The 72,089-nt window shown below is 39.2% G+C and overlaps 3 protein-coding genes across 4 annotated transcripts; all 3 read left to right on the forward strand.

Annotated features, from left to right (window-relative positions):
- Nucleotides 1-7,650: 7,650 nt before the first annotated feature.
- Nucleotides 7,651-12,953, forward strand: znf770 (zinc finger protein 770). Its single transcript, XM_077219581.1, has 2 exons — nucleotides 7,651-7,740; nucleotides 8,890-12,953. The coding sequence occupies exon 2, from the start codon at nucleotides 9,739-9,741 to the stop codon at nucleotides 11,452-11,454; it is 1,716 nt and encodes a 571-aa protein (XP_077075696.1). The 5' UTR covers nucleotides 7,651-7,740; nucleotides 8,890-9,738; the 3' UTR covers nucleotides 11,455-12,953.
- Nucleotides 12,954-27,237: 14,284 nt separating this feature from the next.
- Nucleotides 27,238-30,597, forward strand: actc2 (actin, alpha, cardiac muscle 2). Its single transcript, XM_077220681.1, has 8 exons — nucleotides 27,238-27,277; nucleotides 27,867-28,011; nucleotides 28,200-28,439; nucleotides 28,594-28,678; nucleotides 28,765-28,926; nucleotides 29,211-29,402; nucleotides 29,963-30,144; nucleotides 30,225-30,597. Exons 2-8 carry the CDS (start codon nucleotides 27,883-27,885, stop codon nucleotides 30,366-30,368), a joined length of 1,134 nt encoding a protein of 377 aa, XP_077076796.1. The 5' UTR covers nucleotides 27,238-27,277; nucleotides 27,867-27,882; the 3' UTR covers nucleotides 30,369-30,597.
- Nucleotides 30,598-31,526: 929 nt separating this feature from the next.
- gjd2b (gap junction protein delta 2b) lies at nucleotides 31,527-36,058 on the forward strand. 2 transcript variants are annotated; one of them, XM_077219702.1, is made up of 2 exons: nucleotides 31,527-32,053; nucleotides 33,067-36,058. In XM_077219702.1, exons 1-2 carry the CDS (start codon nucleotides 31,983-31,985, stop codon nucleotides 33,905-33,907), a joined length of 912 nt encoding a protein of 303 aa, XP_077075817.1. In that variant the 5' UTR covers nucleotides 31,527-31,982; the 3' UTR covers nucleotides 33,908-36,058. The 2 variants fall into 2 exon arrangements, with proteins under 2 accessions (XP_077075817.1, XP_077075818.1); XM_077219703.1 differs by lacking the exon at nucleotides 31,527-32,053 and adding an exon at nucleotides 32,263-32,478.
- Nucleotides 36,059-72,089: the final 36,031 nt, after the last annotated feature.

A 72,089-nucleotide genomic window follows, 5' to 3' on the forward strand; every position in this document is an offset into this window, starting at 1 on the left:
TTCATCTGCATCCCCCCTCTCTCTCTCTCTCTCTCTCTCTTAACATCCTGCTCTCAACAAAAGAGTTCAAACTGTTTTTATCAGGGGAGATATTTTGAGGGTACTCCACGTAGGTCGAACGATCATTTTTTGTCCTGAGACTTCAACAGAAGATATATGTACAGTGCCTAGCATAAGTGAACACACACATGCTATGCCAATCTCTAGGTATAGTGAAAGGTATGTGATGATGTGGGGCTATTTTAATTCCAAAGGCCATGGTAACTTTATCAGGATGCATAGTATCCTGGATCCATGAAATAACTGGCCTTTAAAAATAAAAATATGCCTGCCTCTTTGGAAATTTAACATAGGGGTGTCCTGAGAAAATTTATTTATTTACGATACATTATTCATTCACAAACAAAATTGGTGTCCTTAAAGGTTGGATTTTTCCTCATTTTTCTAATTAAGATGATTTTTTATTCCTATATATATATATATATATATATATATATATATATATATATATATATATATATATATATATATATGTGTGTGTGTGTATATGTATATGTATATGTATATGTATGTTTTAATATTTACACTACTTTTATTATTGATTGCTATCAGGTTGTGAAGAGAGTTTGAACCAGTATAACAAAAAGTGCTGCCTACCCAACCTTTAATTGTAATATTTATAGCATAAAGTCAAAAATAGTGAAACAAATAAGAGTGTGAAAGTAGTTTGTCATGATCTTTTTTATCATTGTTATTATTATTATTATTATTATTATTATTATATTTTAGAAAAAAAAACAGTGAAGCAGTTTTGTTAAAAATATTATTATTTGAAAAAAAGATTCTTCACCATGTGTTGCGACCAACAATGCCTGATAACTACAAATACATGCAAAAACACAATTATTTCATGATGAAAATGTATTTAATTTGGTCTTTGGTTATAATGATATTATAATGAAGAAACTAGACTCATTAAAATAATGACATTCTTTAAGTGAAACCATATGAAGCAGTTTGGCAAAATCTTGTATCATTATTTATTATTAAAATAAACTCTTTAAAAAAATATTATTAATATTTGAAAAAAAATTGTCTGCCAAATCACTGTCATGTACATTTATGCAAAAATAAGTCAATACGTCTAAAATATAAACATGTTAAATAATTAAACCTTTTAATAATAGGGCAAGGTTAGTTCAGGTTGTAACACTTAAAGATATTTATGAATTAATAATTCATGATATTTGTGTATAAAACTTGAAAATATATAGCCTATTTGAAAACTTTATTTAAATAATGCTCAACATGTGTACATTCACAGTATATAAAGGTGTAAAGAAAATATGTTTTTACTTTCTACTTGATTGTTACCCACATTACATGTTTAGAGTCATTACATTTAAACTTTTATTAAAATTGGTAATGAAAAAAATGGGGAAAAGTTACCATATAAAACCAAGAATACTAAAAGTACATAGGATTCTATAAGAATCTATTAAAGTGATATATAAGAACTTCCCCTTCTCTTTATCTCCTATTTCTCCTTTTCTGGAGAATAGCAGTAGTTTGTTTAATTTATTATGTATGGACAGCTCATAAGTATTACTCTGCAATTTGGGTGAATGTATCTACCACCAACTACTACAACGAAACACTTACCACTCGCTGCACATGCGTACACGCCGACAAGAAACATTGTTCTTTCCTCAAAATTGATTCTAGAAGATTGATCTTGTCTAGCTGGCCAATCGGTTTCTCATTGGGGTCATGCCTCATTGGTGTGGGTTCCACCCCCTCCACTGATAAGTCCTCCGCAGCAGAGAAATTAACAAACGTTTGACATTTGTTCCACGTCCCATTGCTCAATAGCCAAGGCTGAGCACATGTTTAATCAACATTCATGTCCCCCAGGGAGCTCTGAGCTGCTTGCATCATCACCCTCTGCCACATTACCAGCCTGTTCCCGGTGCACCCTGGGATTCCGGGGCAGACAGTTGGCACACACGAACCGGCCGAGGGTGAATCCACATGGGATTTCCGTGTGGGGGTAAATATTGTCTTTTCACTCCATACTGTATTGAAGAACAAACTACACCCAGGACCCATGTGGTTTGATTGAAACTCCAATACTCTGCTGGAGCAAAATGTCACTCACGCATGAGCGCCTTGGTCGGAGCCCATGCTGAGAACGAGCTAGCATCAGGAGGATGATGGGATATGGTGTCCGGGGCAGTGATGTTCGGCATTGCGAGAGGTGCATAAGCAAACAGGGAAGGGGGTTAGAGCTGTTGTCCCTCGATACAGACAGACGTGGGCAGGTCGATCCCCGACATTTGGGCGATGCGAGCTTCTGTCATTTCAGAAAAGCTCGGAGGATTGGATGACAATGCTAGTTCATAGATGACAGGAGACCAGGCTCAAAGCTGTTCAAATTTAAATAAGTAGGCTACCGAGGGATGTGCTCATTAAACTCTTAGGGCCCTATATCATAGGGCGCGACGCAAGTGTTTTTTGCTAGTTTCAGCCTGACGCAGTTCTCATTTTCCTGCGCAATGTTGTTTAAATAGCAAATGCATTTGCGCCGGTTTGTGCGCCCATGGGCAGCTGGTCTGAAAGTCAAGTCAAGTCATCCTCATTTATATAGCGCTTTTAACAATGTAGATTGTTTCAAAGCAGCTTTACAGAGATAAACATATAATTTAAGGTAACAGACATTGGTTTGGTTTTATAGTGGCTCTTGAAAAAAGTTTTTTCCAGCTAAAGTTAGTTTTGATTGATTCACTTCCGTCTAAATGATCATTTGTTATTAAATTAGGGGCCGCTAAGACGACACCGTTCTCTCTAAACAGACTTTAAACGCGAACCTGTGATAGACGCTGATGGCGTTCACATGCGCATTAAGAATTGATTCTATAGTTATGTGCGTTTGAATATATGTGCGCAGGTTTGTAATTCCTTACAAACCATGCCTAAACAAACTACTTGTCTATAAATTTTGATGCAGAATTTTTATTTTATCTTATCACTTTGGGTAGGTACGCGAACCGAAAAATTCCACAACGCTTTATCTGTAGAGTGGTATAGGGATCCTCCATAGGGAGAGGCTAGTTGGCACTTCACCACTGCATTGTCATCGGGTCCAGGCGAAAGTCCTTCGTCAGATCTGGAAACGGCCTGGATCCAGCAGGCTGCGGGAAAACCTCGGGATAAACAAAGACACTAAAATTAGCGTAGATGCCATTCTTCTTATGATGTAACGAGTACATCAGGATATGAGGGAAGCGAGGTGTGTTCAGGTGCATTGTTGGCGCGTTGCTATTTTGAGGCAACTGAAATAGACTGCGCTGTTGACCAACTGAAACCTGGTCTAAAGTCAATGGTGAAGTATATATTTTTTGTTGTTTAAAGGGCGCCTATAGGTGGATATACTGTACACTCTGCTTATTACACACACAGGGACACACAGCAGCACTCACACTAGCCAAATATTAAAAATAAAAGGATTTAGTATTAAAGTTTAATATTTTGAATTCAAAGATATGGTGGAATCCGGCTTGTTCTGTAGATGATCTGCACGCATGAGCAGATCCGTTTGCTCTCTGGAGAAGCGTTCAGTTTTTCTGCTTGCATATTCCGCCATGTAAATAGCAATCCGCCATGCAGCGAGCGCAACTGGCTTTTAAAGGGAATGGGAGATGAGACTCGTTTACTGCACGTTACGCCAAAATCACACCCAATACTCATTAAGAGAATAAGGGCAACCCTTTTAGACCATATGCCGGGAACGTCGACCATTTTCCCCGTCGTTAAACTAGCAAAAGTGGATTCGGACACGCCCTCATTGCACATGCGCCGTGTGCTTTTAGACCATGCACTAAGATCGTTAAAATAGGGCCCTTAGAGTTTTCGGTGGTTGCCTATACACAAAAATAAAATCATGGCCATTGAATCAATTTACACCACTTGACACACATGGAACAACCTGATCTCATGAAGAACCTTATTTCAAATAGCTAACAAATTTATGCTCTAAAAATGGCGTGGGAACTGGGATTTGCAGTTTCTAAAACACTGAAATGTCCAGTTTTCTTGTCGTGATTAGAACGTTATTTTAATCATGTTAGTACAACATCCTTATTTTTACTACCAATATAACATTCTTTGAATGTTTACATAATATCCCAAAGACTAACATTAACATTCATCAATTACAAATAACATGATGTTTGTTCCAAAAATGTTGTAAAAACAACATCATAAAGACCAAGAACTTATCTGTCAACATTAAATCGAATTTTAATAATGTTACAAGTATGTTCTATTAATGTTATTTAATGAACGTTTTATCTTAACCTTTACAAAACATTAGTGAAAGTTGTGGGAACTTTTCATTAGCTGGGTTTATGAGGTGGCGATTGTTTGTTTGTGGATTTGTACGGAACAGTACGGTTATTCAAAAAAAAGTAAGCATGAAGCTCCACCCATAAACCTAAACATCAGTTGATTGTAAGCAGATCATACAAAAACGTATGAACGAGATTAGGGATGCATATATGTTCATTTTTAATGTTATCGTTTTCGGCTCAATAAAAAAAAATTGTTAGATATATTAAAGCCGATAAATAATGGATTATTTCCTTCTGCTGAGACAATTCAGATATCCACCATTTGCCATGATGCTTTTGGATTGCTTGAAGTATGATTGGAATCACTTCAAAAAGGGAAAATAAAACATGTGAAGCGCAAGTCAGTCATATAGGCTACATAAAATTATGAGAACATCATTATAATTGTGTGCTTGGGACATGTATTTTAATGGTAAAACTTTAGTTTTTGTAATCAGGCTCTCCAACCTTATATAAAACTTCGATTTAGATTTTTCGGGCAATATATCGGTTATCGGCTTACAAATATAAATAATTATCAGTTTTCGTTGTCGGCCATATCAGTGCATCTCTAAATGAGATCGAATGAATTCATACAAATTACCCCCCTTTTTACCAAAACATTAAATAATTGCCATTAGAGAGTGGGTTGCTACCGTCTGATGTTCACAGATACATAAAAGCGCAAAAGCGCACATCCAGAAAATTGTTCCACGGCACGCTTCACAATAACACATCCTTACACACACATACTGAGGACAGGCTATGGTAATTCAGCTCTCCATGTGGAGAATTACATCAGTATGGGTGTGCGGTGCAGATCCTGTATAAGTGGATGTGCCAGAGGATGATGAATGACTGAGTAAATACCCAGCATCCCAAGAGCCCTGATACAACCAGCCCAAACCCCCATCCATCTGAGCCTGGTCCGCATCACCTCATTTGTCAAGGAAAACCATTTTCTGTGCAGCCGAGCAGCCAGTTTGGGGTTACCGCTCTCTCCCTTATTACAACCGAGGGGATACGTGGAGGTCTCGTACACTTCTTAGGAATTCCTTTCATGATTCGACGCAGTGTTTTTGTAAGAGATTCCAAGAATTGCATTTTTGTTTAATCGGTAGACATCCCTCGGTCCCTATTTATCAGTTTGCTTTTGCCACTTCGAAAATGATATAGGTCTGCAGGTGCTACTATACTCTGAGTGTATGTGTGTTCAGGTTAGAGAAAAAACAATGTGGAAAAGCTATGCAAATTAATAATAATGATACCTATGTGAAAACTATTTTTTGAAGTAAATCTGCAGAACTCACCACCACAATGTTGTGGTGCTTGGAATGGCTGTCAGTATGTTCCTGTGTGGTTAAGGGTGTTCTTGGTGGTTTCTAGTTTGGTTACTGACCCTTCTCAAAGTTTCTATGATATTCAGGTCCTTATCTTGGATCCCTTGGATTATTTTACTCATTTTATTATGGACCATTTTCACATTTTGTTTTGGAACACTAAAAATGTATTTTCATGATTTGTTATCAAAACTTTTTATCTTTAGTCAAATCAACTTAGATAATTAATGTGGTTCACATAACACAATATTTTGAGTTTAGTTTCCATTAAATCTCCTTTGTTGTATTAACTAAAAATTTGTATTTCAATTAACTAAAAATTGTAAAGCAACAAGGTAACCTAACTTACTTTTTTAAGTGAAGCCAGTTTTACAGTGCAGATTTCTATAGAGGTACATGGCAAAAATATGGTAATCAATCCGACAATAAACATGGTTATTACACTTTTACTAAAATAAAAAGCATGGTTAATTTCCGTGCGTTTTTAACAATTTCCAAAAGAGGAAAAAATAGAGAGAGACACACAATTGACAGTCACTCTAAGCTGCAGTAGAATTGCAGCAGTGTTGACTAGTTTTCTGTAATACAATGGCAGAATGATGTAACACAAAAATGGTTTTATAAATGTACATTCAATTAAAAATAGAAAGAAATCACGATAGGCCTATAGCCTACATTTTTGCGGAAATGCGTCTTCGCTCTGCCTGAGAATATAGGCCGATCTTATAAAGTAGCACACATTTTGAAAAAATCCCCAAACGTAGGCTTAAATGGTGTCGGTTCTTTAGCGAGCACCACTGACATGGCTGGAATTTGCATTAATACATGAAAAAGGCCTACACTATATTTTAGTGTAATTACCTGGAGATAGGCCTAATTGACGCAAGTTCCAATGGTTCGCGTCTACAGTCTGTCTGTATGTATAAGGTCTTCTCATGAAGTCCGGGTTTGTTTGAATGGTATTTAGGCTCGAGCTCGACACAAGCGCAGAGAGAAACAAAGACTGAGAGCCGTCGTCATTAATCTTAGTCAGTGGCCGGTGCTGGCGCAATCTGCATGACCGGGGCAGTGACAAATGCCACTATGTGACTGCAGCGTCCAATCTCCCCAGCTTCATCTCCCGTTAATGTCACATCCATCAGGCCCGAGCCGCTCGCGCCATGTCGCAGAAAATTAAACTGCTTACAGATAAGGGCTAATTGCATGGACAAGCGCGCGGTGATGGTTGCACAAACGCTCCTCTTGCGCGTGACTTCTTTGAAATATGTAGGCTACTCCCTGTTATTTTGGTGGTGGTTTAAAAAAATATACATATTTTTAAAGCAATATTTCTTTATAAGATTATGAGGGTTTTTAAAAAATGCATGCCTTTAAAATTAAGTATTTACATAGGGAAAACCACAGAAATTAAACAATGAATTGTTGTCCCCGCAAATAATTATTTTTATTTAAAAAAAAGCTTCAAATTGTATTCCGTTTACAACTGTATTTATTTAACTAATCCCACTTTGGGTTACACCAGCTGAACTGACCGCATGCTTTCATGTCTTGCGCCTTGCAATACAGTTTAACACTGCCATCTAGTGCTGAAGCTCTGTTTGTACGAATCAGTTGTCTATAAAATTAAGGTTGTTAACACATTTTATTTAAAATGAAATAGGTCTAAACTCACATTTGAGAGCAGTGATGGAAAACACTACTTTAAATGGCAACCTTCTCGAGCAAAGTGTGGTGTAAAACTGCAAATGTGAAAGTTTATGATTAAGATTATGATATGGGATACAATAGTGAATCTGATTTTCAGATGTAGTTATTAATGTATATATGTATTTATATTAATAAAAGAGCCGATAGGAACAATTAAGTGCGAGGACGGAACCATTGCAAATTGTTTCCTGACGTCTGTATTTATATAGCGGAAGGAAGCTTGTTGTGATTTCGAACAGAAACGTGAGTGACATATGGCAAGATGAGCGGTTTTCTCTCGTTTTAACAGCAAGAAACCCTTGCAGGTACGGTGACATTTTTGCTAATTGTTGCTTAACGTTAATTCATAATTCAGTTTTCACCCGTTTCCACTTTCCCGCTTCCACATGATTTTATAGAGAGTGCACTCACAGAATTAATTTCTGAGGCAACCTTGAAAAAAATGCAAACCATTGTCACTAATCGAGAAAAACACAACCTACGTTACATGTGATGCAAAGGTTTTCCTTGAGAACTAGATGTCCCCGCCCTGGACATCCACATTGATAAATACAAGACTGACAAAAGCATACAAATGGCTATGTGCCTTTGAAAACAAATTTATTTGAAGAATTACAGTGCTTAGCATAAGTGAAAACACCCATGCTAAAGTTGAAGAAAAAAAAATCCTCTTTTAGAAATTGATCTTAATGCCTTAATTTTAAAAATGAGGAAAAATCCAACCATTAAGGACACCATTTTTCTTTGTGAATGAATAATGTATCGTACATAAATGAATGTTCTTCCTTAAAATACAGGGTGCATAAGTCAGGACATCCCTATGTTAAATTCCCAAAAAGGCAGGCAGATTTATATTTTGAAAGGCCAGTTATTTCATGGATCCAGTATACTATGCATCCTGATAAAGTTACCTTGGCCTTTGGAATTAAAATAGCCCCACATCATCACATTCCTTTCACCATACCTAGAGATTGGCAAGGTTATATTTCAGTTAGGCTAATAGCTGGTTTGATTTGCATTGAGAGATGATCTTATGGAAAGTTCCGCATGTCAATCTCTAGGTCTGGTGAAAGGAATGTGATGATGTGGGGATATTTTAATTCCAAAGGCCAAGGGAACTTTATCAGGATGCATAGTATCCTGGATCCATGAAATAACTGGCCTTTAAAAATAAAAATATGCCTGCCTCTATGGGAATTTAAAATAGGGGTGTCCTGACTTGTGCAACCTGTATTTTAAGGAAGAACATTTATTTATTTACGATACATTATTTATTCACAAAGAAAATTGGTGTGCTTAAAGTTTGGATTTTTTTTTAAATTAAGGCATCAAGATCAATTTCCAAAAGATGATTTTGTTATTCCTCTTTTTAGTCAACTTAAGCATGGGTGTGTTATGCGAAGCACTGTATATGTTCTTAAGAAACAGTGCATAATGTTGATCTGCCTTTGCAGTGTGTGAAGGGAATGCCTAACTTTCCAAGCCAGATGCCAACTCCGATATGCAAGCTTCCCTTCTAAATTGGTGAGGAATGGATCTTCACACTGCAACGAGTTTTGCATATTCTTCCAAAACTTCCGAGGGTCAATGGATGATGGAAAACCAAGAATATGAGGAGAAACAAGAACCCAGTGTCACAAAACAAAGTGAGGACAGGGATATAAATGCGAATGTGTTGCGAAGTGTCACTGAGAATTGCAATGGAAAGAAAAGAGTTTGCCCCGTGTGTCATAAACGATTTGGTGCTCCATCCAAACTAAAAAGGCATTGCCTTATACACACGGATCAGAGGCCTTTTCAGTGCTCCATATGCTGCCGTGCCTTCAGGGATCTCTCTCATCTCAAAGCACACATCAGAACTCACTCTAAGCGGAGGACACCATCACCCCAGAGACAGAGAAACAATGGTGTGTCCTGGAATCAAGCATCTAATTCAAGGTTAAAACACTCAGTGTGTAATGGCCTTGAAGAAACAGTTAGATCTTACTCTCCAAAACATCTAACTACCCAATGGAATATCAGTTCAACAGAGAAACAAAAGTCAGCCACAGTAGACTTAATCAACTCAAATCCAGGTTCTGATTCACAAAAAGGTTTCCGAAAGTAGAAAGGGACATTGGTGCCCTGTATGTTTAAAATGCTTTAAAGCCCCATCAAAGCTCAGGCGTCACATTCTTATTCATACAAAGCAAAGGCCTTTTAAATGCTCAGTGTGCTTTAAAGATTTCCAACAAAGATACCACTTGAAAGGTCACAAGTGTAGTGAAGAATTTAGACTGGAAAGCAACTCTGTTTTGAGTGATATGCTGGTAAGAAAGAAAACAGTCCAGCAGAATGCTGAGGGGGGTGTCGTGACTACCAGAGTTGATGCCGTGAAAGATATTCAAAGTGGATATTTTGAACCACGGTTGAGATCTTCATCACCGGATGAAGTCACACCAGCCGAAAATAGGAGCCCTCCAATATCCACGTATTCTGATCCCATGTCTCCAATTCCACTCAAAAAGAGAAGTGGATGTCAGTGTAAAGTATGCTTGAAAATATTCAGTTTCCCCTCTAAACTAACTCGACATCTGTTTGTTCATTTGGATGTCAAGCCTTACACTTGCACGATCTGCAGAAAGTCATTCAAGCAGGCCTGTGATCTCAATAAACACCTCAAGATACATGCGGAAAAAAGGAACGACCCTCTTAGGTTGCATAAAGTCCTGCAGAAGCACAGGACCAAATCTTCAACACCTGGAGCTTCAACACCAGATGGCGGTAATGTGTCTTTACCTCAGATATTAGAATCTGTGGACACCAAAAAGAAAGCAATGCTTGAATGCAAAAGTAAGTTTAACCTAAACGCCCCCTTGACAGAGTCAAAGTCAAGTACTGTAGAGATTGAGAGCTCTGACACGTTGATAAATGCTGAGGCGCAGACCGCATCCTCCAGCCCAACGTACCTTAAGCGACAACATAAAGATGTGCATCAGTGCTGCATCTGTCAGAAGGACTTTCCGTATCCTTCTAAGCTCTCCAGACATATGTTGAGCCACACAGATTTCAGACCGTTTAAGTGCCACGTGTGCTCGAAATCATTTAGAGAGCTGTCTTATTTGGAGTGCCACCAGAGGATCCACAAAAAAAAGGGTCTGGGCAAAATTACTGGTCATTTGGAACAAGAACATATGCTTTCTTTTGGTAATACTACAATATCTAAAGCTCAAGATCTGCAAATCTCCTCACAAGTCGGAGCTGAAGACTTTGCTCCAGTACACAAAGATCAAAATATGGTCGCAGAAAATATGCCATCTCAAACAATGAATGGTGACTGTAGGGATTCAGGTGTGTTTTTCTCAAACGGTACTAGTCTTCTAGAGGATGTTCAGATTAAGTCTGAGGTTGTTTTCCAGTGCAACAACAAATCTGTTTGGGATCTGATGCATGAAACGGACATCTCAGTGCTTGTTGAGAAAAAGGCATCTGACATTGTGCCTTTCGGCAGGGTGAGTGACTGTCCACCCAAAACTGACTCATATCTCTGTCATTATGCTACTGAATCAAGAACTGAGGAAAAATGGACACGTCACTTGGATGATTTTGAAGATTGTGCCTTTGTGGACTTGGACGATGTTAAATATGTCCCTGATTCGTACGTGCTCCATTCCCATGAGTATCGACAGAAAGCAGATGTTCCCAGACTGATAGAAGTTGTTGTGGGGCATTTGGACTTTCAGGATCCAGGCAAACGCTTTACCAACCCTCCATGTGACTTACCCATTTGTCCTGGCTGTAGTCAGTGTTTCTCCACGCTAACCAAATTAAATGAGCATAAATGTGCAAACAGATGCCCTGAAGAGAAAATAAAGAAATCCCAGCAGTGTGACATATGCTTCAAAGTCTTTAATGCGCCATCCAAACTGAAGAGACACAGTGTTACACACACCGTCCAGAGGCCGTTCCAGTGCACGCAGTGTCAGAAGACCTTCACGCTGCCCCATCATCTGAAAACACACATGCTGTCCCACAGGTAGAAGGGTTACCTCAAGGGTTGCCCCAAGATATGACCCAACCTATAGGGATTTCACTGTGAATCAGTTGTGTTCTGCGTAGTTTCATGCAGTACCGTTGTCTTGATTTGTCTTTACAGAGACCTAGAATTATTGTTAACAATCTTCAATGACATGATATGTTCACTGCTAAATTTTGGATTTCATTTTACTAGGGATGCTCCGAATGATCGGACGCCGATCATGATCGGCCTATATTGGCTGAAAATAGATTGATCGGCGAACCCCAAAAGCGCCGATCAAAAAGCCGATCACGTGACGTAAATTACTGTGGCGCACGGGCACACAACAGCAGAGTGGAGCTTGGCAGTGGCAACATGAGTTCCCCTTCACCGGAACTAATAGGGAGTCTCCCAACGGATTGAAGCGCGCGTCCGAGTGATGACCGTGCACCGCGCGAGCCACAACAGAACGCGGTATCTGCGCCACTGATCGCTGCGGCAACGAGCACTTTGATCACTTGATTAAAAAAATAAACATTTCAGCGCTAGATCGCCTCTTATTTAACTAATGAACAAAATGAATGCTCTGAGTTAACTGGAGATGCTTTTATTTATTTGTATTGGTACATTCGTGCCGCGAGATGTTTCAAAAGTGGTGGTGGTATTTTAATTTTTTTTGATCTGACGTAGTTGGTTCCTCAACTACATCAGATTCAGATTCAGATTATTTTATTTAATGCCATGTCAGCATTCAAATTTATTTTCATGGCAAAAATTCAATTATAAAAATACCAATATCATATAAATACAATAAAACAAAACGAAACAAGAAGTAATTTTATACAATATATATTTTTAAATGAACATATGATAAAAAATCCAAAACCTTTTCAGGCATAATCTCATTAAATATGTCCTTAATGAAGTAACTTCATAAAAGAGCATTCTGCTCAACTACATCAGACGTTCATAATAATAACAGAAAAAAACTTGCCATAGTTTTGTCCTTTTATCAGTAGCCAGTTTTGGTGTAACAAGTTGTACATTTTATTGCCAATTAGTAAATGTAGTGGGTGTATTAAGAGGCTACAATTTCCAAATATGCCTAAGTGTAACTTGATCCCCTCCCATTAGGCTGATCTGATGTGTGTTGGTCTGCCTGACCCCTCTTTGTTTGGAATAATTTAATGTTACTCTGCCTTATTTGGGAAAGCTGGCCTACAGTAGCCTTAAGACATCTCATTTTCTAAATACAATTAAATAAACACATTTCGTCAAATAGTGCAAACTCTGCTAGATTATAGATAAAAGATTCCCATTCCCCTGCCATTGTGTGATCGGCAGTGATCGGCAATCGGCAGATCATGATTTTGTTGATCGGTAATCGGTGATGGGCCCCAAAAATGCTGATCGGAGCATCTCTACATTTTACAGCTTGTCATGAAACCATATAATTTAAATAATAAGTAAACGTGTTCATATTTAATTAAGGAAGAAATTAAAATTAAACATTGAAATTTAGTTGGTTATGTGCCAACTCAGTTTGGTTATTCCACTTGCCTTTTTTAATTTAACAATAAATAGTTAATGCCATTTGCAGCACTGAAATAAAAAAAATTCAAAGATCAACACAACCCCACCAAAGCATGACATTTCACCATCTATTTTTATTCAGGAATTACAGGATGGTGATCATAGTGTGAGGTTATTTGCAGTAGTTCCATCTTTATCCACTAGATGGTGTAGTGTGCTTTCTCACTCTTAACAATTTATAAAACTAATGGCATGTATGGTGTGGCCCACAAATGCCTATAGCAGGGAAATGATAACGTACGTCCTTAATGGCTTTTTCTTCCCACAGTATGGCTGAAATGAATGTATATCCTATATAATAGCCATAGGCCTATAATCACATTTTATACATGACTTAAATGTATAACTTCTTGGTTTGTAAACTTATTTTCTTGAGTCTATAGTTTCCTTCAGTAGCCTACAGGTCATGAGTTTAGAGTTCCAAGTAGGAAACTGAATGGGAAAAAGAATCCTATGATTTATTTCATTTTCGCAATCTAACCAAATATTTCCTGGAATGAGGGATGTTAATTTATTTTTTTTACCTCCCCAACCCAAAGTCCAATCAAAAAAATAATGTCTGGTTGGTAACAGGAAATCACTCCGTGTACCGGTTGGCTTTATTCAAGTTTAATAAGTGTCTGCTCTACCTGGGAACAATTTCCCCTTACTGGACACGCTGACCTCTCTGCAATGCCACGTTTCAATGATGGGCCTATACAAATCTCTGATTGGTTTTGCTATGCTTTTTAAATAATACTATATAATTGTATTTCTATAATGGTTGAGATGAGGGTCTGAGATGAGTTTTCGCATACACTGTAGCCAGAAGTTTTTGTTGTTGTTATTTCTTTGTTTTCCTCGCTTACTCATGAGACATTGGTTTCTTCATTCAACAATCAACCAACTTAATCCTTCTTAAGATACTTTCTATATCACATGACATGTCATAAATCTGTTGTGGGCTAGTTCACACTTATCAGTATTCGAGTTACATTCTAGGTCACCCTCAGATTAAGCTTTGTTCTCATCATTTAGATTTCTCTTGAGGAGGTTAACACAAAGTCTAATCCAATAAAAAGTAATATCTGCCATGACTACACTGATAGGATCATCAAGTCAGTTAGGTAAAATACATTATTAAATGTCGACTAATTATGTTTTGTGGCGAGACAAAGGGATTTTGTTTGTATAAAATATATCTTCAAAGTCAAGCGACACAATTTCAGTTAAATTGCTTTCCTGCTCTTTAATGCGTGACCCAAACCAACGAGTGGATATTGTGTCCTTCCAAGCAGATGAACATTTAACATGCAACTCCCAACTGGCAGGTCATTAGTGCAACAAATGGCTTCACTAATACCCACTATGCTGATTCAGAATTTGGTATTTCCCATGTGTTTTTGTATTTAAACTTTTAGTTCATTCTTGTAACAATTTTCGTGTTCAACTCCACTGTAAAAAGTGATAAGTTGACTTACCTTAAAAAAGTGAGGAAACCCATAAAAGTTTTATGAAGTAAATAAACTTCATGCGTAATTGAAAATAAAAAGTTATGTGTAATTGTCAAGTTCACATAACTTAATTTTTTTTCAATTATGCATGAAGTTTATTAATAATTTTAAGGCAACAGGTTTCCTCACTTTTTTAAGTTACAGTAAGTCCACTGCTCATTTTTAATAGTGTCTGAACAGTTTTGTTCATGTCTGATATAGCCTTATGTTAAAGATAAAATCTGTAAATTAAAATATCTTCTTGTATCCCACTTGAATAGGTGAAGACAACCAAAAGTAAACCAAACCATTTGATTGTAGCAATGTCCAATTCATGAATTAATCTTTTGCTCAAAACCATTCTGGAATCAACCTGAATCCAATCAGTTCTGGTGTTATCAACTATAATTTTAATGTAAACACCTTTATTATTAATAATAAACAAAACAGAATCCCATCCAGGGACAACATGATGGCGAAAGAATCATTGAATGGATTTCTGAAACTTTTCTTTAAGTAAGAAATGAACAGTTTGAAATAACTGATTCACAGAAATTAGTCACTTTAGTTGATTCTGCCAACAGAGCAACAATAGCTTAACCAATTGTGAGAGTTTGGGGTGTGGCTATCTGTTTGTCTGACCAATGGATGAGGAGAGAGCTTAAGAAACCTGTTAGAAACAGTATGGTAGGTGTGTTCATCTTCATGCTCCACTGCACAGAGTGATGTGTGTATGACTTGAAGCAGAGCATGTTTGTTAAAAATGTTGTCTGACTTGAGACAGCGTCAACAAAGTGCCACTGTAACATATGCTATAAAAATAGTTCTGCGTATTACAGGGTACAACCTATTCAGTGAAAACTGTTACTTATTGATATACATCTAAAATTCAAACATCTGTTTATCTGACAAATATTACATCTTTACTCTTCATCTAAAGAAATCAAACACAATGGGAAGCAGAACGTGTCCCATGTGACAGCTCTGTTTCTTTTAGCTTGTCCCCAACTGCAAGAGGCAAATCCCAGTAAACAAAAAAAATATTCCAAGACCATTTTGCTAACGGTCAAATTAAGTTATGAAAACGTTATTTCTGAATGTTCCCTGAACGTTCAACACGTCCAGTTTATAAAAGCGTTTTTTCTTGGTTACACAAACAGTAAGGGAACATTCCATTTAAAAAAAAATCCATTTCATTTTTTTTTATATATAATGGGAATGTTACTTTTGAATGTTCTCTGAACGTTCTAAAACAAGTTGTAACCTTCACGACAGAACATCCAAATAAAATGTTTAAGAATGAAATGAATGTTGTCCATCATTTTGTGAAAACCTTGCCAGAATGTTCTGAGAATGCTCCCTATTAGCTGAGATCTTGCCGATTAGTAACATGAGGCACAACCGAAATAAAACGTGTGTTATTTGTAATTCACAATGACATCTATTGGGTGTCTTGTCTCATATAATAAGTTAATAAGTCATTTGTGCATCAATGAAAGGTTAGGATCCATTTAAGATGAAGCAACAAGTGATAGCCAACTGGGTCTTTTGTGCTCTTCTGTGATTGAAGTCTGCAGCTGAATATGGTGAACCTCTTGTGTTGAGAGCAGTTGGTACCCTGCTAACTTGACCAAGCACTGCCTGTAGTATGGACTAAAAAAAGATTAATCCGTCTATTGTTTAGATCTGATAATTACCATGTACATTTCTTGTCATTAGAGTTAATGTCTTCAGCAGTATCACAGCAAAACATGAGTGTCACATATCTGAGCACTGTGGACTGGCTGTTCAAAACCTTAAAAATGTGACCTTATCAGGCGGTGTCTGGAGGTATGATGCTTTGATGCAGATCCCTATGTCTGCAGTGAAAGATAAACAACCTGTACATTTTGAACCTTTTCAACAAAACTTTTTAGACACGGTTCAATGTTGATAACTTCAGAGCTTCTAAATTCAAGAGAAAAAAAAATCCCTTGCGTTAAATCTGAGTTTTGTTAAATTCTCTATTCAGCTAAAACCCCTTGAGCTCAGACGTTCTCGTTTTCCTGTAGTGTTTTGCCCATTTGTGCGTGCAAGTTCAACCGCTCTCACCATGATATGAGGATCTCCTTTCAAATCCCTCTATCCCTTTTTTCATTCCAACAATGGCAGCTCAGTGTCAATAGACTGTTCCAAAATAACCTCAGACAGTGAGGCAGAGTGCTATGTGTTTTTATTATGAGCCTGTAAAAGATGTCAGCCGAGCACACCTCTCAGCAGGGCTCTGCCACAATCGGTTTAAGAAGCAGTGACGATGTCAAACTCCCTGCAGGCGACAGGATTCCAGCGGTTTAATTTTCTTTAAGTAGGCCCAGTCATGCAAGGACAGCTCACAGATCAGAGGCCCTTCTTTGATATATATAAAAAAAATTGTCTGTAAAATGTGCTGCCACAATACTAAGATATTGTGAGTAGTTGTAATGTTTTGAGTTTTTCTTTTTTGAAAATTACTAGCATGTTCGGTGTGATTGCTATAGGGTGTTGCTATACCCTATGGATTTGCTAATGTGTTATAAATGTATTTAAAATGTGTGTTTAGAATGTAGTAAGCAACTGGGCCAAGTCAAAAAATCCAACCCGATCTCACGGCAATTCGTACAAATTTGATGAGGTGGCTAATTCTAAACCTAAAATAGGTTTAGGGGCGGGGTCAGGGGTAGGTAATTCGTACCAATTCATACGAATTGGGCAACTCGTAAAATATGTACGATTTGAGGTCGTATGGATTCGTAAGATTTTTGTTATATTTTACAAGTTGCCCAATTCGTACGAATGACCTACCCCTGACCCCGCCCTTACCTACCCATCACATGGGGTTTTGACAAATCGTACGAATTTGTATGAGTGAGGTCGTACGAATTCGTACGAATTAGCCACCTTTTACTCACTTGTACAAATTCATACTTATTGGTCCTGAGATTAGGTTTGAAAAATCCCACCCCTTATTTATGATGCTATGACCCTTACAATGGCTCAGATCTTCTATTATCTGCCATTTGAAAACCGTTAGAGAAGATGTAATAACAAACTACTCATCAGCAAACCAGGCAATTTGAGGTACCAATCATGTCCACGGCACTATTGGTTCAAATCTTTATTTGTCAATTCCTGATCCAGTTATTACGAAGCCAGTTAGAAATGAGTGACAAGCTTCCCTTTAGTCATGTTATAATACCTTCCTTGTGCTGCCAGCCAAAGAGACTTATCTCCACTCCAGATTGGCACCATATAAAGGTGTTCTTCCCATAACCCCACTCCACATCGACTGTGACTTTGTCCCTATCCTGAAGATTCCCATGTCAGCCAAGCCTGGGATGAAGTTACACTCATAGGCATTCCAGTGGTCTGAAGCCACAAGGGTCTCACTCAGCTGTAGCCCCCCAGGGTATGTCTGCTGGCACTCAGCTGTGTGTTTGTGTTTGTGGTAATAATAGAAGGTTAAGTGTGTGATGATGCGGGATCCGATCTTTGGAGTTGGGGTGAGAATGAGAGGCATCTCTAAGGGTAGGAAGCCAGGATATTTTGGACAGTCCGGGCCAGGGTCTTTCACTTCAGAAGCAGAGGTTCTGGTTTCAAGGCCGTCCCCTCCTCCTCAAAGCACAGAAACCTAACACCACAAGAATTGACTTAATGTGACTCAGCTCCTCAACTTCACGGACGACCATAGTGGGTCAGGTATTCAAGACTGGGAGGTCATTCTGTTGTTTGGATCTATGAGCGTTGTTGATAGGTTGGTTGTATTAATGGATCTCTAGTACTTGAGGCATTTGATATATGCTGCTGCTTGCTAAAGGAAGCATCACTATTACTATTGTTTATGTGGAATAAATAATTAATACACATAGCTAAAAAAATAACTATTTGGCACATGTTGACCCAAACTGTTTGTGCTATAGACATGAATAAGCCATATTTCAAATAATAGGCTTGATGAGAGGTGTGCTATTATTATTTTTTTCCGAATGACCATATTGTTGCCTATAGTGGATGAAAAAATGAGTGAAAAATGTCCATTGACTTACTTTGAAGCTATACGGACTAATGTCATAGAGATGTTGTGGTGGCTTTGTACTTTAAAAACACGTATAACAACCACACAGAATGCCCTGAAGCCACTTAGCAATGCCATAGCAACAACCCAGAACATTCTAAGGACCACAGACCAATGTACTTTCTGTACAACCACTCAGAACATGATAGAAGAGTCATTGAAACCACCCAGAACAACCTAACAATAATTCAGAATATGTTAGGTGGAGATATGTATGTCTATAGACCTTATACGCCAGAGAAAGGAGGCAGCCATCTTTAGAATTTTGTCTTTGAACATCTGTTTTTGCGTCAGCTCTGTATATTTCTACAGTATGACATCAATGTTGAAGAGTAATTAGCTGTTAGCTGTTGTAGAGTTAACGAAAGTTATTATGGCCATTGTAATGTTTAATGCGAATGTCAAAACAAATGTCATTTGACCAGGAAGATTTGAAAACGAAAGGTTCATTCATAAATCTGTAAGATCTTACCTTCATGCTGTGGAAAAACAAACCAGAAGACAGAACACAACAAGCGCAGCGCTGAAAAGGGGCGGAGCTACATAAGACCTATAGACCTTATGTAGCCCCGCCTCTTTTCAGCGCTGTGCTTGTTGTCTTTTGTCTTCTGGTTTGTATTTTCACAGCGATCGTTCATATTTATGAATGAACCGCTCGTTTTAAAATCTTGCTGTTAAGACATCTGCTTTAAACATTACAATCCTAATGCTAACTTTCGTTACCTTTACATTAAGTAAATCCACTTCAAAAGCTAGTTACTGCTGGACAGCAATGCCATTGAAATATACAGAGCGACTGCATAAACGGAAGTTCAAAAGACAATTTTCTAAAGATGGCGGCGCCCTCGCTTCTCTGGCACATAAGGTCTATAGGACAAGTTACATGCTAACAACAATTGAAAATATTTTAGTAAAACGGTTATACCCTTATGAAAAGGAATTATATTTCCCATGTATTAGTGATCAATATATTAAATGGTTTAACAGTATATTTGAAAATATAAAGAATAATATATTGTTAATATATTACAATATATTGAATAATACATAAGGAATTGCCGCTTTTCATATATTGAAAAATATGTGACAATATATTTACTAATATATCATAATGTATGTAATTTTATATTCAGTAATAAACTTTATAATATATCGATGTATATGTGATCAAATATGGTATTGCATGTGTATAAATATATTGCAGATATATTTACTCCTGCAACCTAAATACACATATATAGCGAAACATATAATGTTTTATATTTCTCATATTTTTTTATTATTATTAATGTTTCATATTTTCAAGTTATAGTTTAGAAAAAAACAAGCATACCTGCATGCACTAAAGTATTTAGCCAAGAGACTGTCTCTGTGTTGAAGAAGAAACAGCCATCACTTAGTACTTAAAACGTAGTAATTTTAGTATTGATGATGTTAGGTAAATCGTCAACCGAATCGTCAACCAAAAACTCACACATACCAGAAAACCTTTTAAATTCCAAAATAATAGAACATTAAAACACTCATACCCCCTCCCATATCAATATTGAGCAAAACACATTAAATAACACTTAATTTTAACATTTCCTGTCTTTTAACACAAGCAAAGCATGTTGGGAACTGAAAATCTGCTGTAACTCATTCCTTAAGGGTAACCAAGAACACCCTAAGAAGTGCATTGAAATCACTCAGAACATGTTAGCTAATGTTTCACAACCTCGTGCAACTTCATAGAAACATGCTAATAAGCAATGTTTGCAAACCACATGCTTAGGAATATAGGTTATTTATTAACATTGATGTTTCTTCACACTAACAACACAAAATGGTTATTTTAAGAACTGTTTATTGAAAGGTTCTTTGAAAAATCAAAAGTTGTTCTTCTATGGCATCACTGCAAATAACAACAACCTTTGAAACCTTTATTTTTAGGACCTAACCCAATAGCAAGTTACTTCCACCAGAACACCCTATAACTGCAGAGCAACCTAACAACCTAATGTGTCAGCGATCATTTTAGATTTTTAGATCATTTTAAATGTAAAAATATCGTTAAGGTTTTATTCAGTCTTATGCAAAGGTTGGCATGGTTGTGAATTAACTGCCTTTCAAGGGGGCACAACACAACCATTGTCTGTGTGGTCTAAACACTTCCTAGGGAAAATTTGTCACCATTTTGCTGACCTGTAAACAAACAGCAATCTTGGCACCTCTTAAGTCATAGGTTGTACTGTGCATGGTACTCTCTGCTCTGGACAGACAGGTGTGTGTGTGTGTGTGTGTGTGTGTGTGTGTGTGTGTGCGTGCGTGCGTGCGTGCGTGCGTGCGTGCGTGCGTGCGTGTGTTAAGGAGGGGAGTGTGAGCTGTCAAACATCCCAGCAGCTGTTCCACAATCGACCCTCCCCCTAAACACACACATACAAACCTTCTCAAACTGAAAGCAACAGGAAGCACCAGGGAGCCAATGTCTACAAAACAGTTGTTCCATCCTTTTTTTAAGTCCTTCACAAATGACAGCAGATGAATCAACATTAGAAAAAAAATAATTTTGTCACAAGGGTTTTTCAAAACAATCTCAGGACCACTGGACCACACACACAAGAAAACTGGAGTCTCCAAACAAGGACAAGCATAGTGTAGATCGTCCATGCATTGATATGTTGATTCTCATAAGTTGCGTTCACAATAGTGACATTTTGGCAAAATGTCATGGGCATAAAGGCCCACAGTTCACACAGAAGTCACTTTCAAATCAAGAAGCTGTAGCACTTTATTTTACAGTCCTGTTCCCCATGTACATACTGTGCACTTATTTTAGTAATTACAATAACTGGGTGATAACTAGGTACTAACCTTGAACCTACCCCTCAAAACCTAACCTTAACCCATGTAGTTATCTTACATTTACCCAGTGCTTTCATGTGTAAGTACACTGTAAGTACACATACTGTAAAATAAAGTGTTACCCAAGCAACTTTCTAAAGGCGAACACAGCGATTCTTCATAATCAACTTGATCCCGTTGCAAAATCTGCATGATGAATTCTTTCATTATCAAGGAACGTCACACTAAACTTTGAACACGCAAAATTTCTTTGGACATTGCAATAGTTGTGATAAGATTTAATTCTCTGGAGCATCTTTTAAATTCAACCTTTAACAATTAATAACAAATCCAAAATGTTAAAATATACAATCCGCTCTACTTTCCAACAAGTCTGCAAAAAGTTTGTGTTCTTTTTATTTGGTTAAGAGGTTGCGTATGGATTTTCTATTGATCACAAGTCCTCACATGATGAGAAATCGAATCGATAAAGTCAGTGTTTACCAAATTTGTACTTTGAAACGATTTACGCAAAATTCCTGATCGCGTGGAATCCTATTGAAATGACTATATTTAACCCCTGCAAAGATTTCCCTGAACAACAGTAAATGTGACCGCACCTTTGAGGCCCTGATAACTTCAAGTGAAATCGAAGCATGAACTGTTTGACGCCATTTCGAACAAAATCAGTCCAAAACAAAATTTGTTTGAAGTTTGACTGGTTCACTCTAAATGGTAAACACCTTCGAACTACCAGTGGTCCGTTGCGATTACGCAACTTTACGATTACGATTTACATATTCATCAGCAGTGTTGAGATAGTATTATACCGCTGCTCTGGTAACTTATTTTGACCTCTAAGTGAAGAACGAAAAATAATTTTGCTGCGAGTATATTGAGCCCTGTATTGTTCGAGGTTCTGAAGAATTCGTAAATGTCATGTTCTGTTTACCAACTGAAAAGACACATGCAGGGTGAATGTTCACATGAGGAAAACACAGTAAGTGTATCTATGCCATACAAGAGAGAAGAAGAAGAAGAGAGAGAGAGAGGGTGGTGACAGGTTATTCCTGTGAAGCTGGCATGAGTTCAGCTCTGTGCACAAAGAACGAGATCACAGAGAAGGCGTGGATTCATTCCGACTCCACTATGAAATGTCTGGCTCTCACCTAGACTTTATTCGTGATTGCGTTTGACAGAGACCGCTCAATCCCCCATCCATCAAATTACATTTATGGCCTTTATGTATTTGTCACTGGTTATTGATTGCTGATAGAACCAATACTATTCGAAGGTCTTATTTTAAGTACTATAACTGGCAACAAATGTATTTTATTTAGTTTTCCTGACTTGGGGTTGTTCCTTTGAATGTCTAACACATAAAAATACATATTACTGAGTGTCAGTTCTGTAAGTCATTCAGAGATGATGAACGATGAGAGCGGTTAGTAGAACACAACATGGCTCCCATCATAATTATGTAATTAGCTATTTATAAAATGTGAGTGACAGTGTCAAAACATTGCTTAGTATTGGATATCTGATTAAGCCTTTTCTGAAATCAGGAGTGTGCTGTGTGATGAATGCATTCAACAAATCCGAGGATGAAATGCATTGAGTTTTCAGAGGGCCACAGAAAGATCTAGCTGGCAACAAGCAACATATATCCTGTGACAGGACCAGACAGCATTACCATCCAGAGAATGTGACCCTAGAATAATAATGTTTCTCCGCTCAACGGAAACCTTGGCTCATCTGAAGACTTATGACCTTCAGCTTTCCTTTTTAAGCATCTAATAAGCACAAGAGGTCCTTAAAGGGCAAAGGAGACGCATCTACATTTCAAAAGAGATGTCACGGAAACCATTTGCATAAGATTAGCAAAGGAACATTGTGAACAAAAGATTACTGTAATTTTGGAACATTTTGGAGATGCCCTCAACGGGAATGTTAAACACACTTTTTGAAGTGCGAGTGGATTATTGGAAGGAAGAGCACCGAGAGAAACAGCAAGTAGATTAAGCACAACTGCTCGCCCCTTACAGGCTGTTTTGCTTCTAAAAGGGATTAAAGTTTACTGTAAGTTCAAAGCGAGTGTATTACAGAGGAAAGCGAGCTGTAGAGACTGAATATTCTGGTTTCACTTCACTTAGATTGCAACAAAAATATGAAGAATATTCTTGATGATTATGAACCTTTTTTGGGAGCTTGTTGCAAACATTTGCACACGTGCGGTTCGAACAAATATCAAGGTTATTTTGGTAGCAGCCAAATCACCCTTAACACAACCACGAGTTCAAATAGAGGAAACATTAAGCCCCTGCCGGCTGACAGATGCTCAGACAGAGAATGTTGGGGATTATGCAAAAAACAGCACGTTACATCACTCAGTAGTCACATGAATTTAACATTATGAGAGGGAATGTTCATTACTGATATGGACACTGTAGCGCAAACGAAAATTCAACAATGGAAATCCAGACACAGCAACATACTTTCTTTTGACCCCTATAAATCCAGAAATGGGGTGAAATGCTGATGGAGAGAGGTGGTGAACTCAAATCACTCCGCAACTCAGCAATTTTGGGTTAAACACTTTAATACGGTGAACACCGGCAATGGTCGTTGACGTGATTTCCACAATCCCTATTTTAAAATTCCCTATTCATCATTTTAGCTCTGCTAACCTAAGGGTGAGGGTCTTTAACATGGATTTTCAAAGTTGCTGATGTGATACCACAGGTTTGTAAAATGTTCTTTGAACCTCTCCTATGAAACCGGCCTATCAGAAACAGAGCAGCTCCCATATCATAAAATTTATCTTAATCATTGCCTCTAAAAGGGTGATGACTCTCAAGCCAAATAAAGTCTCATTAAGTGCCTTTGATATACAGTGCCAGTTCTATTCACATAATAAAGCAGACAGATAACCCTACATGAGTTGTGCACTCTGCCTTTTATCTTGCTAAAGCTCAAACACTTCAGCTATGATATAAATGGAGACAAATGGCAGGGACACGTCAGATGATAGGGTTGGTCTGAATGGGGGGTGGATGACAAAACAGCACAATTGCATTTTGGGCATCCTGTCTTGTCTATTGTGATTTCAGGATTTCACTCAAATTGAATTTGCACAAATGATCATTCTCCTTAATACATTTCTATTGTCAGTCCCCTTTATATGGATATACTGTTATTCTTCAAATTCCATTCAAAGAATAACAAGTGATTTAATTGTTAAAGTCAAGTCCATTCTTATGATAGATAGATAGATAGATAGATAGATAGATAGATAGATAGATAGATAGATAGATAGACAGATAGATAGATAGATAGATAGATAGATAGATAGATAGATAGATAGATAGATAGATAGATAGATAGATAGATAGATAGATAGATAGATAGATAAATAGATAGATAGATAGATAGATAGATAGATAGATAGATAGATAGATAGATAGATAGATAGATAGATAGATAGATAGATAGATAATTAGTAATCATCTTGACTATTTATTCACTTTTTTACACTCTTCTGTTATGTAATGAGAATTATACAATTCAAATAAATTATAAAAGTATACACCAAGGTTATTATAAATTTGCTTTTTAAATTAGTTTTTATTTTAATATCGTTTTCAATTTTGCTTTAAATTTTAGTTTAGTTTTAGTTAGTTTCATTAATGGTTTTGTTAGTTTTAGTTTAGTTTTTATTTTGCAAACACATTTCTATTTAGTTTTTATTTGATTTACTTTCAGTTTTAGTTTTAATAATTATAGTTTAGCAGAGCAAACAAAACACTTCCAGTGTAGACCAAAGCGAGACGATTAATGTCAGCAAAGTTGAATGTTTTCCCAGATTACAGTTAACTCTTGTGCAGACATCTTAATAGTAAAAATAAAATAATGGTTTGAGATTGAACAAAGCACCAAATAAATGGAACTTAAACGTATACAAGAAAAAAACTATGAAAAATTCAGACAAACTAATTAATATTAATAAAGATAAAATGTTGTTAAACATGCCTAGTTTACTTTTTTCAGCTGTAAATGTAGCAGAGTGGCAACTGGTACATAAAAAAAAACACAGAAAAAACAGCTCAATTCATCTGACTACAGAGACAACACAACCTGCTGTGAAGCCAGTGTGATTAAATAATGTATCTATGCAGTGTGTGAGAGTGTGTACATGTTTTTCTATCCTGGTGAGAACATAAACCTGAATGGACACTGACTCAAGGGGACTCGTGTCACTGTGAGGAACTAAATTGAGGTACACAAGCATATAAATCATACAAAATTGTTTGTTTTTTTTATGTAAAAATGCAGAAAGTTGTGTGATGGGTAGGTTTAGGTGCCAGGTTAGTGTAGCTACTGTAAGGAGAAAGAATATACAGTTTGTACAGTATAACAACCATTACGTCAATGGAGAGTCCCCACAAAGATAGTGGATCAGAGTGTGTCTGTCTGCCTGTCTGTTTTTGTATGCAGGCGCGTGTGTGTGTGTGTGTGTGTGTGTGTGTGTGTGTGTGTGTGTGTGTGTGTGTGTGTGTGTGTGTGTGTGTGTGTGTGTGTGTGTGTGTGTGTGTGTGTGTGCGTGCGTGCCTGCCGTGTCCTGGTATTCCATACATTGCGGGGAAATGTCTCCACGTGGATAATAATATTAAATGCACCTTTCACCCTGTCAACATTCATGAAAACATGACGTCTTAAACATACAGGAGTAGCCTAGAACATTAAAGGTTTTTTGTGCTTGACGAAATTGTTTTGCTGTCGAATGAAACGGCATTCTAAAAATGCTGCGCTCAAGAAGTCCAACTTGCCTCCCATTACCTTGTGTTATTTCCCATTCCACTGCAACAGATGCATCTTTTATGAACAGCCGCTTAGCACTAACATAGACAGTAAAAGCACTAGCGATATGTTCTACGTTATGGTCCTTCATTGAGCGCGTCACAGCAGGACAGCGGTTAATCGCCTCAGAAACTGCACGTGTATGAAGCGCCATATCATGCATTTCCTTAAACAGCCACAAATCAGATATTCCGCCAAAGTAAAGAGAGCTTATTAATTACGAAAACGATTATTTATTTTTGCCAATTATTATTTTATTTCAGTTAGTTTTTCAGTAACTGTTGTTAGTTTCGTTTAGTTTTAGTCTTTCATTTATTATGAATTTTTAATTTTATTTCAGTTTACTCAAATGTTTTTTGACCAATAGTTTTAGTCTTAGTTTGAGTTTTCTTTTACGAAAATAAACTTGGTAAACACACAAAAATGTCTATTGGCGCTGACAGAAACGTACAGCAAATATATCATAGTGTTTTTATTTCTCGATCAAATGTGTTCTTTTTGTTCGTTTATTCCCTGTTTCAAAACTCTCGTTTTCCGCAGAAACCAACAAACGCCGACACATTCGCATTTCATTAAAATCCTATTAACCTCAATCATCATTAAGTGCCAACCGTGGATTATCTGTCGTTCAAAGAGACAAACAATCTCTTATTGCCATGTCAGTTTTATTTAGCGCGTAAAATACATATTTAAGGGATGACATCTTAACAAATGTGATTAATAATGACGTGCTGAAAATCGTGGAATACCATCTATCGCCCGACACCACCCCTCCCGCGACGCCTCCCCGCGTCGCTTCCCATACATAGGCTTGGGACCGAATGCCTCACGGGGTCTCTCCTCTCCGCGCCCTTCCATTCATGGCCACTCCACCCTCAATGGCGCTCGGGATACCAAATAAGGAGAGGGAAGTCCAGCGGGCGCCGGGCCATTCGTGGAGTATAAATTGGCTGTTTCTCAAGGCGGTGTCTATTCACTCTCCAAGGGAACCAGCTCCTGGTGCTGATCTGGTAAGTACAGCTAAAGCTTTCAGAAATGTCAGACATCATTTAATGGGATGATCTTCTGAATACCAGGATTTAAACTAGGCGAGTTCTGCTGCAATATCGCTGGAATTATAATGAAAATAATTGACTTTGAGCTAAACAAACATTTCAGAGGCTTAAGAGTTGTCAGTTAAGAATACTTTGCTGACTTTGAGTTTCAGAAATGTTGTTAGGCCTAATGTTCTTATTTCTGAAACTTTGTCATGAGGATAAGTCAATCAAAGATGAGCATGTCCGCATCTCTGAACTACATTCTTTAAAAAAAAAAATTTGCAAAGTGTGGTTTTCACAGCGATGCCATAGAAGAACCATTTGGGGTTCAGAGTGAAGGAATAACCTTTTTCTACTATTAAGAAAATTTTGTGCAATGGAAAGATTCAATGGATTATTCATTGAACCATATGTCACCAAAGAATGTTTATTTATAAGAGTGTACTACAAGAATCTTAGATGGGATGGTGGTCTATTCTGAAGAGAACGATTGAGCCTGGCAGGAATGCAAATGACTTCGATGTTCGCAGCATGTTCAGATATGTTTCTGATCCTCATATAGAACCCCAGCTGACACCATGTGTGACGACGATGAGACCACAGCTCTTGTGTGTGATAATGGCTCCGGCCTGGTGAAGGCTGGCTTTGCCGGAGATGATGCGCCTCGCGCTGTCTTCCCCTCCATCGTGGGTCGTCCTCGCCACCAGGTACAATCACGATATTTAGCTCTAACGGTAGAGCATGGCACTAGCAATGGCATGGTCATGCGTTCTATTCCCAGAGAATGCAAGAACTGGCATACTTTAAGTTAAATGTTAGATAAAAGCATCTGCCAAATGCATAAATGTAAATACAACACAGTACTGAAATATTGGTATCTTCTCTTCTCTAACAGGGTGTCATGGTAGGCATGGGACAGAAAGACTCATACGTGGGTGATGAGGCCCAGAGCAAGAGAGGTATCCTGACCTTGAAGTACCCAATCGAGCACGGTATTATAACCAACTGGGATGATATGGAGAAGATCTGGCACCACACCTTTTACAATGAGCTGCGTGTGGCCCCCGAGGAACATCCAACCCTTCTCACTGAGGCTCCTCTTAACCCCAAGGCCAACAGAGAGAAGATGACACAGGTAAACTTGCTTGAACATTCCCATATTGTACACCTTTAATGACAAAATTAAAAAGACAATTCACCCCAAAAATTAGCTCATTTACTCGCCCTGTTGTCGCAAATATTACAAATGTTTCATTACAAATTTATTACAAATGCTTCCATTTTTACAGATCATGTTTGAGACCTTCAACGTTCCTGCCATGTATGTGGCCATCCAGGCTGTGCTGTCACTGTATGCCTCTGGCCGTACCACTGGTGAGTGCTGTTTGCGAATACATGCATTTAAATACTTCACTCCTTTTAGGTTTCTCAACAACCGTTAAACAAATTGTCGTTTGTAGGTATTGTGCTGGACTCTGGAGATGGTGTGACTCACAATGTCCCCATCTACGAGGGTTACGCTCTTCCCCACGCCATTATGCGTCTGGATTTGGCCGGTCGCGACCTGACCGACTACCTGATGAAGATCCTGACTGAGCGTGGCTACTCTTTTGTGACCACTGGTATGAATAAACTATGCCATCTCATTAAGTTGCTGCCTTAAATTTTTAAATACAATCCACTTGGATGTTTAAGTCATTTCAACTTAAATTACATTAAACTGACTTTTAGTTGAATCTTGAATGACTTTGAATGAAAAAAGTTGAAAAATGCTTAATTTATTTTGATGAGTTAAAGCAAGGTAAAAACAAGTTGTCACAACTAATTGATCATATACTTTTTTTACAATGTGAGTGATCAAACCATATATTATAATATATTGTTAAATGGAATTAAATTATCACAGCTGAGCGTGAGATTGTGCGAGACATCAAGGAGAAGCTGTGCTACGTCGCTCTGGACTTTGAGAATGAAATGGCCACTGCTGCTTCCTCCTCTTCTCTGGAGAAATCCTACGAGTTGCCTGATGGCCAGGTCATCACTATCGGAAATGAACGTTTCCGTTGTCCCGAGACCCTCTTCCAGCCTTCTTTCATTGGTGGGTGATATAATATTAATTTTACCAGTGTCTAAGGGGCTGTTTACACAACATTGTTTTCAGCTAAAAACACGTACTTTTTATTCGTTTTGGCCGTTCATTTACACACGACAACAGCGTTTTGGGGGCCTGAACATGCCATCTTTTGAAAACTCTTTTCAAAGTGCACGTGTTCAGTCTGTAGGCACGTAGTATTTCTTTACAAAGTGACATCGCCAACTACTGGCCTGGCATGATAATATGGTATTTTTAGCAATTTTCAGGGATCTGTGTGAAGGATCAATGTTATCATCTGTACGCGAAAAATGCAAAGGAAAAACTTTTCTGTTTATAGTAGGCCTACATAGTTGCCCAGACAGGAACATAGTTTCGGCCCAGATCCGGGCCACATCTGGTACATGTGGATTCGACATGTACCAAATGTGGGCTTGCTGTCTGGGTGTCATGTAGTCACATCCAAATATTTACATGCTGCTAGCAAAAATTAATCTACAAACATATTTTCTTTTATTTTTTGCTTTATTTTTCATAGTTTTCACTACTTCTTTTGCCTACCAAAGGTATGGAGTCTGCTGGTATCCATGAGACCACATACAACAGCATCATGAAGTGTGACATCGACATCCGTAAGGACTTGTACGCCAACAATGTCCTGTCTGGTGGCACCACTATGTACCCAGGTATTGCTGATCGTATGCAGAAGGAGATCACAGCTCTGGCCCCCAGCACCATGAAGATCAAGGTTGAATATTTATTCAGTCATTCAGCTTTCCGGTCTTATTTTATTTTTGTTGTAATAATCACGTGTCTTCTTTCACACAGATCATCGCTCCCCCTGAGCGCAAGTACTCAGTTTGGATCGGTGGCTCCATTCTGGCTTCCCTGTCCACCTTTCAGCAAATGTGGATCAGCAAGCAGGAATACGATGAGGCTGGCCCATCCATCGTCCACAGGAAGTGCTTCTAGGTGCCAGGAGACCCATATTACACTAGTTATGGATGCAAAAAACTGAAATCCTCAACATTTACCTCCGACTGTTATGCATGCAGGCAGATTTTGCCTGTATTTTTTCCTTGTACAGTATGTTTACACTGAAGTGCAATTTGTTTTTAGTTATTTACTGGTTCAGAACAAAATTTGTATGTGAATATTTATTGGTTTTTAAATAAACAAAACCGGGGAATTTGTGAAGAAATCATCTTTTTCCTCCATGAAGCATTTGCACAGGTCTGCATAAAAGCTAGCTGTGATGGATTCATATTTGCAACTTCAATTAGCACCCAGTCTAAAATAGCTGCCGCTCTCTAGGAGGCCAAATGAGATCAGAGGAGAATGCAGCTCATTGTCAAGATGCCCTCTTCAGGCTTATGAGAATATTTATTTTTATCTTACCTGCGCTATAAATATATGCAAACATTGCTTGCCCATCAGTTTTAGTCCCAACTTCTAGTTGAATTCTAGGAGGGATATCCCATGCTTGTCATGAATTGTTTTTATCTCTCCATCATCCTAGTGGGTTGTCCTAAAGCGATTACTCACCACTGTAAGTTCACCAACAGGCCTTTACCACAAATAGATGTTTGATTACCCTTCATCACGACAAGAGGGTGCAAGTGAGGGTTATGGAACTGTGCTTGATGTGAAGAGTCCAGATTAACCAACTCGATCAGCTGTTATAAAAGATGCGCTTGTAATCTCATGCGTTTTGCAGAACAGAAAACGTACAGCATTGTAATTTTAAACAGTGTGTGGAAAAATACAATGAATTAAAGGGATGTCTACTATTTTAAATTGGAATATTTACTAAAATAAGTATAAATATACTTTTCGGAGCGCAATCGGTCTCGCGCAACACCCGTTGCAATTTGACGCCTCTTGCTAAATGTCGTCAAAACACATTTAAAGTTCTTTTGTGACAGATAAATATATTAAACATAATTGCAGTGCTATATAAAGGGGGCGTGCCGAAACCTCTATTTAGACTTAATTTCTTTGCGGGATTTCAAGCCTTATAATTACCCCGCACGATTTGCGCCCTGTTTATTATCGAGCGGGCGCACACACTAAACTCTAATCTGCTTCGGACTCCCCTCCTGTCACGCAAGTGGGTGTGTGTGAGCCGGAGACAGACATCCCCAGTGATTTGAGTTTATCACCAATGATTTTATTACGGATTAATCAGTGCATCTCTGGCATATTCGGAGAATAATGAAACGGAGAAATCCTGCTGTTCTGATTTCTCTCCGACAACCTGTCTGCGCGTGACGCAGGGGGAGGGGGAGTGGGAAGTCTACTTAAAGCGGGATTAGCACGAGCCAAACATTATACTCCCCTCCGTTTAGGCTCAGAGCGATATATCGTCCTGCTCGCAAGACAGAAAATAGGAGGGCTTTAGACTAATCAGGACCTCAGACGAGGGCGCGCGCTCCGGAGCGAGGCGTGGACGACAAGGTGGACAGCAGCGACTAATCAATGCATTCACCCGATATACACTCGCCTTTAGAGCGATAGACGCGGAACACTAGCTCGCATTTGATTTCACACGGTCTTCTGTGTTGTAGCGTCTCCGAATGAACAGCCATGGGGGAATGGACAATTCTCGAGCGTCTCCTGGAGGCGGCTGTCCAACAGCACTCTACTATGATCGGGAGGTGAGGGGAAAAAGTGGAAAAATGTTTATTGATTGCTTAGTACATATAAGATAAAAAAAATAAACATTGAGGTCATTACGCAGTGACCCTTCTGAATAGAGGCGATTGGCCACTGGAACTTAATGTACCCTGCACTGGCAAGGACAGAAAAGCGCTCGAATAATTGAGATAATGTTTTTTTTTTTTTTTTTTTTTTTTTTTTGCTGTTGTTACTGCACATTTTGAAAAACGAAGCTTTTGTGCTATCGGTAAGATTACTGTTCCATGTCAGATCGTATATGCTTTCAAAGAAATGTTGTGCGCGCCCTGACTTGATGCGCGCGTTTGCCTGTGGAGAGAGTTTCAGCACTGGACAGTTCCCCGCATCAATCTGCACAGCCAATGAATGTACAATGATACAGTAAAAAACTGTTAACTGGTTAGCTGTAAGTTATCTTATTATATACAATTAAAAAATGAACAGACATTACATGTAATTTTACTGTGAAATACTATAAAGTGACGTTTTGAACGGTGACAATCTGTATTATATTCGACTCGATGATAAATGTGTCAAAATCAGTCAAAAGGACGTTGCCAGAAGTCACATTTGAGTGTTTTATGTTACATTTGATGATATTTGGTTATTGGATATATCTTATTTCAGTACCTTCATTATGTGTTGTGTGGGTAAATATACACTATATGGTGAATGCTACTGTTTGTGTCCGTATAATGAAATGTAAATCATTATGTGCTCATCTGTTTAACAATTTGTACTACATATCAGTATAGGCAAAGAACAAAGCATTATACAAATTCAGTTACTGAAATATTTTATCATTGTCAGATAACAAGCATATCAATAGCATTCATGCAATATGGTTAGGACTGCCAGTTTTTAATAGTAAATTTAACAGGATGTGTTCAATGAAATATTTGTTTTCTCTTTTTTCTCTTTTATTTAATTTTTTACTTGACTACTGGAGCAGGCACACTATGAACTTAAAATGTTTCTTTCTTTGTCTCTTAAGGATCCTACTGACAGTGGTGGTGATCTTCCGGATTCTAATTGTGGCAATAGTCGGAGAGACCGTGTACGACGACGAGCAGTCCATGTTTGTGTGTAACACTTTACAGCCGGGCTGTAACCAAGCTTGCTATGACAAAGCCTTCCCTATATCTCACATCAGATACTGGGTGTTCCAGATCATCATGGTATGCACTCCCAGTCTGTGCTTCATCACATACTCGGTGCATCAGTCGGCCAAACAGAAGGAGCGCAGATACTCCATGGTCTACCTGTCCCTCGACAAAGATGATTCAATGAGACGAGACGACAGCAAAAAGATCAAAAACACCATTGTGAACGGAGTACTCCAGAACACCGAAAACTCCACCAAAGAATCCGAGCCCGACTGTTTGGAAGTGAAAGAGATCCCTCATTCGGCTATGAGAACTACCAAATCTAAAATGAGACGACAAGAGGGCATCTCAAGGTTTTACATCATTCAAGTGGTTTTCAGGAACGCGCTGGAGATCGGCTTCTTGGTGGGGCAGTACTTCTTGTACGGATTCAACGTGCCCGCCGTGTACGAGTGCGACCGGTACCCTTGCATCAAAGACGTCGAGTGCTACGTGTCGAGACCCACGGAGAAAACCGTGTTCCTCGTCTTCATGTTCGCGGTCAGCGGGATTTGCGTGGTGCTCAACCTGGCGGAACTCAATCACCTGGGCTGGAGGAAAATTAAAACGGCGGTGAGGGGGGTGCAGGCCAGGAGGAAGTCCATATATGAGATCAGAAACAAGGACTTGCCCCGGATGAGCATGCCTAATTTCGGCCGCACCCAGTCGAGTGACTCTGCCTACGTCTAATGCTATCTTCATGTGGTGCTCAATCCAGGTACAGGAAGACCCCAGGTTGCACGTTTTGGATGTTTCCCTAATCTGAAACACCCATTTCAATCCTCGGAGCCTGATCGTTTACTGACCCTGATGTCCTTCCAAACCAATATGACCTTCTTTTTTTTTTTTCTGTGGAACACAAAAGAAGATGTTTGCTTTGTCCATGCATTGAAAGTCGACAACATTGGACCCCATTAACGCCACTGAGATGTTTTTTTGTTTTGTTTTGTTTTTTCATATATCTTCTTTCGTGTTCCACAGAACGACATCAGGGTGAGTTAAATGATGACCCAATTTTCATTTGTGGCTCCATTTGGCATCTACAATGTGCAAAAAACTGAAGAACCACGGCGTTAGATTATATACAAGAGAAGTTATTGTGAACTGTTCATCTCACCTGTTTCATGGTGGGGTAGATGGATATTATTTGTCTGTTATGGACAACCAGAACAAATGGACCAATTTGTTCCTTATCAGTTACTCAAGGGCACTGATGCAACTTTTTTATTCGTCAGAATGAACGTTTATGACAATGTTTATTTATTTCTTCATTCACATGATCAGTTGAACCCTAAATATGTTTTGCACTAAATATGGATTTTAAAGAAGCCAAAACAAACCCGAATTGTGCTGTGAAGGTATTTTTTGTTTTATTATATTGTATTCATTCTGGTTTTAGATTGCACATATGATAGTTTCAGTTTATTCACCGCAACTAGATAGACCGCAGTTCATATATGTTTATCCATAGTATGTAAATCATATCTCTCTTAGATAGACTGGCATCTTTAATGATTTGGTTGCCTGTGCTTGCACCACTGACCTTAACGTAAGTTATCGTTCCGTTATATTTAAGCTGACTTGCAGATCGGTAGCCGGTGAACTGGCCAATGCTGCAGAACGCTTAACTGTCTATCTTTTTGTATGTATTTATTTATTTATTTATTTATGTATTGGATTTATTTATTTATTTATTTATTTATTTATTTATTTATTTATTGACACCAAAGCGCCCGTTGCTTTCATTTGTGTGAAACAGATATATTGCTTTCATGTATTCAAGTGCCATATATGTACATAGATATATACATATTATAGTATATTGTAATCCTTATCGTGAGATATGAATTCCACAAACTCTTTGTGTGGACTGCTTTAAAAAGGACGTCCTATCCCTTTAATGAGATGTCAGGGAATGGAAAAAAAAAGAAATCATCCATCCATATTTTGCATTCCTGAAAAGTATATTACATTTGAAGTACATAGAAAACACAGTTGATCAGAAATCAGTAAATAAGGGGTTGAGATTAATTTCCCCTGGTGCTTCTATTTCTCAGAAAAAGAAGAAAAAAAATTATGTTAGCAACAATGTGAGATTAAAAAAAAATTATAATAATAAATGATGGAATTCATGACTAAAAAAGCTGTGTGATTTGTATTGTTTTAGGATTTTTGGGGGATTTTTATTCTAAAGCATCAGCAAAAAGTGCCATTTTCCTATGGGATTGACGTCCCTGTCATCCTCCCCGATGAATCAACTTCCTGTCAGTTGAAATGCTTGCATGTATTATTATCTTTCTCCTTTTTTACTGGTTCAGCAACCTCCTTGCTTAAATTTGATCCGGGCGCCATAATTCTACCTGTCCAGCTTCAGTCATGCTGACACATTGACAGAGGCTTCCTCCCGGTCCGCGGCCCTGAACACAACATCACTGTACAGCAGAGGTCTGGTCCCTGCAGATGTCAGAGTAACCCCTGTCCCAAGGTCACAGAGAAACTGCTGAACACTGCAGCCGGCCTCATACCGGGATTTCTCTCTGCTGACAGACTGGGAGAGGCCTGAGACTCACAAAAGTGCCAACTCTCCAGCAGAGGGGGGATGGGGGGGGGATAGATCTTGGCCCGAACATCCTGACAGATCAATTTGGAATTCAGCAGGGACCTGAGATTGCTCTTTGACACAACACAAACCGCGAAGGTCCAACCTGACAGGACATCAGTGGAGTCTGTTGCTTTGTGTGTCTTGTACAGTTTCACTTTGTCCCCTCCTACCCTGCTTCTCTCATTAGTTACTTCCCCTCTCTGAAAAAGTCCTACAAATCTTCTTCTTTGATGAATCAATCTTGCTGTACAGCAGAAATAAAAATATGATGAAAGAACTCAATTCACATTGTTTTTAAAACTTTGCTCAGCTAAATAATAACATATTTTTATAAAGGCAATTTAAAAAGTATATTAACACTCAAGTGCATCAGATAACAAAATATAAAACCCAGTGGAATTTGTTTTAAAAGAACAATAGCACAAAAACGCTTTAAGCAAAAACATTTACAAAAAAAAGTTTGTCAGGGTCAAAAATATAAAAAAATATGTTATTATAATATTTAAATCTGTAGAATGTAAATTAAAAGAATAAAATAAAATAAAATAAAATAAGGTATCAATTTTAAACCCTTGCTCTATATTTAGTTGCAGGTAATTATAATATATTATATTATAATATAATATAATATAATATAATATAATATAATATAATATAATATAATATAATATAATATAATATAATATAATATAATATAATATAATTAATATAATATACATCATATTAACTACAATTATTAATATAAAATAATATAATATAATATAATATAATATAGTTTTTTTTTAAAATGTTCCTAAAATTTACTTTTTATCAAATTTTGTAGAACTTCATCATAGTTAATTTAATTATTTAATAAATAATTTAAATAATATACAAACCTGAAATTTGAATATAATATAATATAATATAATATAATATAATGTGTGGGTATTTTATAGTTAATGTAAAGATTCACTAAACTTACCAAGAAAACAGTTGGAAATGAGTGTAAAATGTCCTTCTAAAAGGGCTAATAATAAAACGTTTGTAGAAAAGCTCTAGCATGTTTTGTTTGCAGATGCCATATGGTTTAGTCATTTGAATCTAACACACACAAAACAAAAACAAAAATTGAGTGTGCCTTAAAATATTTATAGAATTTATGAATTTTTTTTATTTATTGCTCTGTAAGACTATATATACATCATGTCCAAATACAAATAAATTAGCTATATATTAACATTTCAAATGTGGAACATTTAAGCAATTCAAAGGATTGTGTGTTGGTTTATTTTTAGCTCTCAGTCAGACCCAGTACTGTGCCATGCTTAGAAAGCATTTAGAAAAATTCAAGCTCAATATACTGACACAAGCTATAATTCTCTAAATCAGGTTAGGGAATGCTGAAGCTTAGAACCCCCAGACACCCCTCCACCCCTTATCTATGAAGCTTAATAAAAGATTAAGGCAAAAGTGTGCAATGCAAACCTTGATGGAAGTGTCCTTGAGCTTCAGTATTTTACTGATGATACTGAGAAATACATGATTACTGTATCAGTTTATAATACTGCTAGACTCTCGCAAAAAGAAACTTTACTAACTCATGCAAAGTGCTGTGTAATTGTTAAAACCCACAGTCATGTCTATAAGGTTCTGTGTATAAGGTGATTTAGGCAACAAACCAATCGGACGCCCACTTATGATCCAGGCGCTGTAATTGGCCATCAGGGTCTCATTAGACTGGGAGACATGAGCCCAGCAAGTGTTATATTATATCCCAAACACTTCACGGTATCTGCAATAGAGTTCAAACGTGTCAATGTGCCCAAACCATCGACTGAGGCATCCGAAAATCCCGTCTGGTCTGAGATCCTGTCATCAGCTGTCAGTCACAGGGATTTCCGGCAAAGTCATCGGAATCACAAAGTCACAGTCAGCAAGAACAGCCGACGAAACACAACAGCGAGAACAACAGAGACATTTTTGTCCATGTATGAAGTCCCCACAAGAAACAATGTGCTCAAAAGAATACATTGCGACACACTTACTAGACACAGAGAAAAAGAAAGACATTTTCTTTCAATTTTCTTTCCTATGTGGTAAAAATAGCTCCGAAGTGGCTTAGTGGTTAAAGAGCTGGACTAAAAACCCAAAGGTTGTGGATTCTAAGGCCAGACGGGGCAAATCATAAGCTACCACCATTGTGTCCTTGAACAGGACACTTAATTCCAGGTTGCCCCAGGTGAAGCCTTCTAAGATAGACTGCTCTGTTGTTTCTTCCTACTGTGAATAAAGAGTATCATTTGATGTTGTTAAGATGGGGTGTCCAGTCCTGCTCCTGGAGGGCCTCTATCCTGCAGAGTTCAACTCCAATCCCAATTCAACAAATCAAGTCACCTTTGTCTATACAGCTCTTTATACAATACAGATTGTTTCAAAGCAGCTTTACAGGGATAAACAGGAAAATACTGAGTCAGTGATGCAAACAGAATTCAATTCTGCTGTAAAGCAGCTCTAAAAACACAATATAAACAGTCATTATTTTGGTTCACTGTGTAAAGTACATCAATTATGAAATTAGTTCATAAACAGTGATGTCATCGTCAAGCTCAGTTCAGTTCTCATCCAATGGTGTCAGTTCAGTCAAATCAGTAATAGTTGAATATTAAGTATCCACAACTAAGCAAACCAGAGGTGACAGTTGCAAGGAACCCAAACTCCATCATGTGACAGAATGGAGAAAAAAAACCTTGGGAGAATCCAGTCTCAGTCGGGGAGCCAGTTCTCCTCTGGCCAACGAACAAACACGTCATTATGATTCAGGCAGCATCACAAGACAGAATTATATGGAAGCTTGTTTCCTCCACAGAATAAAACATTTTAAAAGATCGTTGCAACTTTTTATCTCACAATTACGAGTTTACATCTTGCAATTCTGACTTTAATTCTCAGAATTGCGAGATAAAGTCAGAATTGCGTGTTATAAAGTCAGAATTCCAAGATATAAACTCACAATTGCGTGTTATAAAATCTGAATATATAAGCTTGCAATTGCATGTTATAAAGTCAAAATTGCGAGACATTCTGACATCTTTTCTCAGAATTGTGAGATATAAACTCCAATTCTAAAGTCCAATTCGAATGATAAAAATAATTTTTTTCTCAGAATTGCGAGTTTATATCACAATTCTGGCTTTAAAACACATAATTGCGACTTTATATCATGCAATTCTGATATATCCCATACTGGGTTTTATAAAGTAAGAATTGCGAGATATAAACATGCAATTCTGAGAAAAAAAGAATTTCTAGTTTATTTCTTGCAATTGCGAGTTTATATCTCGCAATTCTGACTTTATAACACACAATTGCGAGTTTATATCACACAATTCTGACTTTATAACTTGCAATTGCAACTTTACATCACGCAATTCTGAGATAAAAAGTAATTACCTCTGTTTACCTCATTTTTCATTCTGTGCGGAAACAAGCTTCCATAGAATTCAGATCGGGATCGGTAGCATTCAAATGATTTGAACCAGTTCCTTCAGCTTGAAGATCGATTCCTCATGCTGGTATGGAGCCGAAGCTCCAGGGTCTGTGTGGAGGACCTGACTTGTTCTTGTGGTCTCTGCTGAGGATCTGAGCCGATGGCTGTCATGATGACGAAGCATTCATTGTCTAGCAGGTCTGTGTTGTGGTCATGTCTTGGTGCAGGTCCAGCATCTGATCTGGATAGGGACCAGATCCGGAGGACTACGGTAACCTCTGGATAAGGATGAGTCAGACAGACTAATATTAGCATAGATGCCATTCTTCTAAATATGTAACAAGTACATCTGGTGTGTCGCTGTTCAGAGAACGACAGGACAGAGATCTGTTTGGGTTCACACCATCCTCCAACGCAGATATAAAAACAAGGTATACCATTGGCTTGTACACAAGCTAATGCTAGTTGCCATCAAATAAAACAGTTGCTATGCCAATTTGCTACTGTAAACAAAAGCTTACAATGCTTGTCCAACCTCCGGGTCTTTTCATTGGTCCACTATTTTGGAATTGACATTGATGAGCGGCGCTGCATGTAAAAGTTCAAGTTCTTTTAAATTGATATGACATCTTAAATACGTAGCGCTCATGTGAGACTCTGCAAAAGATGCGAGACGCGATCGCAAAAGTCATAAACATCCGCCTAGAGCGTTTACATAGAAAGACAATGCACAAGAGGCGCATTGGAACGGAAAAATGTTCTGTGTGAACAGCCTCTAACAGTGGTTGCTAAGGTGTTCTGATGGGTTTGTAGAGTTTTGTTAAGGGGTTTTTTGACATCGCTATATAGTGTTGCCAGGTGGTTGCTAAGGTGTTATGAGTGGTTTGTGGAGTTTTGTTAGGGTGTTTTTGGACATTGCTATAATGTTGCTAGATTGTTGCTCAGGTGTTCTGAGTGGTTTTAGGGGATTGTTATGGTGTTTTGTTTCACTAGGTGGTTGCTCAGGCATCCCTGAGTGGTTTATTGGGTGTTGCTAGGCTGTTCTGGTTGGTGCTATATTGTTGGTGAATACCAAGGTCTTCTGAAAGGTTGTTTTGGTGTTCTGGTGGGTGTTACTTGGTGGTTGCAACGGTGTTTTAGAGAGGTTGCTATGATGTTGCTATGGTACTCTGGATGTGGCTGTAGTGTTGCTAAGTTGTTGTGAGTGGTTCGCAAAGTGTTGTTAGGGTGTTTTGGACATTGCTATTATGGTGTTGCTATGGTTGCTCAGTTGCTCTGAGTGGTTTACAATGTGTCCTTTGATGTGGCTATAAGGTGTTTCTTGGATGTTGCTAGACTGTTCTGGTCGGTGATATAGTGTTGCTAGGTGATTACCAAGATCTTCTGAAATGTTGTTTTGGTATTGCTAGTTGGTTGCTAGGGTGTTATATTGCTTGAGTGTTTTGGTCATTGTTGTAGTGTTACTAGGTGTTCTGTAATATTGTTATGATATTGTTAGGGTAGCATGGTTGTAGCTGTAGTGTTGCTATGTAGTTGCTAAAGTCTTATAAGTGGCTGCTTGGCCATTGCTTATTGACCTGAGTTAAAAAAAATCCTAAACTCAAATGTTGGGATGTGTTGTTCTGATCCCTTGACATGTGTGTGGTCATTTAAGTGTGGCCAAACTCAACAGAAGAAAGATGACAAATGCTAAAGAAGGTGAGGTGTCAGTTAAGTTAATCAGACAGTACCATTTGCCACTTATTAAAAATTGTTTAAATACTCACTTCATCTATTTTAGACAATTTCCTTTGACAACTGGCTTTCGTTCCAACAGATATTTGCCAACTCTTCCTAGTGAAATCTCATTAGAATCGCACAAATCTCATTGGAGCACAATGGTCCTTAAGTCACCTGCCAAAACACTGGTACAAGCCCAAGGGGATTAGAATGTCTTGGAGAAGCTTAAGCCTGTGGGACTTTTCCAGTCCACACCATCCTCCAACACCAGGGCCTTCATTCAAAGTACATCCTTTAAAGACTCCATCTTTTCACAGTAGGGTAACATAATCTTCCTGTGTAAGATGTAGGGATCAAAGGAATTACCTCTTTTAGAGGACTTTGAGATGACATTCAAGCCTCAGTAGTGTAAGACGCGATTGGTTGGCGGTTGTTGTTTTGCCAAACCAATCAAAAAGGAAATCCAACATATTGTTCAGGATAGTGCTTATTAGACAACATGCACCTGAGCCTCTTAAGAGTGCTGAAGATCTCTAGCAAATCTGGATTTACTGCACAACTGTAAACCAGTTAAAGACACCTACATGTCTCAAAATGGCATAATGTCAGCTTTCCGCTGGAAGGTAAGGATAATCCAGCAGGCACATTTAAAAATTAACAGAAATTAAGAGAGTAAGATGTGCAATTTTTAAAAATGTTAATGTTAATATTAATGAAATTTCAAAAAGTATAGGAATGATTATGACTAAAATGTTTCAATAAAAAAAAACATTCATTCATTCATTCATTCATTCATTCATTTGTTAATTAATTCAGTAACATGTCCAGTTTACTGTCATACTACAGTATGTGTGAAAAAACAGTTTGGATTTTTGACTGTTTGGACTTTAACTCAAACAGTCCCTTTGGTTGCTAACCAGTGAGCTACTTATGTAATTATCTGTTATCAAGTTTAGATAAAAGTAAGGCTGCTCTGAGTAAAGGATTATTTATAGGCTGAGTAAGTAATATTAATACTGTATATCATTTATCCCAGATATATCTTTCTGAGAATGGATCAGAGTCTGGTTCAGAATGTGACTAACTTAGTTATATATCAATTCCCTTATTATTGTTTCATTGAACTATTCATGCTTCTTTGGACAAATTTGAATGTCTAAAGATGTTTCGATCACACTTTAGTTTGGGGAACACATATTCACAATTAACTAAGAGTTTTCTCCCAATAAACTCAAACTTACTGGTTATTGATAGTAAGGTAGTTGTTTTAGTGGTTAAGGTTATGTATGGGGTAGGAATGAGAGATGTAGAATATGGTCTTGCAAAAGTTCCTTGTTTTCTGGGAGGCTGTTCTGGTTGGTGTATGACAGGATTGATAACAGGAGCTCCCAGATAAAAGTCTGCTTTGGTTTCCAGATTGAGTTGATGTTGTGAGGTGTTTGCTAATATAGTTGTTGTGGTTTCTTAAGCATTACTATGGTCTTGGTGTTTGCTAGGTGTTGTCTATGAAATTCAGAGAGGTGTTGGGGTTGTGAGGTGGTAGCTAAGATGATATGAGTGTTTTATGGGATGTTGTTAGGGTGTTCAGCTGGTTGCTAGGAAATTCAGAAGTGCTTTTTTTGCTGAAAAGTAATTTCTAGGGTATTGCTAGTCTATCTAGTATCTGGTTGGTTCTATAATGTTGATAGGTAGTTGTCACGGTGTTCTGAGTGGTTTTAGACTGTTGCAATTTTGTTCTATAATGTTACTAAATTGTTACTAAGTCAAGTCAAGTCAAGTCACCTTTATTTATATAGCGCTTTTTACAATACAGATATGATCAAAGCAGCTTCACAGTGATAACATGAAAATAATATAACAGAGTTTGTTTCTAAAAGAAAATTGCGTCAACGTCCACCTTAAGTAAGGCAGATCAATAATATTATTGAATATTAAATGTCCCCAACTAAGCAAGCCAAAAGCCAAGGCAACAGTGGCAAGGAACCAAAACTCCATCAGGTTACAGAATGGAGAAAAAAAACCTTGGGAGAAACCAGACTCAGTCGGAGGGCCAGTTCTCCTATGGCCAACGAAGGAACAGTGCATGATTTATGATTCGGGCAGCATTACAAGTCAGATTGGATCGGAACATTTAGAATATTTATCCATTTCCATCTTTTGGAAGTCCAAGTAATCACGCCGGTGTTGAGACGAGTTGTGGTTAAGTGGTTGATAAAGTCATCTGATTGCTTTCTTGGACATTTAAATGGTGTTCTGCTGGCTGCTATTGAGTTACTATGTGAAAAGCAACAGTCCTAGTACTGAGCCTTGTGGTACTCCATATTGAAGATTCTGATTGATATAACACATCTTCATTTGCTGCTACAAATTGATAACATTCAGATAAGTATGATTTGAACCATGCCAATGCAATTCCACTAATGCCAACATAATTTACATTGTGTTTTCAAAAGAATGTTGTGGTCGATTAAATCAAATGCAGCACTAAGATCCAGTAACACTAATAGAGAGATACAACCTTAATCGGATGATAAGAGCAAATCATTTGTGACACTATAGCTCACACTCCTAATACTATCAGAGTTAGGTCTTTTAGTTGGTGCTATACTGCTACTTGGTGGCTGCTAATGTATTTTCTGTTTCTTTTTTAAACTCTTTAATATCCACAACCTACAAAGGGGTGTACGAACTAGGGTTATGGTACTTCCGTGTGTTTTGGACATGAAACCATGTTCTGTGGATTTTTAGACATGGTTCCATCCCATACGTATGTTTGTTTGCTATTGTTACCATACTGTTTTAAACTTTAACATGTATTGTCTCAGAAATAATGCATTAATTATTGGCTATACTTTTAAAAAGACATTTAAATAGTGAATAGTTTTCTCCAATGTTGACATGAAATGACTAAACTGCACTTGCTTATATATTAAATTTGTGCTTTATTGTGACAAATTTGAAGCTACTGTCTTTTTTTTGTGCTAATTTTCCTGTGTAATTTTTACTCTGAATATTGCTTTTCCACCCAACATGCACGTCACAGGAATGTACAACAGAATTACCGCTCTCGAGAAGCCATTGTGAAAGGCGGGTTAATTTCCATAAAGCCTGACACATTAAATCCCCTCAAGTTTCTGAAAGTCCCTTGTGTCAGCAATTCTCCTCGGAGACTTCCTGTTTTTGTTGTAATTACATTGCAGTGGATAGCTGGAATATCATAGTGACTGAGTGTCTGAACAAATGAACAACTGCACTAATGGAAGGGCAGCACAGCGAAAGCTTCCTTTTTGCTCTGTATCTCCCAGCATCTCTAAAGGGAGACCTCGAGGAGCGGTCGTCATTCAGTCCCACCTCCGCTGTTCAAGCCCGTCTTCCTGCTCTAATCCTCTGCACATGCCGTCATAATACAGCTGGTCACATGATTCGCTCTCACTCTCACTCTCACTCTGTCTGCTTTATCTACAATAAAAGGGAATTGAAATGGACTCATCTGCATTAGAACATCATACGCTCATTAAAAACCGCTTATCGCACTCCTAATACTATCAGAGGTTTCATGGCGCTCATTCATTTGTAATTGCTTTAATCAAAATATCCATAACCATGACCTGAAATATTCATAATTGATCTGTTCTTCTGCATGTCTTTATTTAAAGGGAACAGTTCACCCTAAAATAGAAATGCTATCTTCATTTACTCAACCTCACGTCATTCCAAAACTCTTTCTTCAAAGAAACTTAAACTAATTTAAGATATTTTGTACAACCAAGCCTTGTCCCTGACTCTAGATTGAGATGTATGGCAGGAGCTCTCAGATAAAGGTCTGCTTTGGTTTCCGCACTGGTGTCTGATTACCATGTTCCTGTGCGCTATTGTTATCCTCTATGACCTTTCTGACCTCCGTACGTAAAGATAAGAGAGAGAGGTTACATGGTTCAGAAACAATCCTTTCAGAAACACTGTAAAGAAAGCCCTTAAGAAGTCAACAAAGAGACCGACCTTAATGAGTTACTCAGTGTTGTTGCTGTTATGTTACCCGATCGTATTAGCCCTTGAGCTGTCTCGTGCACAAGCACACTTTACTATCACTGCCCCACCTGGGCATGTAAGGACAGGTAGTCAATATCTCTGCTGCCAAGAAAAGACTCAGCACGGGTTAATCCCGACTGAGCCGTGCTTCTAAGTGGATTATTAATTAAGACGTCACAACTTGATACGTCACGATTCACAACCACTCACTTGTTCTAGCCTGCATGATTTGCTCTTTCTTTCTTAATGTAAGACTACAGGCCCTACAAGATTTCCCAGATAGAGTGCCGAAGTTATGACGTCACTTTGTAGGACAACTCGGAAGTTAGCGGTGCATGGGTTCCCTCGATCGAAAAGCTATGCATTTTCCAAAAAATAAGATCTGTGTTCAACAAAGAGTTGTGACCCTTACACGTTTTGTCTATCAAGATAATCTTTACAAGTTAATCCAAAATTTATACATTTTGAAGACTATATAAAGTTTAAAAAACCACAAGCAGACACAATGAAGTTTAAAAAACCACAAGCAGGTTATAACTGGTGTGTTTTATGTCATAGATCAAAACGTGAAAATATTTAGAGGCTTTGTTAACCACAGACCTTATTTCAGGCGATTTAACAAAAACCCATTCAAAAAACCCATAGACTTTAGGGCGAGGGAACCGGAAGTGCTAAAATGCTATCTCACTTCCGCGTTTTGGCCTACAAAGTGACGTCATAACTTCGCCACTCTATTAACTTTCAGGTAAGTTTGGGTGCACAGGCGTGTGTGTTTTCTGTGTGTGTGTGTGTGTGTGTGTGTGTGTGTGTGTGTGTGTGTGTGTGTGTGTGTGTGTGTGTGTGTGTGTGTGTGTGTGTGAGAGAGAGAGAGAGATTTTCATCACCTTACCATCATAAGCTTTCAGAGCAAGTCAAACACATTTGATTAGACAGAATGTAAACACTTAGGGTCCTACTAACTAAGCGCATGATCTAAAGTGCACGGCACAAGTGCACTTGGGGCATGTCTGAATACATTTTTGCTAGTTTAACGACGGGAAAAATGGTCGACATACTCGGTGCATGGTCAAAAAGGGTTGTCCCTATTCTCTTAATGAGTAATGGATGTGTTTTGAGTGTAACGTGCAATAAACCAACAAGAGTCTCATCTCCCATTCCCTTTAAAAGTAAGTTGCACTCAAGTCGATGAGTTATTTTCATTTACAGGACATTCGCTCGGAAGGATAGAAGAATAAAGTAGAGGGTCCGTCATTGCATGCATAGCTTAGAACAAGAAAAAAAAATCATTTGCTGCTTTGTTAACCATTTTTCTTTACGCACCCTTTTTCGACTACTCCACTGCACATCACAACTGAGAGTATTGCCACCTAGTGGATTCTTCTGTCACAACATTCACCTTGCACATGCCCTGTTGTACGCAGACTGTCTGCACGGTCACATAAATTGGGCTAAATCCAAATTGGCCTGACGTCCACGCACATCGCCCGTGGACCTTCCAGATGACAAAAATTGCGTCTCATGGATGGTCAAAGTATACTTTGGGCTTTAGGCAAGGTTTAGAGATGTGATGTTTAAAAAAAAATTAGAAAGGCATTTCATGTCCTACAAAAGACTCAATACGGCAGTGCAACTAAGAAATCCATCTAGCTAATGTTTTCACAGAAAAACAATGAATACAGGTCAAAAGGGTCCATCTAGTGCACTTACTTTACACACTGGATATTGCATAACTCACCGTGCAAGAAACAAGATGCAAGCTAATAACAAAAATCGTACTCGGTTACTGACGTAACCTCGGTTCTCTCTAGAGAGGGAACGAGTACTGCGTAATATCTTACGCTATGGGGAAAACCTCTTTTCCACGAGATATTGAAGCCGAAAATTATCCTTAATTTTGAATTAATGTAAAATGCTGTGGAGCAGCATGCAGACATAGGCAAGATGGTTTGCGCCTATTTGCTGCCCTTTGGCAACAGCAGCAGCCTATCGAGAGAGGCTCTGCGTGACACATATCCAATGGGGGCATTTCGCGCCCATTTCGTCACGTCCCACCAGAAAGGGCGTGGTCTCGCCCTATAAACATAGCTCGATTAGGCTGGTACAACTGGTTTTCATCGCCGAAGCGAACCAAAGCTGTGTATGTACAGCAAGATACGCAGTACTCCTTCCCTCTCTAGAGAGAACCGAGGTTACGTTAGTAACCGAGTACGTTCTCTTACGAGAGTATCTCTCGTACTGCGTAATATCTTACGCTATGGGGAACACAATGCAAAACGCCGTTCGTACTGGGATCCGACACCAAAGTCCCAAGGGCATTAGCCCGGGGCTCATATAGTGCATAATCACCATAGACTCACAAAGAGTCGGAGAAGAGAGGCTGCAAGCATCATTCCCCATGAAATAGCATCCTACAGGAGCTAGTTATGTTAACAGTGTTTCACGCAGACAGGGTTAACGTGTTCAGCCTGAACTGGGTAATAGTACGGGTTATTCAACACCCATGGAGCTGTTTTATCGCTCAGTGAGCGATGCACAAGCGAAACTCAGCATCTGGGCCGGCACAGCGGGGCAGATAGCACTGAATTCTATACCGACAGAAGCTTGGCTTGAAAGGCGGGAACCTCTAGGTTGTAAAACCTTATAAATGTAGACGGCCCGCGGCCGTACAGATATCGGTAACCCCACTATACCACGCCCACGATGAGGCCACACCTCTCGTGGAGTGCGCTCTGACCCCCAAAGGACACTGCAGGCTCTTAGAAGTGTAAGCCAGTGCTATTGTGTTGACTATCCATCTGGATAGACTCTGTTTTGATGCGGCCAGTCCCTTGGAGCGTCCGCCAAACAAAACGAAGAGCGGCTCAGTCTGTCTGAAGACCGACGAGCGGGACACATAAGCTCTCAGTGCCCTGACAGGGCAGAGGAGACTCGCATCCTTCTCCTCATCACGAACCGGGAGGGCGCACAGGGAAATAACCTGGGCCCTGAACGGTGTGTTGAGGGATGTGGGCACGTACCCGTGCCTTGGTTTGAGTATGACTTTTGAGCCATTAGGCCCAAACTCCATGCATGACACGCTTACCGAAAGCGCTTGCAAGTCCCCTACGTGCTTCACTGAAGCAAGAGCCATAAGGAATACCGTTTTGAGAGACAGATGTTTCATGTCTGACAAATGGATTGGCTCGAATGGGGTACCTTTCATGGCTTCCAAAACCGTAAAAAGGTCCCACACAGGGACTGAGCTCCCCTGATGAATCGCACGACCAGGTCGTTTTTCCCCAGTGACTGGCCAGACGTCGGTTTTGCAAACGCCGCTATGGCGTGGATGGGGTTCTGCCCTTATCCAGCAGCTCCTGAAGGAAGGAGAGCACTTCCGTAACCCCGCAGTCTGCGGGTGCAAAACCCTGAGCTTGACACCCGGCAGAGAACACTGACCACTTTGAGGAATAGAGCCGTCTAGTAGACGGGGCTCTAGCCTGCGTGATTGTATTTAACTCCCTCTGGGAGGTTAGCGGGTACCCGTTGAAGGCCCATGCATGTAGGGACCATAATTCTGGGCGAGGATGCCAAATCGAGCCCTTTGCCTGAGAGAGGAGGTCTCTCCTCACCGGTATCGGCCACGGGGCAGTGCTGGTCCGCCGCATTAGGACTGGGAACCAATTCTGGTTTGTCCAGAGCGGAGCCACGAGTAGCACTGGGCATCCGTTTTCCCTGATTCGTTCCAGCACTTGAGGCAGGAGCGAGACGGGGGGAAAAGCATAGAGGGGGCAGTGGGGCCATACGTGGGCCAGCGCATCCCTGCTCTTGGAGAAAAAGTTCGCATAGTGAGCACTTTCTTGGGACGCGAAAAGGTCCACCTGCGCTCTGCCGAATGTCTTCCACAGCAGTTGGATCGTTGAAAAGCAACCATTCCCCTGCTGGGACATTGTTTCTGGACAGACGGTCTGGTCCCAGATTCAGGCGACCAGGCACATGCGCTGCTTTCAGTGAAGCAGTGAAGCTCAGTGAAGCTTCAGTGCAGGTTGTACTGAGACCAGACCAGGACGCGTTCCGCCAGCCTGTAAAGGTTTCGGGACCTGACGCCACCCTGGTGATTTATGTATGCCACCACTGACATGTTGTCCGACCAGACTAAGACGTGGCGGCCTTTTATCTGGGGACAAAAGCGTCATAGCGCGTTGTCGACTGCCAGCATTTCTAGACAGTTTATGCGTAGGAGCCTTTTCCCGTTCTGACCACTGGCCGAAGAATGGTCTGCCCTCGAGCAGCTAGCCCCATCCCGAGGTGGAGGCGTCCGTGGACACCACCGTCACACTCGAGGGAGTCCCCAGACTCACGCCTGACTGATACCAGTCGGCTATTTTCCAAGGTTCCTGAGCCGAAACGCATTTCATGCCGACCCTGAGGCGAAACAGACCAGAGGTCCATGCCCGGGGTGGAACTCGCACTTTCAGCCATAACTGCAGTGGGCGTATGCGAAGCAGGCCCAGCTGGAGTACTGAAGATGCCGAGGCCATGAGGCCCAGCATTTTCTGAAACCTTTTGAGCGGGACTATAGAGCCGCGGCATAAGAATTTCGCGGCGCGCTGAATGTCCAGTTCTCACTCTGGCGACAGACATGCTGTCATAGACAGGGAGTCCCGCACTGTTCCCAGAAAAGAGATTTTCTGGCTGGGAAACAGCGAACTCTTCGCCCAATTGATTGTGAGACCCAGATTCTTGAGATGCTCGAGTAATGTGGTTCTGTGTTCTATGAGCTCTGAATGTGATCGAGCTAGAATCAGCCAATCATCCAAGTAGTTCAAAACTAGCATTCCCTGAAGTCTCAGGGTTGCGAGGGCAGCGTCCATGCACTTCGTAAATGTACGGGGTGCTAGGGATAGGCCAAACGGTAGGACTGTGTATTGATATGCCTGGCCCTCGAAGGCGAATCTCAAGAATCGCCTGTGACGTGACGCTATTTGTATTTGGAAATAGGCATTTTTCAGATCTATTGACATAAACCAGTCTCCCTGGCGCACTCTCGCGAGGATTTTCCTGGTTGTCAGCTTTCTGAACTGGCGCTTCATAAGCACTCTGTTCAGCTGTCGCAGATCTAGAATGGGTCTGAGACCCCCGTCTTTTTTCGGCACCAGAAAATATCTGCTGTAAGGTTCTATGGCCCCTTTGCTCAGCAGTTTCGCTATTTCGGCTCGAAGTAGATGAGATACTTCGTTGTTTACCGTGGTTTCGACTCGCACCGTGCAACGCCAGAGACGTCGAGCGAACTGTAGCGAATAGCCTCTTTTTATAGTGTTCAACACCCATTCTGATACCCTGGGAAGCTTTGCCCACGCATCTGCGTGAATAGCTAGGGGTAGAATGAAATCCGGGCTCTGGCCGCGGCATAGCGGCGGCTGCAGAGCTTCGGTGTGCTGAGACATAAACACTGTGTTCATAATGTGCGAGGCGGGAGGCGTGCCGATCACGGCAGGCAGCCTGGTCACGCTCAAATTCTCTATGACAGGTTGTGGAGAGAGAGCAAGCGGGACAAACCCCATGGGGTTGAGCGTGTCTGTGAAGGAATGTGGGCGCGGGACGGCGGGCACATTCACTGCACTGAGAACACCGTCGGCTTGTGCTGACCGAATGTGTGTCGGTTTCGTTTTTACAGAAAACGAGGGACACGCATCGTGTAGTGTTTGTGGGCACTGTGTGGTGGGCACATTCACTACATTTTTGCACAATCAACATGAATCGATTTTATTTGTGCTAGCCCTGAACTGTGGCGGGCTGTGTCTTTGTGTGGGAATGGGCACTGAGACGTGGGCATTCTTACAACACTCATAACACCATCGGCCGTGGCCGGAATACCAGAAAATACACTCTTTTGGGATTTATCTGGGTCGCCGTAAAAATGGCATTTGCGAAATACACTGGAACAGTCGCATTTTCTTGGAACTGAACGAGCGAAAAGTTTCGGTGCAAGTCTGGCCGCGGCGAGACTAAATTTTACCTGCTGCGAGACCTGGGATCGAACACGGGTCTCCCGTGCGAAGGCTTTGGGTTTCGTCACTGAGCCACAGAGGGAAACGACAAGAGCTTAAAATAGCTCGACCAGATAACGGAGCATCATCACAGTTTGTGTGTGTTGGCGTTTGTTTACAGGCGTGCGTGTTATACAACAGGCTCATTGCTGCAATATTGACATTTTCAGCCGCTCAAACTAAGAGGAGCTGAGAAATGTTTGAGAAATGAAGATTGGTCCGGCCTCAGCAGGACCAAAACACACTCTTTCCTCATTTCGCCGGTGACGCATGTCCACGGGGGGCGGGGTAGCTTTCTTGTAACGTAAAGAAAGCTAGCCGCGCAGCGGTTTTGATGCTGGCCCGTTTCCCGGACGACTCGCGGGCAGAGGAGGGAAGGTCCACAGAGCTCGCCCAGTCCTCACTGTCAGACGCCAGGATAGAGCAGCTGGCCTTCTTTACAGATGCAGCTATCTCGTCGTCATTAACGGCGGAACCGGCGGCGCGCGGCGGCCGTTGTCCGTCAGCGAGCGACTCGAGTGAAGCTGGTGAAGCTGGCGGGCAAACCGGCAAGCTATCACAGGCTGGAGAAGGCTCGGGGCTGTTTCGTCAACCTCAATGGCGGAAGCGGCGGCAGACGGCGGCTGCTGTCCGTCGGTAAGGGACTCGAGCGATGCCGGTGAAGCTGGCAGGCGAACCGGCGAGCTTTGGCGGGCAGGAGAAGGCTCGGGGCCGCGCTGGGCACGGCGCTTTTACGGCGTGGCGCTACAGCGGGCTGAAGTGCAGGCTCTGAGAATGATGCCAGGCGAGTCCTCAGAGTCACCATCGGCAGTAGCTCACAGTGAGGGCATCCGCCGTCAACGAGAGCGAGAGCCGCATGATCCTCACCCAGGCAGAAAACGCAGATGACATGGCGATCCTCTTCACTGAGTGTGGCTAGGCACGAGCCGCAGGATCTATGCATCTTGAAAAAGACGCAGCTCTTTTAGGAGAGGGAGAGAGACAGTGAAAAATTGTGTGTCGCAGCGGCGAACACACACACACACTTGCAGAAAAGGATATTACGCCGGAAAGCGTAGCAGGTACGGCGGCTAAAGGCGGCGATGCCAGCGACTTCAGACTTAAGGCTCATCCCGCTGTGTGCTTTTTCTAAGAAGGCGTGGCTTCTCACTACGGATCCAGCGATGCAGATGCTTCGCTGAAGAGATGAAAATCAGTTGTACCAGCCTAATCGAACTATGTTTATAGGGCGAGACCACGCCCTTTCTGGTGGGACGTGACGAAATGGGCTCGAAATGCCCCCATTGGACATGTGTCACGCAGAGCCTCTCTCGATAGGCTGCTGCTGTTGCCGCAGGGCAGCCAATAGGCGCGCAAGCCGTCTTGCCTATGTCTGCATGCTGCTGCACAGCGTTTTACATTAATTCAAAATTAAGGATAATTTTTGGCTTCAATATCTCGTGGAAAAGAGGTTTTCCCCATAGCGTAAGATATTACGCAGTGCGAGAGATACTCTCGTAAGAGAACTTGTTTATTAATGTAATAAAAAAACCCTGCTGAATCAGTTATAGTTATGGTAAACAAAAAAGATAAATAGGAAAGGTTTTTGAATTGAAATATACTTCATTATTATCATCACCAAAATATTATTTAAACAACCTCAAGTAAAAAGAAAAAAAACACTACTGCAAGTCATAATGACAATAGTAAAATAACTCAATAACAGATAGCAAAACAAATATGAATGCTAAATAATAAATAATAAATAAAAAAAGATAACATTAATAAATTGCTTGTTTTGTGTAGAGAGCCTATCCCAGCTCTTCAGGCAATATTGATTGATTGGTTAGTTGGTTGGTTGGTTGGTTGGTTGGTTGATTGATGTCACATTTAGCTATTTTCGTACCAAATGCTATTTTAAATACACTACCTTAAAAAGGAGCAAGCGAAACTGTTGAACTTATCAGTGATGTGATTGTCAGAGCCTCTCCATCTCTGAGGATGAATGGTTAGGGTTAAAGCAGCCGCTGTAGATCACGTTTTATTGGGTTACGTTTCCAATCTAAGGTGAGATTCAATGAGGTGATAGATTTTTGAGCTTTTTTTCAGCTTAAACAAAAAACATCTTGTGATGGCAGCTTAAACCCAAGCAAGTGAACTGACCAAATATCCTTGTTGCTCTCTGGAGCAGACCTCAGGTAACAGCTGGCCTTTCGGAGGGTGGAGGGGATGCGGAGCCTTGAATTACAACTTATGCAAGGATTTATGGGTGATTTATTGGTCCCCTCCCTGACCAAGCCCTAATGAAAATAAGCAATCAATAAGATAATAGCCCCCGACCAGCACACAAGACTGAATTTATGAAGGCACAGTAACTCCTGAGTCTCTGTGTGACAGCTCACTCCAAACTGGAGTGTTTGAGACAGCTCCATATTATCAGCACTGATTATCAGCATATTATTTCTTATGCTGAGAAGTGAGAGATAGAGTAACAACAGAGCAAGCTAATGGTGAGAATTCTCTTTATTAAGATAAAATAATACCGTTCCCAGAAGTATTACTTTTATGCCATTATAAAAGGAAATATACAAGTACATAATTCAGTCAAATTATACTTAAAATCATTTTATTTTACTATTTTTAGGCCTATTTTTATACCTTTTTCCACTCAATCTCGTACCTTTAAAAATAAGCAGACTGTACATTTCTACTGTTTCTTTAAGAAAAACCCATTGCACAGCGATTAAAATAATAGTTCACTCAAAAGTAAAATCAAAAATATGTTATCATTTGCTCAACTTTATGTCATTCCAAATCTGTTTTATTTTGTTTTGTTTTGTCCATAAATTTAAAATCAGTAAGGTCCTGTTTTTTGTTTGTTAGTTTTTTCAGTAAGGTTTTTTTTTTGTTTGTTTTTTTTTTGTTTTTTTGCCCATATAATGAAAGTCAGTAAGGTCCACTGTTGATTTGGATCCCATTTACTAACATAACATGAACAAAAATATGTTAACAAATATTATTGTTACCAAAATATATTATTAATCACTAAGGCGGAGCCAATCTGGATTTAGACTTTCATCTGCTGTCTGAAATATTACTGTAGACCATGAATCTGCAACGGTTTTGATGGTGCTCAAACACCCAAAGGCTACACTTATCCCAATCAATGTTAGAGATGCACATCACGTGTGTGTGAATGTGTTTGTGTGTGCCGAATCCATCTGTGGCCGTGTCGATCATCTCGTTCTGGCCATTGCTGGTTTCTGACGGAGAACCGCTAAAAGAGGAGATGCCAGAAGACTAGCGCAGTGACACAAGGGTGATCCATCAGGTACCACATGCATTAAACACAGATGCCAGACCCTCCCCCGCTTGTCTGATTGATACCCAACAGAGACATCAGGGTGACAAGGACTCGCCACTAATGCTGTTACTGTACATGTTCCCAACCTAAATGGCCAGAGTCATGCATGTAAATGGGTTTACCAAAGACCCCTAGAGGCATGGCGGTCTCAGTGGTATATATACATATATACCTGTTTTCAGGTACCATATATAACTGTTTTCAACACTGATAATAATAATAAATGTTTCTTGAGCCTCAAATCATCAGAATTATTTCCAGAGGATCATGTGACACTAAAGACTAGAGTAAATGACTTTTTATAATATATTCAAATAGAAAACTGTAATAATATTTCACAATATTACTGGGGTTTTTTTTATCAAACAAATATAGCCTTGGTGAGTAAAACATTAAACTTTTCCAGCAGTGTATATATATATATATATATATATATATATGTTTCATGTACTCTACTCACATGTGTAAAGAAAACATGGAAAATATTATTATTTGACATTAAAGTAATTAAATTAAAAATGTTCTTAAATGGTATAGAAAACATTTACATTTGGCCAGAGTCATGCATTTACATTTACATTTACAGTATAAAATCAACATGAATACAAAAAGTACATTTATATGATTTGGCACGTGTTTTAAATTAAATTTGAAAAAGATTTGCACTTCTCTTTATTGTGGACACTCATTAACCAATAAATAAATTAAATTTTAAAGTGATGGACATTAATGGTTTCGCAATGTCTCCCAGAAACTTCAGAACATTTCTTGTCATTTAGCAGAGGCTTTTAATCCAAAGCTATTTACACTACACTTCGCTAGAACGTTTCTCCTGGAGCAACCTCACTTTTAAGTGCCCCGCTCAAGGGTACGGCGATGACAGCGTTCTCTTACTAACTCTCAGTCAACATGCCTAACGCAGATTAAAGCTGCTACATTTGAACTACCAGCCCAAAGCCTCAACAACCAGCAGCCAACAACCCCATCCCAATGGAAATGATCCTGCCGACGACAGGACATCTGCGCTGAAATGCTCTCTTGTCAACCTCGACTTTGACTGACGCATCAATCAAACGATCACACTGTAGACTTCCAGCCTGACCACGGGGTTTATCGTCTCTGCGCGCCCTGAAAACATTATGATGCAGGCTTTGTCCCCGTCTCCAGACTGCGCTGGTCATGCGGTGTGACACATCTCGTCATGTCCAGCTGACGTCGGCCTTTGGAGGTTGCTGTGTGAAGGGACACGCTGTCACGCCATGAAATATCGGCACTGACGTCCAACAACAGAGATCTGCTGACACCTGAATGTGCCCACAACTGTTACCCAGCAAGCACTGGGAGGGAGATAACCCTGTCACTATAGGGGGTGAATCCGTTCAGTCCCTCGATTGTTTGATTTCTGTGAAAAGGTCACACGGATAACATGTGGGACTCAAAAAACTGTAATATAAAAAAAAGATCTTTTAAAATCATGTGTTAAATGAGAAAAGTATCAAATAGACATTGCAACAACAAAAAATGCTTTAGAAAGAAAGATTGTATCTGATTCAACAGAATTTATACACATAAACATTTAGGCTAGAACGGTCATGATATTTTTTCAGAGGATGCATCTGAATTGGTATTTATTATTTATAGACCGTTTATTGCATTTATGCTGCAATTGCATTAAAACTGTCATAAGATTAATGGGTTTTAAATGGGTATTAAAGGGTTAGTTCAACCTAAGATTCAAATTCTGCCATCATTTACTTGTCCCCGTGTCGTTTCAAACCTGTTTGGCTTGTTTTCGTCTGTGGAAAATAAAAATAAAAGAAATTAGTAATTTTATTCAGCAATGAATGTGTTAAATTATTCAAAAGTGACAGTAGAGACATTTAAAATGTTACAAAATATTTCTATTTCAAATAAATGCTGTTTTACTTTGTTTTACAAATGTTTCTTGAGCACCGAATCAGTTTATTAAAACTGTTTTTAATGGATCAATTGTTTGCTCGAAGGCATGTATTTTTTTTTTCAATTGTGGTATCTGGCCATTTTTCTTTCTGTTTCTGTAAAAAGGCCACAAAGATAACACCCATGACTCAAATAAAGCACTGGAATTTGGATTAATATTTAATATGAATTGGCTTATTTCAGATATTTTGCCAGGGAAGCCTAATATGTCAATGTTCAACCAACTATCATCACTCAGTTTCAGTTTAGTGATCAGTTTTTGTGCAAATGCTGTTTTAAAGTCCCAAATATGCACATGATTTAAACTCCAAAAATGTCCTACCTCACCATCTCTCTCTCTCTCTCTCTCTCTCTCTCTCTCTCTCTCTCTTAGATTTTTGGGGAGATTTAAAGTAAAATGAGAACACAGAGATAGGACAACTCTTTTAAATATAAGATTTGACCTCTTTGAGATTGTAAGGTTAGGTTCCCGGACAGGAACATAGAGTCTGCCCAGATCCGGCCCACATCTGGTACACATGGATTCCACACAGCCCAGATGTGGGCCGACACTATGTTGAGTCAAAGGTCAAGTGTTTTAAAGTTTGGGGTAAGATTTTTTAATGTTCATGAAATATGTCTCTAATGTTTCCCAAGGCTGCAATTAATTGATCAAATACACAGTAAACCCAGTAATATTGTCAAATAATATTACAATTTAAAACAACCGTTTCTAGTTTAATATGTTTTAAATGTAATTTATTCCTGTGATGGCAAAGCTGAATTTCAGCATCATTACTCCAGTCTTCAGTGTCACGTGATCCTTCAGAAATCAGTCTAAAATGCTGATTTGCTGCTCAAGAAACATTTATTATTTTTCTCAATGTTGAAAACAGTTTAGATATTTTATGAATAGAAAGTTATGCTATACAGTGGAAAGTCTATTTAATCTTTATGACCTTTTATAGTCACAAAAAAAAATATGTGGTATAAAGATTTTTCTTTTTTCATTAATTTTGGATACCCTTATTTGTCATTGACCTATATGTTTTTTGTTTGTGTGTCTATACAGGAATCGCCAAAAAACAAAAAAAATCTTACTATGCATCTTATTATAATCATGTTATCTCGCCAGTCATCGTGTTTCTCATATGTCGCAGCATATGAGAATAACTAAAATGATGTTCAAATACAAAGCTGCTTGGGTCTGTCCTTCTATAACCACCCTGAGCAGATTTAGCTCTGCCAGATTGTTTGCTCCACTTTCATGTCTTCTGTTTTTTTCCTCGCTGCCTCTCTGGTGAGCCCATTAGGAGTATTTGGGTTGTGATTGTATATTTAAAGCAGAGTGCATTATTCAGGCTTGGTTTTTTAATCATCCCAGGTTCAGAGTCATGGTGGATTATGAGATTTGTGGCCTCTCTTCCCTCTCTCCCCATTGTTGTCAGGTGAAGTAGGCCAACAACCGCCACGTAGCCTCACAACCACTCAACTACCCAGAATCCTCTGCTAGAAAAACAAAACAGAGGGGAAATGTATGGCTATGTTTTAGTGATTGAAAGTTCGGATCATTTTACTGACTCTCTTTTACTGAACACTTCGATCGTGTTCATCAAAATGAACAAATCTTTGTTTGAGTCATTTTGTTAATTTAAGTGGCTTTATATGTATTTGCTTTTAACAGACAAATTCCCAGAATACGTCCATCTACGCAATCTTTATCATATTCTGAATTAAGAAATGATTATAATGCTGTCAAATATAATTTACAGGGAACATAAATAATTGCTTTACCCTCTGAGTCTTTCGTTCATTTGTCACGTGAAAGACGCAATGAACGGACTGTTCATGAAAGACCCATCGCTACAATGTTTGGAATGAAAATATAGCTTAACTGCATACTGTGCAGTGTATCATCGCCATCTAAAGGCCTGGCAGCAGAAAACAACGTTTTTAGTCGGTTTCACGGCTCCGTGTGTATGGGGATCATTTTGACAATCTGTATGGAAAACTCAAAGGAAAAACTAGCGTTGTTGTGTAAACATACCCTAAATAAAAAATAAAAAAATAAAGAATTAATTGTGCTTAATTGTATTGAATCTACACTTGTAGTGTACTTCAAAGTTTAAAAGTATATATTTTTTTTTAGAAACTGTACTTGCAAAAATAACATTAATAAAATAAAAAATAAGGCCACTTAACACTTAACCCTTTAATGAATGCACGAAAAACCTACACTATTGCATAAAGGTGGTCAAAATTACCCGTATTGGACTTTTCTTCACAAAAATGACCAAGAAATATGAAAAAACATAATGATGGGGGTAAGAAACAATTTTTTTGAGGAATTCATAAATAAATGCATTTAACTGTTTTTTTTTTAAATCACACACTGTTGGGTCAATTTGAAAATAAATGTCAAGTTAAAGTTTTACTCCACCTAATGTAAAAATGCTCTATTTTATTTATTTGATCATTAATGTGAGATATTAAATATATTATGGGTCTATTGTTAGCTTTTTTTGTGTGTATTGCATTTGATCATTTGGATCCTTTCAAGATTAATGTTTAGATAATATATGTTTTGCCTGATTCTCTACAAGCTCAACTCTTGTCGAGGGAAACACCGGAACCGAGTCATCTGCTCCGGCCAGGAATTCATTCTCATCATGTAGATCAAGGCTGCAGATTGCAGCTGGTTGCCATGGATATCTCTGTTGAATAGAGCTGAGTTTGAAAAGCAGCCCTGCTTTGCTCCACATTCATGTGAACATGAGCTTTTTATCGTTTGTCTGATAGTCTTTCTCCTTATTTCAAAAAAAAAAAGTATTTAGTAAGTTTTTTGCTCTAAAAACAGCCAATTTTGGCCCACGGGATAGTTTTCCACCTTGTCACTGACCGTTAGAATTAATCTGCCTGTTTTTGGTTTTTAAAGAGGAAACTTATAACAAAACTTATTGTTATTTATTAACAACATAAATGTATTAAAACAAGTCATGCGTGTGTACGTGCGTGCGAAAACGGAACTCCTCCAAGCCTGCAAGTCCAAAAATACATTTAGATTACTACATTTTATTTAATTAAATGCATTTATGGTGAGATTATTATATTTTCATGTTAATCTGTGTTTTGACCACCAACCATGAGCTGTCACTTTAATTCACCGCGTGCAGCACAGCAAAAATAGACTCGGAACGATCTCTGCATTGCTGTATACGCACAGCACCAGGAGCGCATTGACGGACCGCATGCGCGTGCTGTGTGAAAGCTCGAACCTGTTAACATGGGTGCGGAAAAAATACGCACTGCAAACGAAGTATATCAACGGGCGTGACACTGGCCCCTTTTCTGTCAGTGGTCGAGTACCGCCTACATGCGAGAAGTAGCGGTACGCAAGAAAAAGTGCAGGTACGCTTAAGAGTAAAATGTAGAAGTCCCGGTACTGCGTACCGGTGAGTACCGCCCCACTTCGAGCACTGATTATGCCTATGAAGTCTTAATTTTGTTTTTCGATGTCTACTAGAATAGATTTTGGTGCTATAATGTTTAAAATTATTTTTCACATAATTTGCATTGTTGCAGCACCTCTCTTCTCTGTCTCTCAGTAACGCTCTGTTTAGTTCCTGTCTCTTGAAGCCCCTCCTGTGAGAAATAGTACTTGGGTTAGTAACAACCTTTCTCATTGGTCATTTTGTATGCGTATGTTCGTATGAGGAAGTGTTCAGTAAACAGAGTCTGAGTGAGCTTCTCGATACTGAAGTTGAAGCTTCCTCGTTTCCTCACTCCTCCGTCCTTCAGCCCGATTGAACTCAGCAATCTTGAAGGACATCTCAATGCTCTAATTGCACCGTGAGGAGTCGAGGAACGTGGAGTGAGGAAGTCATGAGCGAGGATGCACATGTGTATCCTTCCCTCGCATCCGAAGTGGAGCTAATATGCAAGGAAAGAAAAGAAAACAAGGATGCACAAATTAAGAAATGAGAAGCACCCAGAAAAGACAAGTCTAGCTAGGTTTATGAAACATCCTTCTGAAAAGCACAATGTGCCCGATTGGTCGGCTAGACCAGTGTGTTGTGATTGGTTCACCATTTCAAGCATGTTTTGGAAATGTCATGGCCTTAGCATAACCACCTTTTTTGTGAATGCCTTGGGTGGGAATTATTTAAAGGGGTCCTATTATGCACTTTTACAAAGTCTTGAATTTGTTTTTAGAGAGTACTAGAATATGCGTTTCATGCTTGATTGTTCAAAAACACACTTTTTTCCAAATATTTCATTATTACAGCTCCTCTCTCCTAAGTTGAATGTGTCGTTTTCAGAGTACTATGTTGTTGTTTTTTTGTCATTTTCTTATAGATATGATCATCCAACATTTAATCATTGTGGAGAGCAGGACGAGGGACGTGAGAGAACGGCGCGAGGCCGGTGGCGTGAGTGTTAATGAATGACACCTGTGAGACGCACCGGTCTCACATCTCTCACGTTACAATCATATTTGTCAGAAAACTATGGTAATTCAGACAGTAATCGATCACAAAATCATGGATAATTTTCCTAAAGGGCGGTGAATACAATCTTCCAAAAGCAAGAGCTTACAAAAGCTATAAACACTACATCAATACTGTAATGTTAGTTAGCAGGCTAGCAGAGGCAAAGCTTTGCCCTTCGTTTACATCATAGCAACTACATAAATCTTGTAATTGGAACTGTTAATAGAAAACACAACTACAAGAAAATGACATATACTTGTGATCTATAAACAACACATGTTGTCCCGACAAAATGTATTTCAGGGGAAGCTTTTGTGCGTATGGCCTGCACTGTACTCTCTTCTGGAAGCTGTTCTCCGTAAAATGTCCAGTGCATAGACAAACACTGAGGTTATAATATTCAGGAACAGTGTTGAAAATAAATTTTAACCTCTCTAAGTTCGTCAGCCTTAGGACAAATGTTTTTAATTTATTTATTTACATTATATAATGTAAATTTTAGGGATCGTGATGTCACTAACCCAGGAGGAAGCTTGTGTAGTCCCTACCAGCCATTTGATGTAGTCCTTAAAAGCAGTTTCTGTAAAAGAATACCCTAACCCTTTGCATTGAACTTTGAGCGTCGTAACTTTACAGATGTTGTTTAATCTCAAACAGCAACATTACACACTAACTAAAGTTAAAAAAGTTAAATCATAACCACGGACCCCTTTAAATAAGGAATATTGAGGCGTGTTCATTCCTGGAAGAAAACTCAAGACTACAATGGAGGCATTTCAGGGAGTTCAGAAACTGATATATAGAATAACTCCCTTTGGAGTGACTTTGTGCTGTGTAACTTTGCAGACATGATTCATGCTCAAACAGCAACATTACACACTAAACGAAGTTGAAAATGTAAAAGAACATTACAGGACCCCTAAAGGACCTTCATAATTCGCTAACCTCTGTACCGTTTTGCAATTACAATTATTCAGTTTGTTCATTTTTATAAGAGATTTAGACATTTCTGTCAGGCATAATTATAATAATAAGTGAGACAGGACATAAAAAGCTGAATAAGCAAGGTGAATAGCAAGGTGAAATAAAATTCACACAGGCAGGATTTCAGAGGCATTCGGTAAGCACAATGACTTAGTTCTGGCTTAAACAAACAAACACACACACACACACACAGACACACACACAAAGCTCTCCATCCTGCTGACTTGCTGCTAGCCGATACCTCCGTCCAGTCAGGTGATCAACAATGCAAAGGTGTCTGAACTGACTCTTCTACACTATAATACACTGAGTGATCTCTGACATACAGACATGCACCTTATATGGATGTTTCTTGAACTACAGGCACTATTATTTTTTATGTAAACTGACCAAACTAACTATTTTACAACATAACTTTTATAACGTTTTTTATATATGCACTACCATTTAACAGTTTGGGGTCTGTAAGTTATGTTCGAGCCTTAGGCTCACCAAGACTGCGGTAATTTGATCAAAAATATGATTCCTTTTTAAAATAGATTTTTGTCTATTTAAATATCTTTAAACATGAGTTTGAAATACTATGGCAATTACATTTTTTGTATCAGAAAAGGACAGAATTCTCTTATATCCACTGCTGTACATTGTTAGCTGACAAATGAAATGTAAAAAGCAAAAAGCCCACAAGGCACAACATCGGCCATACATGCAATCGTTCACGCACTAATGCACTCCAGGAATGTTATTTAAGCCACTGGACCATTTTAACAGAGATTAGGGTGGTAGATTTGGGTGGTATCCACATATCCACGTCATTTACTGGAATTTCACTGGAATTTAAAACTGCACTCAGGATTGAACAGATGTACAGCTTGGGCCACAGTTAAAGCAGGTTTAGTGCATAAAATATAATACAAAGGGTCAATGAAAACATAAATCAGACTGCAGTGTGTCCTTGTGCAGCACAGAGCATGGCATGAGATTTAGACTAATATGTACTGGATTACTGGCTTCTAAAAATAGACTGGGAGGAAGTACAATACACTCTGACATATGATGGAGTTCAGAGTGAGTTGTATGTGTGCGAGTGTGTGTTTTATGCACTGTACTGGTTCTTTGTTAGCCAGATGTTTGCTTTCTGCACAAGGCAGATATCCAATAGTAGCTTTAATGACGGTAATGACAGCAAGATTGACACTCCCTTTATTACAGAACCATTACATTTAGTCACACATGCTATAATCCAAGCATCAGCCTCCCTTCACATTAATAAATACTGACCAGTTAGATACACAGAGGAGAGTATCGAGAAACGGAGAACATGCTTTCAGTGGGATGGGTAATCCTGATTGACTGCAACAGTATCATGTATTAATTCCAATTTTAGTAGCAAACCTCCATGTATGAATGGAGGCTTTAGTCACATGTTTGAATGCTTAGGTTTGACGTCAAAATTGTAATTGTGGATGGGATAGCACATATATGACAGGAAACATTGCAGAAAAATGTTGCAAGTCAGATTCAAGCTTAAGTTGCTTACATGAGCACCACAACTCAGATACCGTGTAATATATGTTTTACTAAATAACTGTTAAATAACTTTTTTTTCACTTTAATGTTTTTTTTAAATGTTATTTATTCCTGTGATGCTAAGCTGAATTTTCAACATTATTACTCCAGATTTCAGTGTCACATGATTCTTCAGAAATCATCGTAATTATGCTGATTTGGTGCAAAATAATTATTATCAATGTTGAATAAATTGTGCTGCTTAATATTTTTGAGAAAACCGTAATACATTTCTTTTTCAGGGTTCTTTGATTAAAGGGCATCTTGCAGGTTAAACACCACTGTCGATTAATGGGTACATAAAGCAGTCAAGATATGTATATAAAGTTAGAAATGTCTCCAAAATGATAGCCTCAGCCTTTCTCAGCTACTAGAACTAGTTCTACCACTGACTATGGCGTCTAACTGGGATGAGGAAGAGGTGGCAAGACCCACAGTTAACATTTATGATGGCCCACAGCCATATAATTAATAAATAAATGCATGGTCAGAGGAGAATGACTGGAGAGTTGGTGGAGTGTCCTGGTGAGTTGCTCCCATTTAGAAACACAGCAATGACCGCTGGAGCTAGTAGTCTATGAACAGCAGTGCATACAATAACAACTTTTTTTTTACTGTCAGTGAATAGCATCGAGTGAAACACAACGTTTTCTTTATATCTAGTGACAGTGATTATGTCGTTGTGCTAGCTATGGGTTAACTTGACAGTCCCACCTGTGAACCCATAGTGTTTATTTCTAAGCTTTTACCTTTTTCTCCGGTGAAAATGTTGTTTGCAAACGTAGCCGACGCCGAGTAGGCTGGTCATGTCTTCAGTGTGATTACTGTTGATTGTGCCAACTAGTTTTGCTCGTGATTGATAGTCATTGACACCATCAGGCTTACCGGGAGAGGGAATGAGTAGTAAGCGTCTGTGTCACTGTGTTTGGCAGGTGTCTGTGTGGGCGTTGTCGTCCCATGCAAACTGTGGTGGAGAGCTTGTGTTGTAGGGAGGTGAGCGCGTTTTTGTCGCTGGTCGAGGACCTCGCCCCGCGGCCAGCAGATGTAACGTGCCTAACGCAGCATCCTGGATTTGAGGCATGCTGTCTGAATCCGTGCTACACATAGCGTACTCAGACTTCAGGCAGGAATTTACCATGATGATGATAAATTAAAATACGAAAACTACCCAAAAAAACTGACTCACGACCGCTCTTACTGAATACCAACCTACTCAGCACTGAGCTGACGCAGAGCACACATATAGGTCCTTCTCAAAAAATTAGCATATTGTGATAAAGTTCATTATTTTCCATAATGTAATGATAAAAATTAAACTTTCATATATTTTAGATTCATTGCACACCAACTGAAATATTTCTGGTCTTTTATTGTTTTAATACTGATGATTTTGGCATACAGCTCATGAAAACCCAAAATTCCTATCTCAAAAAATTAGCATATTTCATCCGACCAATAAAATAAGTGTTTTTAATACAAAAAAAGTCAACCTTCAAATAATTATGTTCAGTTATGCACTCAATATTTGGTCGGGAATCCTTTTGCAGAAATGACTGCTTCAATGCGGCGTGGCATGGAGACAATCAGCCTGTGGCACTGCTGAGGTGTTATGGAGGCCCAGGATGCTTCGATAGCGGCCTTAAGCTCATCCAGAGTGTTGGGTCTTGCGTCTCTCAACTTTCTCTTCACAATATCCCACAGATTCTCTATGGGGTTCAGGTCAGGAGAGTTGGCAGGCCAATTGAGCACAGTAATACCATGGTCAGTAAACCACTTACCAGTGGTTTTGGCACTGTGAGCAGGTGCCAGGTCGTGCTGAAAAATGAAATCAGATGGAAGCATGAAGTGCTCCAAAATCTGCCCTGCCCTTGATAAAACACAGTGGACCAACACCAGCAGCTGACATGGCACCCCAGACCATCACTGACTGTGGGTACTTGACACTGGACTTCACGCATTTCCTTCTCCCCAGTCTTCCTCCAGACTCTGGCACCTTGATTTCCGAATGACATGCAAAATTTGCTTTCATCCGAAAAAAGTACTTTGGACCACTGAGCAACAGTCCAGTGCTGCTTCTCTGTAGCCCAGGTCAGGCGCTTCTGCCGCTGTTTCTGGTTCAAAAGTGGCTTGACCTGGGGAATGCGGCACCTGTAGCCCATTTCCTGCACACGCCTGTGCACGGTGGCTCTGGATGTTTCTACTCCAGACTCAGTCCACTGCTTCCGCAGGTCCCCGAAGGTCTGGAATCGGTCCTTCTCCACAATCTTCCTCAGGGTCCGGTCACCTCTTCTCGTTGTGCAGCGTTTTTTGCCACACTTATTCCTTCCCACAGACTTCCCACTGAGGTGCCTTGATACAGCACTCTGGGAACAGCCTATTTGTTCAGAAATTTCTTTCTGTGTCTTACCCTCTTGCTTGAGGGTGTCAATGATGGCCTTCTGGACAGCAGTCAGGTCGGCAGTCTTACCCATGATTGCGGTTTTAAGTAATGAAACAGGCTGGGAGTTTTCAAAAGCCTCAGGAATCTTTTGCAGGTGTTTAGAGTTAATTAGTTGATTCAGATGATTAGGTTAATCGCTCGTTTAGAGAACCTTTTCATGATATGCTAATTTTTTGAGATAGGAATTTTGGGTTTTCATGAGCTGTATGCCAAAATCATCAGTATTAAAACAATAAAAGACCTGAAATATTTCAGTTGGTGTGCAATGAATCTAAAATATATGAAAGTTGAATTTTTATCATTACATTATGGAATATTATGAACTTTATCACAATATGCTAATTTTTTTAGAAGGACCTGTACAACTCCCTCGTGTGACGTAAAATGACGCGATGCTGAAAAAAAGCGTTTTTTTACAAGCAGTCAAAGAAACGCTCACTTTATCTACTAAGTTGGTGCCCTTATGTTGTTATGTATTAATTTAGAATTTCTTTTTTTTTACCTGCAAGATGCCCTTTAACCCTTTAACGCAAACCTCGGGTTTCATTCACCCGGGACTCATTTACAACCGTCCCCTTCACTAATTTTAACATCAGTTAAAAATCAACCTTCTTAGTATTCCACAATCTATTCATTATAAACAATAAGACAAAAATATAAAAGAATGTCTGTTTTCTAATAGATTTTTTGTAAAAAGTGTATAGAATCGCTAATGACCCGAGGTGTGTAATAGTGTAAGTATATTTTTTCTGTGCAACACTACTTGAATCTTTCATGACTGAATAAGTGCAATTCACCTTTATTCCACAAGGTGTTAATGTCTGATACACAATGATGAAGTGATGTTTCACTCATAGTTACTGCAGACAGAAAAAAAAAGAATAGGAAGTATCATCAGCAAAACTTGAAATGGTTCAGTGATTTTATGCAGAGCAAATACTGAACACAATTAAATATTACTGTCACTGTCACTTGATGGTAGATCTGGTGAAGAAGCTGACAGCTATCAAAATATTGATTTTAAAAACCTTGATTATGATAGTGAATATAACGCATATGAGCCAGATGCTGAATGTATTGGGAAATGAGCTCTGACGAGGACAGTGATCATGGTAAAACTCTTTCCAAGTTCCAAAAGGTAACGGAATATGCTTTCATTTTTCTTTTGTTTTTGTTCTTTTATTAAAATATCAGGAGAGTTTTATACAATTGTGGCAGTTAGAGATCCATCCGTGTTAGATATAGATCCGGGTCGCTAAAGACCATTTAATAATGATTGGCGAAACATTCAAGCATTTAAGGGTTAATGCCATTTTATGTCTTTAATGTATTTTTGTTTTATCATTTGAAAACTAAGAAACTTTGACAGCCATGCCACAAACACTATAAACAGGTAAAATAAAAATTTGACAAAACTATCTGACAACAAAATTCAATAGCTGCCATGATGGTTATTAAACCAAGAATTTATACAGCATAGGATGAAGAAGATAAAAGCAGGCAGGAAATGTACAAGAATTAGGCCCTGTCCACATGGAGACGCATTTAGCGTATCGTATTGGCATTTCGTCCAGACGGATTCGGCGTTTTGGGACACTGCGACCACTATTTTTTTAAACCGGGTCCCAGAGTGGATAAATCTGAAACCGACACCCCTGTGTTTTCGTGTGTACGGCCAATCCATACATTTTGTGAAACAAATGATGTCATCACACCACGTGTCAGCATTAGTCACACGCCACTACGTCACACGTAACAGCAACAACAATGGTGGATTATATGCTTGTGATTGTGCTGCAGAAGCTACTGAGCCTATTAGCTTTACTAAAGCAAAATCTTCTGCTCCTATGCTACTACGGTGAGCAATTTTCGTCTTCACCTTGCTGTCGTGTTGGGATCGTATAGAGCGCGCAAAGTTATGTGCATAGTCTAAATCTTTTTCTCCTTGTTTAGGGTATCTCTGTGGTAGAATTACAGCGCCACATACTGGTCTGGCATGTATACCACATCGTTTTAAGTCGGTTTCAGTGGTTTTGTGTGTACGCATATATTTCTTGAGACGATGCCGTGTTTACGGAAAAAAATTTAGAACGAGGAAAAAAAAAGATCGGATAGGGAAAGCTCTGGCTTTGTGTGGATGTGGCCTTATTTCACCTGCAATCCTCTGTACGCTTTGACAAACTACACTGAACCTGGTAACCTCTGCTGACCAATCGAGCAAACACTGTACACCTTCACCTCTGGAAGTCACAATGATGCGGTTGAGCAGCAGCGAGTAACTGATCTGACGTCAGTGCCCCTTTATGTCGACCTTGTGTAGACGCCCACACTATGAGTTGTCAGCACTGTTCCAGGGTCAGTGGGGGATGGGCGCTGACATTAATGCAGCTGAGCTTCGTCATCCAATACGCCATTGCTTTTGCTGGACGCCATCAGTCTTCATAAACTGTTCACCATTCTTCTCTGGCTGAAGCCTTCAGAAGATGACTTAGATAATAAAGAGGAACATACTGATCATCCAAAAGATATATTGAATGAAGGCTTTAAATAAATGGTTTTCAGCAACAGCAGAGTCTTTGAAACCTCTTTTAAGTCCTTGAAGTCCATTTCAGTGCATTTAGTGCTGTTAATGTCGCATACATGCATGATATATTTTAATAAACCATGCTCAAATCCTGCTTTGAAACTCACTCACATATTCACCAGCCAAACAAAGTTCAGTGTTAAGAAATATCAAAGAATCGACTGCAATAAATAGTAGGATGTGCAACAAATCTGGTATCCAACATCCTAACAACAAACATATTTGTTGTGCTTATCATCGCGCTCTTGCAACTATTCAAACGCAAACTTTCATGGAAATAGTTTGTTTTCAATAAAGACTAAAAGAGTTGTCGAAAGCTTAGTGATGATGACATTAAAGTCAAGACTTTATAGCATACGTTTAGCCTTTTATTTGAGCCGGTTGTATTTAGGCTTCTAAATATGAAAGTTGTCTTCATTCGTGAAGATTATCTGTGTAAGAATCATTAAGTTTTGTTGTCACCTAGTTTATTTCCAAAAGCCAATGGGAAAATCCTATTGGGATTTCGTTGAGGGGACCAGGGTGTTGCTACTTCTGGTCTGGCCTACAAAAATACGTCATCAATGCAGAGCAATTTTTTCAGAGTTATGTGGGTATGACCAATGAAATCCTTAGAATCAGCTTCGGGGCGGGGCATCATTATCACATGACCTACCAACTTCAGTTGCATTGAATCACTGCTCTTCACAAGTCCTCTCCTGTGGCCTCATGAGATTGTAATATGTCCATAGTATGCACACTTCAGAATCTTGCCAGAAGACGTAGGTCATCTAGATACTTTTTGCCTAATCTTTTATGAGTACTGTGAATTCGGACATACTTCTTTTGTTACATACTGTTTTGTCACATATTAGGGAATTATGCTATTTTCAGATGCAGCCACAGCCTATATATAAAATACTCTCTCACTTATACATTACAACCTATTCACAGGTTTTTATCAGTTCACAGGGAAATTATTATTAGTTCAAAAGTCTACTGGAAATAGATAGACCATTTGAGTACCTTACTCATTTCAACACACTATGCTTTGGGACAGATTTGTGTATTCGCTGTTGTGATTATAAAAGAGTTCAGAGACAAGAGAGTCAGTTCTTATCGGTCAACCAGTATTATTCACAGAGCAAATTTTATCTGCAGGGACATCTCTTCTCTTCTCTGATGAAATATTTACTGGCCTGTGGGCGGTACAACCTGTCACTCACATGAGATTGACCAATAGCAAACCACAACCAAGTCAATTTAAGATGGTCAAAATCAAGTCCCACCCTACATTTGCTCTTGTTCAAGAAGCCGTTTCACTCATATATACTTCACAATAGGGAAGAAAAGACTATCACAACTTTAAGGTTTGTTCTGTAAAAAAAACACACAAAAAAACAAGATATTCAGCTAAATGGATAAGAATGCATATTGAGGTCTTGGCCAGAATAAGCCACAAACTGGAGCAGACTTGATGTAGAAAGTCAAAAGTCTAGCTACACGAGACTAACTATATTAGGTTACACTAAATTTCGGTGGTCCACTTTAGACATTCTACTTACTAACTTGCAACTACATGTTAACTACCAGTCATTAGAGTTTTAGACTGTCTGCTTAAAAGGTAGGGTAGGCAATTCCAGAGAGGCTAAATAGCGAGCCAGCTTTGAAAGCATAAGATCCCACCCTCCCTTCAGAACGTCTCCAAAGCCATGCCTTCTTCAAAAAACATGAACACACATCCAGATCAGAGCGTCATGAAAAACAGTGTTAAATTAACTCATGTCTCAAAGCACATAATATTACAACAATAATGAATGTAAATAACTTACAGAGCTCTGACCTGTACCACCTGACTGCTGCAGAATTATTTAGCCATTGACAGTGTTGCCATTGAAATGCATAAATTCAAATCTGAGGACATAAACCGCTCCAAGTAGAATGACACGGGTTGTGATATCTTAATTACGGTAGTTATGGCGTGAATGCAGCATAAGCTTGTTGTTTTGGTTTAGGAGGAACTGTAAAATGTGGCTGATGTTTGTTTGTGGTTCTCAGAGACTGGTGTCTGTCTACAACTCTACATAGTTACCCTGCCTTTAATATTTGCTAACACTTTATTTTGATGGTATGCCAACAGACATTGTACTGACTATAAGTAACTTTGCAACTACGTGTCAACTTATTTTGCTAACTCCAACATTCTAACCCTAACCTGTCTAACAGTCTACTAATACTCTAATGAGAGTTAGTTGACATGTAGTTGCAGTTACTTATAGTTAGTAAAATGTCTAAAGTGGACTATTGAAATAAAGTGTGACCCAACATTATATAATCACTTTGAGTGCAAAATTCCAATAAGATAAATTATCAGACCAGATTTTTGACCTTTAGATTTTTATATTCCTTAATCTTCTCTCTCAGTCTTCTTCTGTCCTCTCTGAGAGCATCATAGCCTGATCTGATGACGTGAGGACACAAGGGGGAAAGTTATGCTGAAACAGTGGCTGTATGTTAAAGCCAACCATCTGCCCAGAGCTCCAGCCGCTCCAATGATGGATTTATGCCCAGACAAACACGGGACACCAGGAACCCTCGGCTCTGATTTTACAGCAGATCATATCTTGGTGTTTTAGCTCACTGGATGGCTGTAGGCACAACTAGGCTTTCATGATTAATAAATGACAAACAGTCTGTTGTGAACAGACTTGCCATAGACTCTTTTTGTAATGACAGAACGATGCCTATGCCTAGCTGATAGTAGCTATGCAGCAAGTCTACATCTTTATATTGAGGCCACAAAACAGACAATTGGATTTTATGCGAATGAAACATTTAAAAAGATTCACAAGATATGTATGTGTGCTAAAGATGAGCATTGTTTTTTTTTGGCTTTAAAATGTTTGTGATGGCAGTGCTACAAACTATAGCTCACCATAGAGATACAATCAAAGCTTGTGTAAAAACTTCAATTCAACAACACATTTCTGTCATACTTCATCTGCTCTAGCAGTATTCTTATTGTTACAATAAACATAATCTGAAGGCTATAACACTTTTGCAGTAGTTTGTAGCTTTAGCACATTTTTATATAGCCTGTTAACTGTCAGTATCTCTGAAGCTTTTTTATTATCCTTTCCCCCGTTAAAGGTAAGAAGTAATCATGTTTTAAAACAAAAGCATTAACACTCAAAATTGATTCTACTAAAACCTTTTTGAAATTGGACATTGTGTTACCATGGAAAAAATATTTGATATTACATTTTTGTAATATCAAGTTCAAATTTAAAACATCTTGATAAGACACATCTCTGATATTCTAGCAATTTTCTGGGGTCCAAATTATTTAGTAAAAATATTTTAGTTCATTACATTTGCATTTACAACTTCTATAACCTTGGTGGTCCAAAAGCGCCCCTGGCTGTCCTGGTGTGAGAGGTCGTCAAAGTACTCTTTCTCAATGCTACCATCTCACAAGGTTGACTTTTCGGCGACACTGTTGAGGATTGGCCCAGCAGTTCTCCGCAGTCAGTAGCAAAACTGAAGCGCTTCCCCCAACGTACCACCAGAGTGCCTCCTGGGCAGCCCCTCAGTCTACTCGTCGCCAAGGGTGTCATCCCCTCCAAAAAAAAAAGAAAAAAGAAACTCCGCCACAGCCTGCTCTACTGTGTCCGCCGCAGGAGGATGACACCGCCCTTCT

The sequence above is a fragment of the Siphateles boraxobius genome, unplaced genomic scaffold (genome assembly GCF_051911475.1).
Source record: "Siphateles boraxobius isolate OS27281-9 unplaced genomic scaffold, OSU_SipBor_1 8, whole genome shotgun sequence".
NCBI lineage: Eukaryota > Metazoa > Chordata > Actinopteri > Cypriniformes > Leuciscidae > Siphateles > Siphateles boraxobius.

Coding starts and splice junctions, on each gene's coding strand:
- actc2 (XM_077220681.1), top strand. CDS start 27,883: ATGTGTGACGACGATGAGACCACAGCTCTTGTGTGTGATAATGGCTCC. Junction 28,012..28,199: donor TGGGTCGTCCTCGCCACCAG/GTACAATCACGA, acceptor CTTCTCTAACAG/GGTGTCATGGTAGGCATGGG. Junction 29,403..29,962: donor CTTCCAGCCTTCTTTCATTG/GTGGGTGATATA, acceptor TGCCTACCAAAG/GTATGGAGTCTGCTGGTATC.
- gjd2b (XM_077219702.1), top strand. CDS start 31,983: ATGGGGGAATGGACAATTCTCGAGCGTCTCCTGGAGGCGGCTGTCCAA. Junction 32,054..33,066: donor CACTCTACTATGATCGGGAG/GTGAGGGGAAAA, acceptor TTGTCTCTTAAG/GATCCTACTGACAGTGGTGG.
- znf770 (XM_077219581.1), top strand. CDS start 9,739: ATGCTGGTAAGAAAGAAAACAGTCCAGCAGAATGCTGAGGGGGGTGTC.